Below are 70,696 nucleotides of genomic sequence, written 5' to 3'. Positions count from 1 at the left end.
CACCCCAAATCTGTCCTCTTCATTTTATAAAATGCAGGCAGTTCAGCATGCTGAACTCAGTGAGCTTAGAAATGGAGTTTTATTTTTGCCCGATCACCAGGGTAGCAACTTTGTCACGTACGGAGAGGAGTCCAAATCTCTAAGCTTCAGCTTCTTCCTCTGTGTTGAGCCCAGCACCTGCTAAATGGTGAATATCAAGGAAATCTAAGGAAAAATGCATGCATGGATCGATGTATACACACCAATACATGGTCTTTAACTACTAGACTTGTGTAACTCCTGAGCCTTATTCTTATTACTGGACCTGGAATAGAAATTCATCGCCCCAATGCCCAACATTCAGAGACATGTAGTAAAGAAAAACAACCACTACATAAATATATTCTTATAGGAAAAAATATACTTGTGCTCTTTGCCGATGACTCATTTCGTAAAAGAGTCCAAAGAGCCACTACAATCGCCCCTGCAGTCCAATTACAGACACACACCGCACCTCAGGGGTCAGGGCTGAGAGAAATGTAGGATGATCAAGTTCTAGGAAGACTGAGTAGCTCCTTCGGTTTCCTAAGATTTTCTTCCTTTCCTTCCCTTTCCTTTTTTTCCCTGATGTCTTTTTCTACATCTTTGCTGAGAAAAAGTCAGCTTACTTACCTATCTTTTCTAGGACCCTGAAGATTTTTAACTCGTTGAGATGGAAAAAGTAAAAGGCAGATGATGTTCACAACAAAAATAGGATGGGGCACCTGGGGGTGGATCAATCCATTGAGTCTCTTACTCTTGATGTTCACTCAAGCCATGATCTCAGCATCATGGGATGGAGCACCACGTCAGGCTCAGTGCTGTGTGCAGAATCTGGCTTGTCCTTCTCCCTCTGATCCTCCCCCTGCTTGTTCTCTCTCTCTCTCTCTCTCTCTGTCTCTCTCTCCCTCTCCTTTAAGTGGATACATAAAATCTTTTCAAAACACACACACACAAAGAGGAAATGTGTAGCTATTTATACCTCCTTTAGGGATCTCTCAGGCCCAAGATCTTCAGTCCCCAGAGGACTGAACTTTACTGATTCTTGGAAGAGAGGGCCCAGACCTGGCTTAGGGGAGAAGCGCCCCCACATTCTCTCCACATGCCACATGTGCAGGTTTCCTTCTGCCCAGCACTATCACACACCCAGATCAGCACACACTTGCCGTTAAACATCCAGGTCTCCATTGAGGGGCAGAGACTCCTGCTAGTGCAGTCATGTCTTGTTCCCTTGGAGGCATCAGCAAATGCAGAGGGTCAATGTCACAAGTGAAAGCATTGTTTGCTTCTTAGAAGTTTCCTAAAACCTTGATGTTGTCATCTTATTTACTTCAAAAATTTAAGACTCCTTGGCCTTCTCTCTCTTCCATTGGTCATATGGTAGAATTAGCATCAGATGGATCCAGAAACGACATTAGCTCCTATAGATATTTTTTATTTGGATATTTATGTTCTCTGCATGAGGTTTTCTTTTTCTGTCTCTGTTTCTTTTTTAACTTTCTCATTCCTAGTAACCATTCTCTAAATGGATTGGGATTGTCTGGGTTTTCTGCAAAGGTTATAACTATAATCTTAGTTTCATCTTTGTTTTATTGTTTGTCCTCTATTTTAACTGATCTCTGTTTCTTTAAAAAAAAATATATATATTATATAATATATATGAGAGAGAGAGAGAGAGAGAGAGAGAGAAAGAGAGAGAGAGAAGAGGGAAAAGGAGTGCACAAAGAGGGGTGGGATAGAGAGGAACGGAAAGAAAGAGAATCTCAAGCTGATCTGCTGAGCACAGAGCCCGACTCAGGGTTCCATCTCAGGACACGGAGAGCAGAGTTTAGCTGACAATCAAGATTCAGAAGCTTAACTGACAGTTCCAACCATGTGCCCCTAACTAACACCGATTTTGTCATTGTGTTTCCTGACACAAAAGCAACAGCTTCTCAAGTTTGCTTTCAAGTTTCTTTTCCTGCCCTTTCAACTCTTCCTTTAATTCTCCACTTAAGGAATGTCTCCTTCAAAAGCCCTCAGACCTATTCTCACTGTTTTACACCATGGAATGGACTCTTTTGGCATTTGTGTTGGTGGATGTGGTGTTTTCAATGTTTCAGTAACAGTAAAATACTGCTGCTCAACCTTATTTCCCTAAACAGTCTTTTTCAGATGTAGTTCTGGAGTTGACTCTCAAAGTTTGAGATTTTGTATGTCCCTAGACATGGAAATATGGATAGTTAGGTCTAGTCCTCTTGTTATACTTTATAGGTTGAGGGAGAGAAAGAAATCTCTAGACATATTGAGATGGAAGTGACTACCATTATCATCAGGAATCCAATACCTTCCCTCAACCTTTTGAAGGGACTTTATGATATCTTCTAGATTCCTGCATTCTTGTGGAAATTAGCAGGACCATTCTGTTTTCCATTCCTTTGGTATTGGCTTTTGGTTTACTCACTTATTCATTTTCAGCTCCAAGCTACTGCTGTGTCCTTTTCATTCCCATTTTATGTTACAATATAATGATTGCATGTCAGATTTGTCTCTTTATTAAGCAATTGAAGAAGTATTGATGCATTATTACTCACCAAAGTTGACAGTTTACATATGGGATTGTGCTGTCTACAATCCTGTGTCTGATGAGAACATGTTTTCTCCCTGATGTCCAAAAGTAGAGAGTTCCTATAAAATATTTTCTGAGCCAAAATGAAGTGAAACAAAGTAAAGATGCTATTAACAACAACAACAACAACAAAACCATGAAGGATTTTAAGCATTTCCAGACCCCCAAAATACCCTCTGTTAGGTTTTCTGATACTTCAGGACATATCTTTCTGACAGATGCACAAAATCAATCAGGATAGAGCATAGGTGCTCACAGACAGTATCAATACTGTGGGGTTTTGATACTGTGATGTTGAGTGTGCTTCATGCAGAAGGACCTTGGTGGGGCTGCTCTCACTGCTCCTGTGATGGCTGAATGCAAAACACACACTAAAAGCTAGTTTTGATTTTCACCTTTTTTGTAAAGTTAAAATATTCTTGAGATTTCTTTCAAGTACCAAAAAGAGGACTAATGTGGGTCTTTTAAGACAGCTAACTGCCATAAGGTGAACTTTCTAAAACTAGAGGTTACCTATAGATGATGTCATATACCCACCATCAGAGTATCCTACAGAAAACTTTCACTACCCTAAAGTTCCCTGTTCCCTACCTATTCATGTATCTCTCCCTCTTCCTGGACCCCTGGCTACACTGATTTTTATTCTATTACTATAGTATTGCCCTTTCCAGGAGGTTGGGTCCTTGAAATCATATAAATATTCAGCCTTGTCAGGACAGCTTCTTTCACTTAAAAATATGCATTTAAGTTTCTTCCATGTCTTTCCAGAGATTGATAGCTCTCTCTCTCTCTCTCTCTCTCTCTCTCTCTCTCTATCTCTCTCTCTCACACACGCACACACACTCTTTCTCTCTCTGTAATCAAAGGGTAATGTTACATTTTACAGAGATACCAGTTTTTTAATCCATTCATCTTAAATGCTTCCAATTTGGGGCATTTGCAAAGAAATCTGAAATAAAGATTCAGGTGCATGTCTTTGTGTGGACATAAGTCTTCATATCATTGGATAAAATGCCTGGGAATGAATGACCATATGATAAGAGTATGTTTGATCCTGTGAGAAACTGCATGACTCTCCTCCAGAGAGGCTGTACTAGTTTGGCTTTTCACCAGCAATGAATGAGTATGCCTATGACTGCATCGTTAGCAGCATTTGACATTGTCAGTGTTTTAAGTTTTAGCCATTCTAATAGGTGTGTAGTGCTGTCTCGTTGTTTTACTCTGCTGCATTTGTTAATGACAAATGGTATTAAACATCTTTTTCGCAGAGAAAACATTTGACAAAGCAGAGAAAGCATTTGACAAAATACAGCAGCCATTCCTGATCAAAACTCTTCAGAGTGTAGGGATAGAGGGAACATTCCTCAGCTTCTTAAAAGCCATCTACGATGGGCACCGAAGTGGGCACTTGACAGGATGAGCACTGGGTGTTATTCTATATGTTGGCAAATTGAACACCAATAAAAAATAAATTTGTAAGAAAAAAAAAGCCATCTACGAAAAGCCCACAGGAAATATCATTCTCAATGAAGAAACACTGGGAGCCTTTCCCCTAAGATCAGGAACAAGCGAGGGATGTCCACTCTCACCACTGCTATTCAACATCATACTAGAAGTCCTAGCCTCAACAATCAGGCAACAAAAATAAATAAAAGGCATTCAAATTGGCAAAGATGTAAAACTCTCCCTCTTCGCAGATGGCATGATACATGGTATGTAGAAAACCCAAAAGACTCCACCCCAACATTGCTAGAACACATACAGCAATTTGGCAGTGTGGCAGGATACAAAATCAATGCCCAGAAATCAGTGGCATTTCTATATACTAACAATGAGACTGAAGAGAGAAATTAAGGAGTCAATCCCATTTAAATCTAAATGTGAGAGAAGATTCCACAACTTCCTAGAGGAAAACACAGGAAACCCTTTTTAATCTTGGCCACAGCAACTTCTTGCAAGATACATCCATAAAGGCAAAGAAACAAAAGCAAAAATGAACTATTGGGACTTCATCAAGATAAGAGGCTTCTGCACAGCAAAAAAAAACAGTCAAGAAAACTAAAAGACAACCTACAGAATGGGAGAGGATATTTACAAATGACGTATCAGATAAAGGGCTAGTATCCAAGATCTATAAAGAACTTATTAAACTCAGCAGCAAAGAAACAAACAATCCAATCCTGAAATGGGCAAAACACATGGACAGAAATTTCACAGAGGAAGACATAGACATGGCCAACAAGCACATGACAAAAACTCCGCATCACTGGCCATCAGGGAAATACAAATCAAAACCACAATGAGATACCACCTCACACCAGTGAGAATAGGGAAAATTAACACGGCAAGAAACAACAAATGTTGAAGAGGATGTGGAGAAAGGGGAACCCTCCTGCACTGTTGGTGGGAATGTGCACTGGTACAGCCACTCTGGAAAACTGTGGAGGTTCCTCAAAGAGTTAAAAATAGATCTGCCCTACGACCCAGAAATAGCACTGCTGGGGATTTACCCCAAAGATACAGACGCAGGGAAACATTAGGACACCTGCACCCCGATGTTTCTAGCAGCAATGTCCACAATAGCCAAAGTGTGGAAGGAGCCTCGGTGTCCATCGAAAGATGAATGGATAAAGAAGATGTGGTCTATGTATACAATGGAATATTACTCAGCCATTAGAAACGACAAATACCCATCATTTGCTTTGACTTGGATGGACCTGGAAGGTATTATGCTGAGTGAAATAAGTCCCTTGGAAAAGGACAAACAGTATATGGTCTCATTCATTTGGGTAAATTAAAAATTAGTGAAAGGGAATAAAGGGAAAAGAGAGAAAATGAGTGAAAATATCAGTGAGGGTGCAAAACATTAGAGACACCTAAGTCTGGGAAATGAACAAGGGGTAGTGGAAGGGGAGGTGGGCAGGGGGTTAGGGTGACTGGGTGATGGGCAATGAGGGGGCACTTGGCGGGATGAGAACTAGGTGTTATGTTATATGTTGTCAAATTAAACTCCAATAAATTTTTTTAATTAAAAAATACATTTTTCACGTGCTTATTGGTATTGACCAGTCCTCTTGGAGGGAAATATCTTTTTAGAACGTTTGCCCAATATTTAACAGACTTGTTTATTTCCTTGTTTTTGAATTAAAACGTTCCTTGTATACATTGGATACAGATCCTTTGATGAACAGTATGTTGTAATGGTTTCCTCTGGTCTATGGATTTCTTTTCATTTTCTTAACTTACTATGAAATTATATTCTTTTTTATTTTCTCTTCTGGGTCTTTGGGAGATAGTATCAATGTGGAATTCTGTCCTTTTGTTCTGGGAAAAAATCTTTTATAACACTCTAATACATTCCTATCCTAATATTCTGCCTAAATTTTTATATTCCCTGACTTCCTAGGACACGTACTAGTGATGTGTTGTTGTTGTCGGATTGATCCTCTTTTTCTTCTCCCGCCCCCACACACCCCAATATAACATTTAAACTTTTGTTCTACTTTCTTAATACTATTTCCTGAGAGTTCTATTGGTTTTTCTTTAATCTCTCACATTGTTGCTTAATTCATAAAAAATCTTTTGTGTTGTCTAATTATGTCTTATTAAGGGTGTTCTAATCTTCTCTCAAGGATCTATTATGATGGTGTATGTTGTTAGGAGTATTAATTAGGGATTGTGGTTTTTTCTCTTTAAGTTTTATATTCTACTCTGAAGAAGCTCTGCTCAATTCAGGTAATTTTCTTTTCATAAATTAAATTTTGATATGTGACTTTTGCATATGTGGATTAGACCTCATCCCTGGTGTAGATTTGGTTGTCCATTCATATGTCATGATGAGGGACCATGAATGTAGCAGGGACTTCCATGGACATACTGGGATATGTTACCTGGTCCATGACATTGTAGGTTCCAGAGGAAGGAGACTACACAAGTCAGTGAGTAAATACTCAAATGTCAGTACCTGTTACTCTTTTCTTTTGAGACAGTTCAATGGAGAATCATCTCAAACTTGCTTCCCTAGAGAGTATCAGTGTGCTGCTATTTTACAAGGAGAATGTAGACAAGTGTTCTATGGGCTTCAACATTCAAAATGAATTATTTTACACAATCCCTCTCTTTTATATGACCCCTCATTCCTATCATCCTTTGTACCCAGTGCCCTTTTACCTGGGTCATATTTGATTCTGTCATTATAGAGACCAAGTGTTTTGCAGGAATTGAAATAGATATTTTCTGGACACTTCAATTAGGAAGCTTTACACACAAACTCACCTTTTGTACCATTCTCAGTGTCACCTCTCACCACTGCCTTGGATGAAATTGCTGTGTTTTTCTAGAGTTGACATACACAGATCATTTTTTACCTCACGGGTATCCCCTTCTGCAGGCACCACGATTTCGGATTTATGTAACCCATTCTGCCTTTTGGGGATATCTTAATCTTCCATATTTATGTAATTTGTTTACACATACATTGGTAACATTTCACACTGTCTTGTGGGCACCATGGTTTTAGTGAACTTCAGAAAGTAGCAGAAATAAAAACATGACATTCAATCTGCTGAGTTTACCTGTAAATTTACACATCCTATTTCATAATTACATTCCTTAAATTCATATTCTATTATTAAGTGAACACAGGAAGGTACCTAAAGATTCATCTTGGTTAATTACCACGAAATTTGCAGAAACCTATAGCCGACACTGACCAAGAAAAAGAACAGCTCCAGCATCCCCAATATGAATACAGATTCCGTTTCAGTAGGACTGGACTAAGCTCAAGAATATAAGTTTTTTCCAAACTCCCAGATCGAGCTGAGGCTGCAGGACCGGAAGTCACATGTTCAGTAGAAAAGCTCTAGGACACCAGTTTTCACTGCAAAGGGAATTTAGACTGGGTTGGTATTATTTTTAAATTTCTAAGAGAGTGATCCTGGATAGTGGGCTTGTTTTCATTCCCTCACCAGGAGGTCTCTATCCATTCCTCTAGCTGATTCTCCCTTTTTGAGGTAGTGGTCACAAATAGTCTAGGGACCAGAGAAACAGCCTAAGGTAGAAAGCCTTCTAAGTTGATTGAAAAGTAGAGTTCTGTTACATCTAAGGATATTAGGACATATAGTGTACAGTAAGAGCATCGGCCTTTGGACTATTACCAGGGCGGGGTTATTTCCACTAAAAATGTGTTCCCTCACTTCTGAGGATCACAAATCTCTCTCATTCTGGACCATAGCTTTCTGAAGTCAGAACAAAATGAACACTAACAGAGCAATGACTCTCTGTTTTCCCACGTCCTGTTTTGCTCAACTCACCCTGTCTAATATTCTTTAGCTCTCTCCTTTTAGTTTGGCCTCAGTTAAGGAAAAAGCGTCCAAAGCTATGACAGTCCACATGTAACAAAGTCTACACCAACAGAACACATGCTTCCAAAAGTTCAATAGTGGTTTCCATCCATGCTGTATGGCAGCCTTGAAGGCTTAGCATGATGTCTGGGCAACTCCCATCAGGTTGTTAGTTCCTACTAGCTCTTTAGGCCACCTCGTTGACAACAGCCCTCAGAGACTGTTTAATTTTTGGATAACAAGTTTCTTTTCCTTACAAGTTGGCTCCCAGAAGTCATGGAAGAATATCTTTGTCATGTTTCTAAAAAGGTTACAAAGTGTCAGACAATGCTCCTAAACCCTAAGGTATGGCTGTCAATTATCAACTTCAGGACTGGGAAGGATGACTCTAAAATCTCCCTTCCTCCCTAAGAATGGCTTTAGTTGACTTTATGATGGTGCTTCAAGTCAGAGGCCTTTATAAGACCAACTCTCCTGCCTGTTGTTTCCATGTAAAACCCAGTAATCAGGAGATGTATTTTCCTCAGCTTGCTTCCTTCACACATTTGCTTTCCTTGGACATCCTTCCACTGGTTCACGCAGTTTCAAACATTCTGAAGTTCTTCACAAGTCTCCTCATCATAGTACAATTGCACAGTTCTGAAACCACCTGTGGTTTCCGAGGGTATACCAGGTATTTTCACGTCCATTTCATAGCCCTTCTTTCCAACTCTTTTGGCTCATATTCTACAAATTGTCATAATGTGAGGTACAGCCACTCAGAGCATCTGTATGAGTACCAAGTCCTCAAGTGAACCCTCCCATTCACCGTGGAAGACAGGACTCTCCAAAAGAGGACTCGGGTGCGTTACATATGGTGCTATTCCCTTAACACGACATAAGCTCATGGCAGTACTCCCAGCATGCCTGACCAGGGCAGGACTTGCCCTGCTGCCCCAGAGGCCCCTGCTTCAGCAAGACTGAGTCAGTGCTGAGGAGAGGTGATGCTGCGGTGTCAAGATATTGAAGGGAAGCTGAGAGACATGTGCCCAGACATGGTCTGTGAGAAACAACAGAATCCCCAAACATTCAGCAGCTAACTGCTGTTTTCATGCTAAATTTGGGTCTTATGACTCTTGTCAAACACATGTTCCAAGATGCTTTGTTCTGTCTAGGAATTATTTCTACACTTTAAAGCTGTTGGATAGTAGCCTATACTTTTGCTTTCTACACTGATTACTTAATTGAGTGAAGCACTAAAAAGGAGGGAAAGATAGAAACACAGAGTTTCAAATGCTAATTTAAAATATAAAGGTTTAGGTTTTACCTATTAATATTAAATTCTTGCTTCATGATGTGAAATTGCTCTGATGCAGTCACCTGATGAGCATTACTTAACATTTCTTCCTCAGGTATCCAATATTATGGGAATATTAAACCATTTTCCCCCTGTATCTCAGCACAGATACCTGATTTCATTCTTGCTTCCATTCTTTTGAAAATGAACTAAATTTTCTAAATTACTCAGAAGGGAATCTGTTGATATTTTTTTAACTCAGAATCAATAAAGATAAAGTTCATGAGGTTCAATCATAAGCATAAAGTTTCATCTACTAAGAATATTCCCCTCTTCAGATTTAAAATCAGAGTTTACAGCAGAATCTACTTCTGGCCCAGTGACAAAGGAGTTTACTTGTAAAATATAACAAGTGAGGATTCTAATTTAAAGTCGACGTGGTGAAAATTGAATCCAAAATCAAATTCCATTAGAAGTTGTCTTTATAATCTATATTGCACTGTCCAATACAGTAGCCACTGCATTGGCAGAGGCAATGTCCTTTCAACATTTAAATATAAATTAACGATATTTAACACGAATTGTAGAGGCATGAGCCCAGTTACACTATTTACATTTCAAGTGTTCAATAGCCATACATAGCTCTTCTTATATCTTGGTCCCTATAACCCTATATTAGAGAACATCTCCATCATGTTAGTAAAACCCTACTGGAGGATTCTGGTCCATATATGCCTATCACAAGATCCCCGAGAGATGGGCACTTTCCCCACTTTTTAAAAAAATATTTATTTATTCATGATAGACAGAGAGAGAGAGAGAGAGAGAGAGAGAGAGAGAGAGAGAAAGGCAGAGAGACAGGCAGAGGGAGAAGCAGGCTCCATACCAGGAGCCAGACGCGGGTTGATCCTGGGACTCTAGGATCGCACCCTGGGCCAAAGGCAGGCGCCAAACCGCTGAGCCACCCATTGATCCCCACTTTCCCCATTTTGAAGATTAGTTAACATGATCTGTGAATTAAAGAATGTGCAGTCATCCACCCTTGTAACTAAAACCTTGGATTTGAATCTAGCCCTGTTTCGATGCAAAGAAAGTGCTTGATTTCCATTTTGGGCACAGGAACTAGTTTTATCATCTCTTGGATATACTTGTGGCAGGAACATATAATATCTCATTTTACATAAATCCATAGTTGGTAGAAAATTTCTGAAATGTTTCAAAGGAAGTCTCCCAACTCTAGCCCAAAGAACGATTTACTACCAAACATAAGTTAAAATAGCATTTGTTCATAGGTGATTCTCTTGATTTATGTTTAAATGTCTTTAAAATCAAGAATCCTAGACTCTGGACTATTAACTAAGATAAAATTCATTTTTGGTATTACATACTGAGCGTTAATTAAGGCTGCTGTTTTATTCTTCAAAAGCCCTAGGCATCTCGACACATATCCAGAGAAAAGAGTCTGAGCATTCTGCTCCGAATCTGCTGGGTCTTGACACTGTAGATGATGGGGTTCATCAAAGGTGGGAAAAGGATGTAGATGTTGCCCATAAGTACATGGATCACAGGTGAGAGATGCTTGCCAAAACGGTGCACCATTGTTAAGCTAATGACAGGGATATAGAACACGAGAACAGCACACAGGTGGGAGATGCAGGTCTGAAATAATTTATGCTGCTCCTCCTGAGAGGCAATTGCCAGGACTGCCCTAAGAATCAGGACATAGGAGTAAAGGATGAGAACAGCATCCAACAACAGCGTGAGAATGACCAACATCAGGGCATAGTAGCTATTAAACCTGATGTCTGAGCAAGCCAGACGCAGAAGGTCCTGGTGTAGGCAGAACGAGTGAGAGAGGCTATGGGAATGACAGTAACGAAAAAATTTCAGATTGATGATGGGGGGTGTAATAAAGAAGAAACTCCTACCCACTATGATGAGCCCGATTTTGAAAATCCTGGAAGTAGTCAGAATGGAGGAATACCGCAGTGGATTGCAAATGGCGACATACCTATCAAAGGCCATAGTAAGGAGGACAGAGGACTCCATGAAGGAAAGACCATGGATGAAGTAGGACTGGGCAATGCACGAATCCAGGCTGATTTCTCGAATGAACCCCCACAGGATGCCCAGCACCGTGTGCACTGTGGACAGCCCCATGCACAGGTCGGTGAGGGCCAGCATGGCCAGGAAGTAGAACATGGGCTGGTGCAGGCTCGGCTCAGTCCAGATCACATGCAGCACCAGGCAGTTGCCCAAAAGCACCATGGCGTAGATAGTGGAGAAGGGTATGGAGATCCAAGGGTATTGCTGCTCCAGGCCAGAAAATCCCGTGAGAAGGAAGGAGGAAGAATTTATGCTAGAACTTCCCAACGCCATTCTTTTGGCACAGGGATACCTCTTCCAGGCAGTAAGAAAGGGTTTTTCCAAGGAAATGCTCCAATTTCAGATGAATTAGGTGAAATTTCTGAGTAAATAAAATTATGCTATAGTAAACTAAGTGGATGAAATACTAGCTGAGCAACTCTCTTCTTAGAGATGTATTATCTGCTGCCTGGAAGAGAATAATGTCCTCCTCATGTCATGTAAGAGCCATTATTCATCCACTGGAGGCACATTATATCCTTAGAAGCTACAAGTGAAAATGAGGAGACCAGGATAAGAAGCTAATTTCCAGAGAGGCTATGTTGCCTGGGATATTTTCTCAGGGATTCTGAGGAAAAGGAGTACCGGTAAAAGTGAGAGCTGAGGTTCTCAAAGCAATTATTAATGTCCTCTCTCCAATTCATTAAGCATTTAAAATGAAGAGTAACGTTTAGCATTTAAGTATCCAAAGTCTATCCGAAGTCTAGTTGCTGTGTACCCTTAACTCTCCATTTTCTGCTGTCTCCAAATGAATAATTCCTCCCAATAATCCTTAGGAAAGACACCCCTGTTTTTTTTTTCCACTCCAGATGACACAGCCAACAATTACTTTTTCTGTGCAGTGACAAGAAGAGAGGAATATTTATGCATGAGGCCTTTGGAGAAGAATCTCCCAGGAGAGCTCTCACTCTGAGATGTTCAGCTTACCTGTGCCCTAGTGACTCAGAGACTTGGGCTGAAGGCTCTCAGCTTCTGACATCAGCCCAGTGTTCTCCACCCACTTATTCATTCATTCAATCAGTAAGTTCAATATTCATTGAATATCAATTTATTGAAGGGATGAGCAGTTTTTTTCTCTTCCTTAGATCCTAGCATTCTAAAGACTAGAAATAAGGCCAATGTGGCAGAGGTAATTCCAGAATTTTAAAAAGCCTCCTGGCAACAGCATCCATTGACTTCTTCCCCACATTGTTTTCCTGCTTGGGATTCTGACCTGGGAGTCATCTAAAAGGACTGAAGGCTTTAGAATATAGGCAGGTGTTTCAAAATCAGTTCTGGCTTCTGTTTCATTTCATCCTTCCAACATGTTCAATTAGCTCCAGATTCTGTCTTCCTCTTCCTCTTCCTCAATTTAGTCATTCTGCAACACTTAGCAGCTCCTCAGGCTACCTTTCTTCATAATGCACCCTCTGTCCCTGTCAGACCCCTTCTAGAGTCCCCTGTGCTGTTCTTTCTTGCCCTGAGCCCCTCTCCGTGTGAAATAATCTAGTCCAATATTTTTCTTTCTGTCCTTCCTTGAATGATTGGAGTATTTACCCTTTGGAGAAAAATGTATTCCCTTTGACCTCCTTTTCCTTCTCAAAAGCACAATTGTCTTCTTTCATGAGATATTTCTCCAGATGTTCTATCTGCCTAAGGTGTTCTTTTCACAGAGATGGTCTTTCCTTTCCGTCTTCTCCTCAACATTTTCCTCCCTTTGTAAAATAATCCTATATTTTTCCTCTGCAACTCAACCATCACTTTTCAAGGATCCGTTACCTGAGACAGATTTTCCTCACTTATCTATTGTGTTGGTAAATACATTTATCTTTATATAATTTATTCAATTTACAATTTCATATTCATAAGCCTACATAACTGACTAAGGTCTCCGTTACATACTGCATTGTAATGTCCCTGAGAGGGAGGATAGTGTTAATTTTTATTCCGTAAGGTAGGCTGAAATTTGCACCTCAGTGTTCTCACCTCCCCTGTGAGCACAGACTGATGGATACAGCCTCATATTTGATATCTTCATCTTTAACCCCAAAATTCAAATTATAACAAAAAATATTTCATTTTCCTCATAAATCCATTTACTCCTGGTATCATAAAATCAGTTCAGCAATTACAGGATTACTTAGGAAGACTCCCAAGAGTCTTTCTTGTATCTTGTCTTTCCTTCCCTCTCCTGGCTATCAAATCCTTCATCTCTTTCTATCATTTCCTGCCTCAACGTACCCAGACCTGCCCACTTCTCACCTATACACTGTACGCTACCACTGTCTTGGTACATAATATCCTCATCTGTTCTTCACGTATGGCAATAACTTACCAGTTAGTTTTATTGTTTTTCTACTTGCCCCTAAAAATATACTCTCCCCAGGGATACCACACTGCTTTCTCTTTCTTTCTTTCTTTCTTTCTTTCTTTCTTTCTTTCTTTCTTTCTTTCTTCCTCTTCTTCTTTCTTTCTTTCTTTCTTTCTTTCTTTCTCTTTCTTTCTTTCTTTCTTTCTTTCTTTCTTTCTTTCTTTCTTTCTTTCTTTCTTTCTTTCTTTCTTTCTTTCTTTCTTTTCTTCTTTATATTTTTACATTTTCTTTACTTATTTGACAGAGAAAGCACAAGTAGGGAAGGCGGGAAGAAAAGGGGAAATGGTCAAGCAGACTCCACACTGAGCCCAGAACCCAAAGCCGAGTTTAGTCCCATCACCCTGATCATGACTTGAGCTGACATCAAGTTGGATGCTTAACCGACTCAGTCACCCAGGCACTACTGAGTGCTTTTTAAAAACATCTTTTTCCCCCGCCAAAAAAAAATTAATTAATTAATAAAATAAATAAAAATAAATAAATCAACGATAAATGTCTACTACATCACATAAGCCCATGTTAAAACAAAATGAAACAACAAAAGGCAAAAACAACAAAAAACAAAATCACTGATGTCTTTTCATTGCTCTTAAAAATATTTTTTTCCTATTCGGAAAAATGAAAGGATCTGGCTTACCCACTTTCTGTCTACAGGATAGGCCACTGTTGCTTTCTTTTCCTATCTCCAGGAGTCTATTCTTTCTTTTTAATTTTTTTAATAATAAGTTTATTTTTTATTCGTGTTCAATTTGCCAACATACAGAATAACACCCAGTGTTCATCCAGTCAAGTGCCCCCCTCAGTGCCCGTCATCCATTCACCCCCACCCCCCACCCTCCTCCCCTTCTACCACCCCTAGTTCATTTCCCAGAGTTAGGAGTCTTCCATGTTCTGTCTCCCTTTCTGATATTTCCTATCCATTTCTTCTCCCTTCCCCTCTATTCCCTTTCACTATTATTTATATTCCCCAAATGAATGAGATCCAGGAATCTATTCTTCCTTAAAACCACTTAAGTGTTTTCCTATCTCAGAGTCTTTGTTCTTGATCTTCTCTCTGTATAGAATGATCTACCCCAGGTATTTGCACAAAACCTCCTTTCATCATTGAGGATTCTCCCCTCCAGGTGACATAGTCAACAATTACTTTTTCTTCTTTGGTGGAGAAGTTCAATGTAGCTTCCTCAGAAGGATTTTTGTAGCCCCACCACAAGTGCCCCCATCCTCCCCAATAAATGAGTCTCATCATTCCCTGCTTTGTGTTTATGCCACTTATCCTTTGCTGATTTTCTAGGAGATCTGTTGGAAGTGTGAGAAGAACAGGAGCTATGTCTGGTATTTGCTCATTGAAAGGCAAAGTGAGGTGTAGCATAGATGGGGTATTTATCCAATTATTACTGTATTATTTGAATTAATCTATGATTTCGAACTGTTCAATTGCAGAGGTATAAAACAAGTTAAATGCAAACACATTGCAAAAAAATACCATGAAATCTAAACTGTCATACCTTAAAGTACACATTCGATTCTTTTTGGTCACATGTTACCAAAACGTTGTCATCCTCTCTAAGATTTATGTGATGCATAAAACAGATGCTGCCTTAAGCATTCCTGCTGACCTCAAACAACAATGCTCAGAATCCAGATATGATTCCCGTCATTCACAGCCTGACCGATAAAAGATTCAAACATCCTCTGAATATAGGCACACATGGAATTAAAATCTATACTCTCATTCAGGCTTCTTCAGCCTAGCCACAAAGCTTAGTAGTGTCGCCTCAGATGAAGTCTTTCAGCATAAAAGTGCAATTGTAGAATTTTTCTAAATTCTATTTTGAGATAGGATGGGAATCAGAGAAGATAGTGCTGATGAGATGAATAAATGAACATTTCTAAGGAAAGTGGTCAGATATTTCAGATGCAAAATATGCTCCATTTGTATCAAAAAGGAGAGGAAAAAAGAACATACTTCTCAAAACATCATGCTGTGTTTTTCCCTCTCTCAGTCAGTGTGCATAATACTTCTTTCTGAATTCCTAGCAACCAGAGCAATGCCTGGCATGAAATAAATAATATGCAGTGAATTAATGCAGCAGTGAATTGGAGTCCAGGATGGTGATGGGATTCCGGCGTTTGCTCTGTGCACTTTGTCTGGAATGTGGATTTGGAAAGCATATCTGTGATCAAAGTAAACAGATCATTTTCTCACAGGAGTCTTTTCTTACACCCTCCAGTTCAAACTGACCTACATATTCAAGCATGCTCTTTTTTTCTGTTCTTTGCAAATGAATCACTTTTAATGAATTAATCACTACTAATCACTTGCTGCCTTTTCCAGGTTGGGTAGGGTAAAGCTGAATATTCCTAACTTACCCTAAAGGCATGGAGGTGGAGTGTTGGATGTACAAGTCTGAGTCTTTTTCATTAAAATGAATAAAAAGTATGACTGTTTGCCAGAATAGTCCAGGTTTTTGCTTTTTTCTTTCTCTTTCTTTCTTTCTTTCTTTCTTTCTCTTTCTTTCTTTCTTTCTTTCTTTCTTTCTTTCTTTCTTTTCTTTCTTTCTTTCTTCTTTCTTTCTTTCTTTCTTTCTTTCTTTCTTTCTTTCTTTTCTTCTTTCTTTCTTTCTTCTTTCTTCTTTCTTTCTTTCTTTTCTTCTTTCTTTCTTTCTTTCTTTCTTTCTTTCTTTCTTTCTTTCTTTCTATTTAGTATCATTATTTAATGACACCCACACACAACCTGCTATGTCCAATAAATTGAAAGATCTCACTCTTTGCCAGGTAGTCCATCTAAGGGTCACATATGGATACCAGCAGGGCCTGGTGAAGCCCATTGAATTTTCCCATTTTCAAGGATGTATAAAGCAGATTTGCTTTACAACTGGGAAATTTTAAGTGAGGCTCAGCCCTTCAGAGACTTGGCATGGCTGAAGAGATAAGAACCTTCTGTAACACTAGTCCAAGGGACTAGTGTTTACCATAATCTCAGTGTAGGTTTAAAATCCCAGATTACAGTATTAGCTACTTTTATTAATTTTGTAAATATGCTCTTTATTATATATTATTTGTGTATCTATTCTTTATATGTGTTTGCTTATTACATTATATTAGAAATTTCTAAATAATACTCCCATCTTAACTGAAGTATTTTAATGATACCATAGTTTAGAACCATGATAAAAGTTATATTACATGGTACATTTGTTTAATTGTGGTCATGTGAGTATCTGAGAAGTTTCCATCAGGAATTGTCTTTTTTGATTGTACTATGGCCTAAGTGATCACCATTAAGGAAATTTATCCTTTTTAATACTTTTTCTATTTTTAAGGTAATATAAGACAACTGAGATAAAAATCAGACATAATAGGATAACAGTCACTGAGTGAAAGATGAAATCCAAGCAGAAACATGAAAATGGGAAGCAAATCTCTCTTTAATCGTTCTAAAATAGGGAGTTAAATTTTTGAGGGTAAACATTTAAAATGTTACATATATTTTTAAATGTCCCCTAAAAATACAGAATAAACTAATTCACCCCCCTCTATTTCAAGATAAAGAAACTTGCAGTGTCTTTCTAGGAAATGGACAACCAGAATATACATTAGTAATCTCCTGCTGCCTCGAAGGCATTTGGGTGGCTTCAACCTGGCCATCGGAATCACCCTCTTCATTACTGCTCTTATTCTTTCAGTATAGAAGAATCATTGGTGAAGAAGAATAGCTTGATTACTGTACTATAGGCGATCAGACCTAATTAGATGTGTTTTAGGTTTTTAGTTTCACTTGGTGGAGATAATAGCTTGGTCAGCAATATATATATACACACACACACATATATATATTAATACATATTCATATGGTATATATACTATGACTATATATATACACACACATATATATAGTCATATTAAATGCATAAGATCTTCAGAAAAAGACATAGAAAACCAGTGGACATTATATACATATATAGTTATAGCTAGAATTAAGATATAATCATAGAAGTTTATATTTCCATGATCACTTTTACACGCTTGGCAGAAATGTTATTAATAATGAAAAAGTGGCATTAATTTCCATTTCCACTCTCCTATATAGGAAGAGAACATAAGAAGTATATTAGTTCCTCTAATTGTTCCTGCTTTATTACTAAGAGAGCACTACTTTGCTGAGAGTAGAGTCGAGGCCCCGATGACTGGTTACTGTGTCCCCAGAGCATAGGAAAGAAGGATATTATAGACAAGACTAGAACTAGGCTAATCCCAAATGACTGCTCAAGACTCCTTCATAATCAGTGGAAACCCATATCTCCAAGGGCAGGAAGGGCCTCCAGGGCATCTCTAGGGACATATCTTGCCTGTTAGCCCTTCTGTTGCCACAGAGATGGGGATAAGAGCAAAATCTAGTTCAGAGAGTAATGCTGGCCATATCTCAGAATAGTCAGTTTTCCAAGGAGCAAAAATCAACTCACTCAGTGAAATTTTAACCTAAGCCAGATGGGGTAGCAGGGGTAATGTAGCCACTGTATCTCAGGGAAGAGAGTTACTCAAAGCACCTCAGCAGGATGTTATTACTAGGATGCCTTGTTGCTGGGGGAAAAAAAAAAAATGGTGGAGTACAAATGGCTAGACTTCCCTGTAGGGCTTATGAGAAGCTATGGGTGATGAACATGGCCTCTTACCCTGTCCAACAGCCTCTGCTCTGATAGATGCAGTGCTGGGAGACTCCCCTTACTGTGGCTTTTGACAACAGGTTGTTACATTCTGTGAGAACAGATCACTTTTTATTTATGTAAAGCAAATTTCAGTGTATATTGGACATTGCTATATTCTGAACTTGTAGTAGATGTAAAATTTTAATTGCTTACATTTCTAGATCCTTGAATTTCTAGAAGGTCCCAGAAGTGGTAAAGGCTCATTACCTGAAACACCAGAGGTAGGCATTTTTGAGTGTTTTGGGATTTATGGCCTTTCAAATCAGGTAATGAGCCAGGCATGTCTCTCAGAATGGAACTGGTAACTATCTGGAAAGACACATTTTTCTAAAATGTGACAAAATACTCAGGAAAAGTACTGGTGCCATAGAAATTGTTTGTTTATTTAATCCCTCATCTTCTTTACCATTTTCCTTTTTTAAAAATTATTTTTATTTTATTTTATTTTGTTTTTGAGACTACATTATGTACCAGTAACAGGATCCAGGCTCTAAATTTAAAAAAAGATATTGAGAAATCACAGAATCACAGAGATTGTAGATTGTAAATTGTGAGTAATATCTCATGTGATATCTGTTATACCACTTTTAATGCATATCTATGGAAACATAAATTAAGGTCACAGTAAAAAGTTTCAAAGGGATAAAGGATCAGAAAAATACATACTGTAGAAAGTAATATCCAACACCAAAACTGCCTTTTATGTTGATAAAAATATCAACAGTGATGAAACAGCAAGGAGAAGTAGCAAGGGTAAGTGTCTAGGAGTAAAAGAACATGCATGGTGCAGGGGTTACCTCTTTATCATTAGCCTTAAAGTTACTCAGTGCCCGATTTGTCTCTTTTTACCTATCATGACTAATTCATTTTCCTGTTTTTAAAATGCATATGTATTAAATTATATCATTTTCTTAAAGTCTGACTTACTTATGCAACCTAATATTTGTGAATTGCATTCATATTGTTGATGTAACAAGAGAGTGGTTCATAGTATTCCACTTTATGTATCTATCACAAATAAATCTATCAATACCATTGTTGATGGGCATTTGGGTTCTTTGTAGCTTTTGACTCATGAAGAACGTTACTCTGAAGATTCTTGTAGAAATTTTGCATACACACACTCACTTGGATCTCTGGAAATTTGGGGTCATAAGGTATGCATATATTCATCTTTAGCATGTGATGTTGAACAATTTAGTTTTCCACTGAAGAAACCAAGTTCCCCCAAGGTTACATTGCTCATGGCTACATTCTAGAACAACAAAGCAAGAACACATATTCTAGCTCATATTTGACTGGAAATTCAATAAGAAAAACAGTTGTGGGAAGCAATGTGGCCCCATTAGTCACAAAACGAAAGCAATACAAAGGCATTTACTCTCAAGGGCATCTCCAAGAAATACTTGATTAAACTTTGGAGGAGCCTATAAATCATCTCAGTAAGGGAGGAAATTTCTTCCCTGCAGACAGGCAGATCATTCTTTTACCACAGCTGGGTCTAATGTACAAAGTGATATCCTAACTCTTCTATTATCTGAGTCTATTTCTGGTAGATAAACAATAAAACTAACATCCAGAATTCCTTCAGAATTGTCCTGTATCTCCCTTTATAACTTCTTTTTTTTTTTAGGTATTTTTTAATTACTTTTAATTTTCTCCCTTGGTTTCATGGCTAGCCTTGGTTTAGGTGCAAAAGCTGACAGTATGGTGAAGTTTAAAGCCTAGCCCTACCATCCAACTAAGCAGGCAGACAGGGAGCTGAGAGGGGAGGGGAGCAGCACCTGCCAAGACCTAAGTTCTACTTCTCTCATGTGCTCTTCACATCATGTAGAAACTCCCCAGCTCAGGGCTTACTAGAGATCGAGAAACTTGGTGTTCTTACTCATTTCACTTCCTTACCAACAAAGCAAAGCTAACTATAGCTCTTTTTCCCCTTTTTAATAATTCCTCCATGAACTTCCTTGTGGTATTTCTTAATCTTTTTGGTGCCTTATGATTTCATTCAGAAATAACACTTGAGTTATTACAAGGACTAAAAATTGACATTAATGATTCACTTTGGCCAAGGAGACTAAGGGGTGCATCATAACTTTGTGTAGAAATATTTATTGTGGAATCCCTGGGTGGCGCAGCGGTTTGGCGCCTGCCTTTGGCCCAGGGCGCGATCCTGGAGACCCGGAATCGAATCCCACGTCGGGCTCCCGGTGCATGGAGCCTGCTTCTCCCTCTGCCTGTGTCTCTGCCTCTCTCTCTCTCTGTGACTATCATAAATAAATAAATTAATTAAAAAAAAAAAAGAAATATTTATTGTCCCATGCATCTGAGAAGAGAATGATAAAGCTAATTTAATATACTGAAAGAAGAGGAAGCATCTTGGACTAAATTGCTTATGCATTCTATTTTTTAAATTCCAGTGTAATTAATGTAGTGTTATATTAGTTTCAGTTATACATCAGTGATTCAACAATTCTATAGATTACATGGTGCTCTATACAGTAAGTGTACTCTTAATCTCCGTTACCTGTTTCATCCCTACCTCCTCATACTCCTCCCCTCTGGTAATCACCAGTTTGTTTTCTATAGTTAAATGTCTGGTTTCTTTTTTCTTTTTGCCTTTCTTTCTTTGTTTTTTATATTTTAAATTTCACATATGAATCAAATCACATGGTATTTTTCTTTTTCTGATAACTGATTTATTTTAGCGTTATATCTTCTAGATTCATCCATGTTACTATAAATAGTAAGATTTCATTTTTTATGGCTTATTAATATTCTATCATATATGCATATCACTTCTTCTTTATCCATTCATCAACCAAGTGGACACTTGTGTTGCTTCCATAGTTTGGCTATTGTAAATAATGCTGCATTAAATATAGAGGTGTATATATCTTTTTGAATTAGTTTTTTTTTTAATTCATTGGGTAAATACCAAGTAGGGGAATTATTGGATCAGGTGGTATTTCTATTTTTAATTTTTTAAAGAACCTCCATACTGTTTTCCACATTGGGCATGCCAGTCAGCATTCCCACTAACAGCGCATTAGGGTTCCTATTTCTCCATACCCTTATTAACACTTGTTTCTTGTGCTTTCTGTATTAGCCATTCTGAAGTGGTGTGAGGTGATATCTTACTATGCACTTTCCTGATGATGAGTGATATTGATCATGCATGTTATCCATCTGTATGTCTACTTTGAAGAATGTCTGTTCATGTCTTCTATTTTTTATTTGGATTATTTGGGTGTTTGGTCTTGAGCTGTGTATGTTCTTTCTGTATTTTGGATACTAACCCCTCAGATATGTCATTTGCAAATATCTTCTCTCATTTTGTAGGCTCTCTTTTCCCATTGCATATTCTAGTCTCTTTTTTTTTTTTTTTTGAAGATTAATTGACCATTTAATCATGGGTTTGGTTTGTGTGTTTGTTTGTTTGTATGTTTGTTTATTTCTGGACTCTCTCTTCTGTTCCATTGATCTATGTGTTTACTTTTGTGCCAGTAACACACTGTTTTGATGACTACAGTTTCATGTATATCTTGAAATCTGGGGTTGTTTTACATCTAGCTTTGTTGTTCTTTTTTGTTGTTGTTGTTCTTTTTCAAAATTGCTTTGACTATTTGGGGTCTTCTGTGGTTCCATACAAATGTTAAAATTATTTGTTCTAGTTCTGTGAAAAATACTGGTGGTTTTTTGATAGGGATTGCAGTAAATGTGTAGATTGCTTTGGGTAGTTTGGGAATTTTAACAGTATTTATTTTTCCAATCCATGAGCATGAAATATCTTTCTATTTGTGGTCTCTTCTTACTTCTACTTTTTTTCAAGGCAAACATACTATTATTATTCTGTATCTAGGACATAAGACAGAGTTTTAAATTTAACATATAGAGACCCTATAAGTGCTTGTTGAATAAAAATGAATCAAAAAAAGAGTAGTGTGTCACCAGATTACTTCTGTGATGCACATGCAAGAATTGTTAAAGACTCACAGTTAGGCATGCAATTGTGTGTTTTTTTAGTTGATTATCTTATATGAGAAAAGTAGAAGAAAGTGAAGACAAAGAAGAAATGAATTGTGAGCAGGCCAGATGAAACTATTAGCAATTCCATCAATTGTCTTAGCAAAGAAATAAGTAGTTATCCTTTATCTGAGAACACTTAGGATAGAGTCCTATCTATCCCTGCCTTTTCTCCAACCTCAGTTGTTTGAGTTTTCTTCTTTATTCCAGAATACTCCTTGGCTTCCAAATTCTCTTCAATAAATGTCTCCTTTGCTTCTTTGCACACTGAATTATATCTGGATCCATGACTTCGTTGGGTCCCCAAAAGAAAAGATAGTTCATCCTAAGTCCAATGTCTGAAGAAGACAGACAAAATCTTTGCATGAGTGTCATTTCACAACTTGAGAAGTTGTGAAAGGCCCATGAATCCATTGGGAAAAAAAATGCTTCTAGGCACTCTGGGAGTGTAGACTTCCATTTGAATATATCAGTAGCATTGCTTCCATGCTCTTACTTTCTCTTACTTCTATTACTATCATAATACTCAGCAACAATAAACTATAAAGAAGGTCATCAGATGATCTATCCTCAGTCAACTAACTTGAATTTTTATATTGATTATTGATGTCTCTGTGTATTTGTTTTTGTTTTGTTTTATTTCAACTGGACTGTTTCCAAACCTCTATCTCTCTTCAGTTATTTTTTTTATCTCTGATTTGATCTCCTAGTTCTCAAAACTTTGGAATGCAAATGACAGGTATTCCCATAGCTTGTCAATTCCAGATGAATGTAACAATTTAACTTTATTCTGGACTTTACAACTATTAACATTGCTGCCTTGATGTTATGCAGGTCCTTAAAAATAAGGCTCAAAAATTCCCTAGGGCTCAATATTTCTATCCCAGCGTGAGACCTCAGGGATTTAGGAAAAGATGTTAAGAGTCAACTCACTCTGTGAATTATCACCTGGCATCATTTTTTGTTGCAAATAAAAATATAGAGGGATGCCTGGGTGGCTCAGTGGTTGAACATCTGCCTTCAGGTCATGTCATGATCCCGGGGTCCTGGGATTGAGTCCCGCATCAGGTTCGCTGCAGGGAGACTTCTCCCTCTGCCTATGCCTCTGTCTCTTACTGTGTTTCTCATGAATAAATAAAAAACTTTTAAAAAATAAAAATATAGAAATTATATTTTATAATTCTGCTGTGTCAGGTAATCCCTGGAATCTTGCCTGGTCTTCCATTGTTAGACCTTCCAAATTCACACTGACAGGTTTTCTAGGATGGAATATGGGCCCGATTGCTGAGTCTCCATCTCTGTTGTCTAGGTGTACTAGGCAGCAGTGCTGGGCAAAGCCACTATCATTCCCATTGTCCACTTAGACTTATCCCTGAACTAATCCATGTACTATTTTCTGGTTATGCTGGCAGGAATTGACCTGGGTCTCTGTGTTCCAGTATTATCCACAGTACTGGGAAAGCTATGGATAAATTTTGTATCATTTATATGACTGTATTTTCCATCCCTATGTTGTTCATATCTCTCTTTCATTGAGTCAATCATGCTTTTAACCATGGCATATGATTGCTTTGTGGCCATTGCTGACCCTCTGAGATATCCCTCAGTGCTTATCAGCTCCCAAGTAGAGAGGATTGGAGTGTTTTGTGGATTCAGAGTGCATCTTTCACCATCTTTCATGGCCTGTACCTCTTTGGTTTCTCTTATTGTCATGACAGTATCCTTTCTCACTCCTGCTGTCTACACCAGGATATGATCCAACTCCCCTGCTCTGGCTCATGGATCAACAGTTTCTATACTTTGTTGGTCATCTTGCTTGCCATGGGCCCAGACTTCCTTTTAATAGCGCCTTCTTATGTTCTTATTCTCAGATCTGCAATGGCCATTGCCTCCTACAGGAAGCAACTCTCAGTCCAGTGTGTGTCTCACATTCTTACTTCCCTTTTACTTTATGTCCTTGTGCTGGGCTCTTCTATCGTTCACAAGTTTGCAAAGCATTCCCTCTCCCTTATCCACATCATCACAGGCAAAGTGTCCATTTTCTTTGTACCCCTAATGTACCCAGTCATTTTTAGCATCAAGACCTAGAGGATGTACTGAACCATTATCAAGGTGTTCTCTTTGACATAGATAGAAATATTGTGTGTTCTCAACCAGCCAATTCCCCTTCAAGTAGATTAGTTGTGACAAAATCTCAGGTCTTGTTCAATTCTAACATTAGTCCCTCACATCTATATTAGAATCTCCTTTCTCATTTCATTTTAAGAGCTAAGGAATGTTCATTTTAATAGCATCCTGAGACAAGCAATCAGAAAATAAAAAAATCAGCCCTGGAAGAAAAATCAGTATCTTTATAAAGCAAGATGCAAAAGCAAGAGTAATTTTGGAGCAACTCTGGCCCTTATCCATTTTATGATGTGAATAATTGAGATTGTTCTCTACTGCTTGATGGCTATTACAGTGAGAGAATCCTTTCCATGAGTCTAAGCCACTTCCAAAGAATAGTATTCTCTGTGTATGACATACACATGCTATGTACTCTGTCCCTCTCTTTCATCCTTCTCCAACTAATATTAGGAATGGAGTAGAACAGCAGCCAGGTAGTGCCAAGTTTTGTCAGAGATGGGCATTTATCTCTTGGAGGTACTATACCTCTGGCCAAACAGCTATAAAGTGGTGCTTATTGATTTGTTAATTAGTGATATCTACTTTTCCTTTCCCAATCTTGATGTTCCTTTTTTTATAATACTAATAATCAAGGGACACAAAAATAGGAAGGGAACACTTGAGAATATGGATTATTAAGAGGCAAAACCTAGCAGTACAAGAGAAAACTAGAGTTAAATATCTGATGGAGTTTGTTCCCATAATAAAACCATATTTGGCTTAAATAATTTTGCGTAAGTAATTTTGCATAAAAATAATGCTCTGCTAATAAAATCATCATCAAATTATAGAACCTGGGCTGTGTAATAGCATTAGTGCTTCCTATCCATTCTATGTCCTTTCTTTTGACCTCCTGGACCATCCATAGCCCTTCCACTCCTCCACTTCATTCTGATGCCCAGGACAGCATGTGTAGTCGACTTTCTCTTAGATACTTGCATGACTCTGCTTTCCATTGTACTTTTATGTCAATACCAAATCTCATGTTATCCAGATCTATGGGACATCTGCTCTACTATGCTCTGTCTGCATGCAAAGTCCTAACATTCATGTCAATATCAAATGTGAGGTCCCTTTCAGCAGATGACCAAAGTTGTCACCAAGGCACGCTTTTGACTCCCTTCTGATGCTGAAGGTTTAGGGAATTCTTATTTGTGTATTTATAAAGACACCTTGTATTCATCTTTATTCTGTGTTTGGATGAAGACTGGTTTTATATTAATTTAATTAATCAAATATTTTTACTTATTAATGGTATTATTTTCATAGTCTTCCTAACTTTATTCATAATTAGAATGTGGGTTGGGACAAGTCACTTCAAAGTGAATGTCTTCAAAGTCATTTTATTTCCAAAATCTGCCATCCACATAAATAGCCATTAACTGAGGAAATGAAATAAGGGTGTGTTGCTGATGGTAACACCGTGCTAATAACTAGAAAGCCAGAGAAGGCATCAAAGGCATCAAAGAGAGGAGGAGGTGGGAGCAGGCTTCCAATCACTTCTTGGCTATGGACGCTAAAACATCCTGAGAAGATGGGATTCCATTCAGTGGAAGCCCATAAGAGGATTGCAAGACAGTAGTGAATGTCAAGCCAGAAAATCTCCTTTTCACATTTGTCTTAGTCTTATATTTATCAAAACATTATCAGTTCCTTTCTTCCAATGCAGACCTAGAAAGAAGCAAGGGAAGAGATAGTAAAACTCCCTCCCCTGCTTTGAGACTTTCATGCTAGTATATGTTGTAAGAGGATGGAGAGAACCAGAATAAGAGTGTTGGGGAGGACAAGTGACTGTCAACAACACACAAAGGAAAATCTTAGAGGAGCACTGATACCTTTAGGCAGAAGAACTTCGTGTATTAAAGTGAGTTTTTGAACTGGGGAGAGTGAAGAAATTTAAGTAAGCCTAAATAAAATGCTTGATTTAAATAAAGCATAGGAAAAGCCTAACCCCCAAAGCAAATCTCTAGTTGAATCCTTTCCTAAGAAAGGAAAAATAGGCAACAGGGTCAGTTTGCCACATAGTTAGCTATTTATAACCTCTCCATTCATGGAGTCCAAAATACAGATATATTTTCCCAAGATCTGAACTAGCCCCTCATTCTTTATGTCTTACATGACTTGACTTCTCATGTGATGTAACAATTCCAGTGACAGTCACAGAAGTAATTTAAATACACCAGTACAAAGAAAATAAATGTTCTTTATTAGTCAGGAACCAGATGCTCAAAGGACTTCGCAATTTCCCCATGTTCAAGTGTTGGGGTCCGGGGACCAAACGACTTTGCCTTGAAAGCAAGAAAGAGAACTCAGTGGTATTTGTGGGCCAGGGCATTGGCCACACCAGCCACCACCTTCTGGTAGGCAGCCTGAGCCAATGGGGTGAATTCCCTGCCAAAGTGGCGGGCCAGCACGCACACCAACACGTTGCCCAGAAGCTGTGGGGAAGACAAGAGGCATGTGGATGATTAGCAGAGGGACCTAGCTAAGACTCAGAGTATTCCAACCCATCCACAGACCCAAAAAGTGTCATTAGAATATAAGCAGAAAGATAGCTGATTATTACATGTTACAATCCATATGACTCCAACAATATCAGCCTGATTTTACATTGAGAAATGTTTCTTTCCTTTTGTTTTAACCCAAATCTTAAATTTTCTTGGTTATTCATTCCAACTATGCAAAGAAGCAATCAGATTTTATCTTCCTTGCTTTCAAAAAAGAGATAAGGAAAAAAGGATCAGAAAAAAAAAATGGTTTTGAATGGATTAAAATCACTTTTGAAACACTCAAAAGTTTAATTAAAACAATAAAGAAAAACCATTGCAGAGAACAACAACAACAAAAAAAAGGACAAGAGGAAACAATTATGAGCCAAGACGATAAAATAAGTAAAACAGTGCTGAGGAGTCCATACTTATGCAACTAGAACACTTCCTTTACACTCTGAACAACATCCTGATGCCTATACCCTTTACGGACACCATGAGTTGGGTCTTAAAAAGGAAGATCAAAGAGAATGTTGAGGGTCCCACAGACTCACCTTGAAGTTCTCGGGATCCACGTGCAGCTTGTCACAGTGAAGCTCACTGAGCTTAGCAAAGGTGCCCTTGAGGTTGTCCAGGTTTTTCAGGCCATTGCTAAAGGAGTTCAACACCTTCTTGCCATGGGCCTTCACCTTAGCATTGCTCATAACAGCATCAGGAGTGGACAGGTTCCCAAAGGAGTCAAAGAACCTCTGAGTCCAGGGGTAGACAATCAACAGCCTGAGGGGTGAAAACAGCACAGAGGGCACAGGGGTCAGTGCCTGTCAGAACCCAGGGGACTGAGTTAACTGCATCTGCCCAGCTCTCATGCTTTCTCCAAAAGCCTGCCTTGCCACATGGATACCAACCTGCCCAGGGCCTCACCGCCAACTTCGTCCACATTCACCTTGCCCCACATGCTGGAGACAAGACTCTTCTCTTCAGCAGTCAGATGCACCATGGTGTCTGTTTGTGGTTGCTAGTGAACACGGTTGTTTCAGAAGCAAGTGTAAACAGCAGCTGGCCCTGTTCTTCCTTTTATGCCCAGCCCTGATCTTGCATCCTTGCTGTTATGAGATTGGCCCAGGCCTGGGTGTGGTCATGCAGGGTGAAGCCTATCCTTGGCAATTCTGAAACTGGCTTGTGAGTCTGACTTCAGACCCTCCCATTCTCAGGCCCATCTCAGCAATACAAATTGCTACTAAAATCATTCTTTGGCAAGTGTACTGTCATGAGACACTTTTGAGAACCATAACCTGGTAACTTCTTAGAGAGTGCCTCCCCAATTTTCTTGTTATACAAATGAAGAATCCCAGGTCCAGAAAATAGAAGGCATCCATCCACTGTGGTTCAACTTAAAAGCCTATGGATGGATCTCCCCCTGTGTCTTCAGAAAATAATTACAAGGACAGTGTGGATGGGACCTCTGCCACAGTCCTACGTGTATCTTCCTTCTCTTGGTTTGGATAAAACCTCCTAGAAAGATACTTAAAATTCATTCATTCATTCATTCATTCATTCATTCATTTTTCTCATACTTTAGTCATGTAACCAAATAAATGATGATTGGAAAACTAATTATGTATAAATCAGAAGTCTCCTGTGTAATAATTACTCTATTAGGTTTTGAGAACCCATAGATAAAGAGTTGTCTCTTAGAGCTGGAACCCCTGATGGAGTATGGCATGGTAGGCTACACTGCAGACAAGGGAAGTAGGGAAAAAGGAAACAGAACAATATCTTGATCATTCATTATGTCTCTAACGAGCACCCTATTTTTTACTAATTGTTGGAAATAAGTCAAAGCATTAGCCTGAGGGCTGTGTCTTAAGTTGGAATTCTTCCACAGAGCCCCTATAATGCCAGCATTCTCTATATAAAATCTTCTTGACCATGTCTATGTTTTGGAGGGAGAAGTATTTTCCACTAGTGACAATGTAGGCCCCTACTTCCTTTTCTCATCTCCCTTGACCTCTTTGAATACGAAACAAGTGCTTCCTATCTGTAGGAAGGATTTCCCATATCCCTAGACAAATATAAAATAAAATAAATAAAATAAAATAAGTGAAATGAATCGGAAAGTTGAGCTGAAGGTTCTTTATTAGGCAGCCATACCCTTGATGGTGGACATTATTTCCCCCAGTTCAGAAGATAGAATTTAGGGAGACAGGGTCTTCCAGTGGTCACCAGGAAACAGGCCAGGATCTCAATGGTACTTGTGAGCCAGGGCATTGGCCACACCAGCCACCACCTTCTGATAGGCAGCCTGCACCTGAGGGGTGAATTCTTTGCCAAAGTGGTGAGCCAGCACACACACAAGCACGTTGCCCAGGAGCTGTGGGGAAGACATAGAGAGACACGCATACACGATTAAGAGAGAAATCAAGCTCGACTTCTGAGAAACTGAGCCAATGATCTTTTTTTTTTTCCTTTCCCCCACACTCCAGCCCAAGCTGATTTTCAGGTTTTCTCCATCAGCATAAATGAGCAAATATATGCGTATGTACACTGTATAGTTTCATTATATATGTATATATATATAATTTAACACTTAATTGATTAATTAGTATGATGCTGAGCTTTCTTTTAGCTCCTGCGGCTGTCCTACTTCACTCTTCTCAGATATTCAATTCCTTTCCTTTCCATTGAGTCTTGTCTCTATAAAAATCCAATTATCCTTTAATTTTGAAATGATTTGTAGCCTCTAGATTGACAACTCTTTGAGGTGCCCTTCCCATCCCCATTTGGAGAGACAGAAAGATGTTTCCGAGTGGAGAAGTAGAAGATGAGAGTAGACACGCATAATTTGCATATCGAGTAGGGAAAAAAACTGGTTAGGGGAAGAAGACAAGAAGTTAAATAAACAACTTGATGAAAAAGAAAAGGCCGTGAGAAAGGAAATGTATGAAATTGCACAAACTTTGAAAAGCATTCAAGATGATATATGCTGAAGTACAAAGGAAGGTGGAGGGAGAACAGGTAGGTAAATGAATCAGGTGAGCGCCTAGAAAGTGAAAAGAAAAAAAATGGAACATATCCTAGACTCACCTTGAAGTTCTCGGGATCCACGTGCAGCTTGTCACAGTGAAGCTCACTGAGCTTAGCAAAGGTGCCCTTGAGGTTGTCCAGGTTTTTCAGGCCATCGCTAAAGGAGTTCAGCACCTTCTTGCCATGGGCCTTCACCTTAGCATTGCCCATAACAGCATCAGGAGTGGACAGGTCCCCAAAGGAGTCAAAGAACCTCTGAGTCCAGGGGTAGACAATCAGCAGCCTGAAGGGTAAAAACAGCACAGAGGGCACAAGGGTCAGTGCCTGTCAGAACCCAGGGGACTGAGTTAACTCCATCTGCCCAGCTCTCATGCTTTCTCCAAAAGCCTGCCTTGCCACATGGATACCAACCTGCCCAGGGCCTCACCGCCAACTTCGTCCACATTCACCTTGCCCCACAGGCCGGTGACAAGACTCTTCTCTTCAGCAGTCAGATGCACCATGGTGTCTGTTTGTGGTTGCTAGTGAACACGGTTGTTTCAGAAGCAAGTGTAAGCAGCAGCTGGCCCTGTTCTTCCTTTTATGCCCAGCCCTGATCTTGCATCCTTGCTGTTATGAGATTGGCCCAGGCCTGGGTGTGGTCATGCAGGGTGAAGCCTATCCTTGGCAATTCTGAAACTGGCTTGTGAGTCTGACTTCAGACCCTCCCATCCTCAGGCCCATCTCAGCAATACAAATTGCTACTAAAATCATTCTTTGGCAAGTGTACTGTCATACTTTTGAGAACCATAACCTGGTAACTTCTTAGAGAGTGTCTCCCCAATTTTCTTGTTATACAAATGGAGAATCCCAGGTCCAGAAATAGAAGGCATCCATCCACTGTGGTTCAACTTAAAAGCCTATGGATGGATCTCCCCCTGTGTCTTCAGAAAATAATTACAAGGACAGTGTGGATGGGACCTCTGCCACAGTCCTACGTGTATCTTCCTTCTCTTGGTTTGGATTAAATCCTCCTAGAAAGATACTTAGTTCATTCATTCATTCATTCATTCATTCATTCATTCATTTTTCTCATACTTTAGTCATGTAACCAAGTAGATGATGATTGGAAATTGAAAGTACGTATAAATCAGGAGTCTCCTGTGTAATAATTCCTCTATTAGGTTTTGAGCACCCACAGATGAAAACATAGTTATCTCCCTGTAGTAAGGAATAAAACTAACTGAAAAATCAGTTAAAAAACAAAATTGTTAGTAGCACTGAGAAAAATAATGTCTTTAATTAACCAGGGACATAAAAATGATTTCTTCCTGGACTGATGTGGAAAAGTGTATGGGAGAAGAGAGAACCTTCTTTGTGACTTGAAATGAATGGCAGGAAAGTGACAGGGCGCTATGGCTTTGGCTCAGATAATCATCTTCCTAGACCACTAAGAATGTTCTTTGTATAACCATTTCTTTTATTCAAATTCAACACTTATAATCTCATTTCTTTCACATATTTTTTGTTTAAATCTTTTTTTAGGGACGCCTGGGTGGCTCAGTAGTTGAGCATCTGCTTTGGCTCAGGGTGTGTTCCCAGGATCCTGGGATCAAGTCTGGCATCAGGCTCCCTGAGGGAGTCTACTTCTTCTTCTGCCTATGTCTCTGCCTCCCTCTGTGTGTCTTTCATGAATATATAAATAATATTTTAAAATCTTCCTTTATTATCATGTTTTCCCCTATCTCTATCGCTTTTCCGATTTCCCTCCCCTTACCCTTCTCTCCTCCAAGTAATACATTCTGATAACTAACTTCTTAGGCAAAGAAACTGAAGTGGATATTTCTGCTCCTTACCATCAAAAGATACCATAAAAAAAAAAAGCAGTGACCATTTCTGAGCTCAGCTTAGGATGTTGGTGTTCTTGGACGGCCCTGCTGGTTCTTTTTCCAACTTCCCATCATCTGTGTACCTCTTGCCTCCTAGCCTGCTCCTAAATTCCCCTTTCCTATAAGCAAAGAAATGGCTGTGCATTTCTTTACTTACCATGTTTCTCCTGCCTGAGAATCTTCTTTTGATTCAGGTTCCTTGATGTCTAGAATCATCTTTCTCTCTCTGTTATCATCACTGGCTACAAATACTTAACATATATTTTTCATCCTTTCACCTCTAACACTCCAGTACCTCAACTACAAGGTGAACCATAAGAAAAGGACTTCTCTATTTCTAGTTGTTTCAAATAAACTCACAAAATCTCCACTTCCATTGTTCCATTCCCTAAACTACTTTCTCCATCACTGCTAGGTGAGTAAGGATCTCTCTCCCCTTTTACTCGTCCCAAATCCCATCAAGTACTTGTGAACAACCTCTCTCTGATCTTTCTCAGACAGAGAGGAAAGTCTTGGTTCTTCTCTGGTAATCTGGAGGTTAGGTCAGAATTACGTGCCCATAAAAGATGATGGGAGTAAAAGAGATATAATTCTAGCATTTTCTATTTATATTTATTCTTCTCTAAAACCCGTAAGCAAAGAAGTTCTGACTATCTGTCTATTCCTGGGGCAAGATTTCACGTGTTGACTTCAAGGAAAAGGGAGCCTTCAAATATTTTAGATATTTAGAAACCAAACACACACACACACACACACACACACACACACACACACGGATGCACACACACGTTTTGTTTGACCTGTAAGTTTTGAGTTTCATTTTACTAAATTTAAAACTTCATTAGCTTTACCACGTTTACCACTATTTTCAAGACTCTATTTCACACCCCTGATTTCAGAGTTTGGGTATAAGTGTGTGAAGGAAAGTCTTTCTTGGGACGTTTGGACATGTCTTTTGCAAAAGCTCTCTGTCATGAGAAGTTCACAGGCCTTACTAAATAACAGTAATGAATATGTCTATACTTTACTGTAAAGAGCCAAATTGTCAAGGCTAAACTATAGCTTTGCCATCTTGACAGAAATCAGCATCTGCTTAGACTTCCTCTAACATTTTCTGTACTCACAAATATTTCCCCTAAGTTGTCTTTTATATTCTTCCCTCAGCCTTCTTTGCCATGAATGATCTATGAACCACTTTTTTGTACTGGCAACTCTGCAGCCACCTTGTTCCTGGCTTCAGGACAGGACTCTCTCACCTTTGCTACCTAGCAAGACTGAAGAGGGCGACAGACTTCTCTTCTTACCCTTACCCTGCAGGTCCAAGGCTGCAAGTTGTTAATAAGACATCAAAAGTTCAGACATATCAGACAAAAAGAATAAACTGATAAATGCGATTATGCTCTGAGCCTCATGGTCACATCCTGATCAACATTCAAATATTCTAGAAACTTCTAGAGTCACTGCCATCTTTACCATTACTTCTACCCTTCAAATAGGGGGTACCAAAAGATGTCTGCTTTATTTTGATTCCAGCCCCATTGAGCACTAAACATACACATACACACATGAATGTGCACACACACGCACACACATACACACATGTGCATGTGTGCATACACATATGCACAAATACCCTGAGCTCCCAAGAGACAGAAAGATTTTTTTTTCTTTTCTCCAGTTTGCCAAGTTTGCATACTTCTTGATGTTTTGAATTTAGGATGGGCCTAGTCTGAGTATAATTAAGAGAATGAGGATCGAGTGATTCATGACAGTCACCCAAAGATATGTAATATTATTTGTTTCAGAAATGATACTCAATTGGAACACTTGTACATATAGCAGTGTTCAGTTTCAAATTCTGTTCATTAAGGCATTTCTACAAAATATTCCATATTTTCCTCGGTTAGGCACAGTTAGTTTCCACTCTTCTTTCCAAGATGCACAATCTCTGGGTTACCTCAATTTAGCATCCTTTCAAAACTGTAATTCAAATTAATAAAATTAAATAAAGTAAAAATACTCCAAAGGAGCAGAACTAACAGAAATGATGTACATATACTTTTTAAAGTCATATTTCAGTATGAAAAGCAATACAGCCAATCTAGTCATAAGTTTACTGAACTATGTGCTAATTGTTACAGAACATTTAATGTCTCAGTCTATAATCACTACACAAATATTTTCTATGTTTGGCTCAGATCTTCATCCAGAATTAGCTTTAGTTGACATGACTAAGTAGGTCGTGGTGTTGATTTCCCAAGTTAACTTTGAAACTGTGCCTCTCTAGGGATAGAGTCTTGGCTTCAGTCTATGCCCTTTTAACAAATACATAAGACATTAGTTCATAAGGCCAAATGTCCAGTAGGCTCTGAACAGAAAGTAAATGTCTGAGCAGTGTTTTCCTTTCCTCTGTGCTTCCTCATTGTATACTAGGACATCAACACCAAAGGATTCTCTTCAATGGTTCCTTGTTCAGATTGTCCTCTACTTCCAGCAGTCCTAAGATAGGGAATAATCATTCTTTCATTTATTTATTCATGGACTACTTTATTTAATAAATATTCAATTCCTACCTATGAAGGAACTTAGCAAGGCACAGTAGTCACATGGCACAGTCCAAAATAGACAGAAATGTTTATTCAGCAAAGAGTGTGAGTGTGACAGACAAAAAGAAATGTGGAAAATAGGGAGGGGGAAGGGTTTGGAATGATTTTCATAGGCAATATTGGAAAGCACAATGAGGCCAGTGTGCAAAGGCATCACAAGGGATAAGCAGAGATGCAGTTTGACTGAAATGGGAGAGTGGGAGGAGGAATTATTTATGCCATGTTGGGACAAGTAAAAGAGGGAGATTTTTCCTTAGAGCGGGAACAACTGATGGAGCATGGTATGGTAAACTAGCTACACTGCAGGCAAGGGAAGTAGGGAAAAAGGAAACAGAACAATATCTTGATCATTCATTATGTCTCTAATCGAGCATCTTGTTTCTTACTAATTGTTCGAAATAAATCAAAGCATTAGCCTGAGGGCTGTGTCTTAAGTTGGAATTCTTCCACAGAGCCCCTATAATGCCAGCATTCTCTATATATAATCTTCTTGACCATGCCTATGTTTTGGAGGGAGAAGTATTTTCCACTAGTGACAATGTAGGCCCCTACTTCCTTTTCTCATCTCCCTTGACCTCTTTGAATACGAAACAAGTGCTTCCTATCTGTAGGAAGGATTTCCCATATCCCTAGACAAATATAAAATAAAATAAAATAAATAAAATAAAACAAAACAAAACAAAATAAAATAATTTAAATAAAATAAATAAAATAAAATAAGTGAAATGAATCGGAAAGTTGAGCTGAAGGTTCTTTATTAGGCAGCCATACCCTTGATGGTGGACATTATTTCCCCCAGTTCAGAAGATAGAATTTAGGGAGACAGGGTCTTCCAGTGGTCACCAGGAAACAGGCCAGGGTCTCAATGGTACTTGTGAGCCAGGGCATTGGCCACACCAGCCACCACCTTCTGATAGGCAGCCTGCACCTGGGGGGTGAATTCTTTGCCAAAGTGGTGAGCCAGCACACACACAAGCACGTTGCCCAGGAGCTGTGGGGAAGACATAGAGAGACACGCATACACGATTAAGAGAGAAATCAAGCCCGACTTCTGAGAAACTGAGCCAATGATATTTTTTTTTCTTTCCCTCACACTCCAGCCCAAACTGATTCTCAGGTTTTCTTCATCAGCATAAATGAGCAAATATATGCGTATGTACACTGTATAGTTTCATTATATATGTATATATATGTAATTTAATACTTAATTGATTAATTAGTATGATGCTGGGCTGCCTTTTAGCACCTGCGGCTGTCCTACTTCACTCTTCTCAGATATTCAATTCCTTTCCTTTCCATTGAGTCTTGTCTCTATAAAAATCCAATTATCCTTTAATTTTGAAATGATTTGTAGCCTCTAGATTGACAACTCTTTGAGGTGCCCTTCCCATCCCCATTTGGAGAGACAGAAAGATGTTTCCGAGTGGAGAAGTAGAAGATGAGAGTAGACACGCATAATTTGCATATCGAGTAGGGAAAAAAACTAGTTAGGGGAAGAAGACAAGAAGTTAAATAAACAACTTGATGAAAAAGAAAAGGCCGTGAGAAAGGAAATGTATGAAATTGCACAAACTTTGAAAAGCATTCAAGATGATATATGCTGAAGTACAAAGGAAGGTGGAGGGAGAACAGGTAGGTAAATGAATCAGGTGAGCGCCTAGAAAGTGAAAAGAAAAAAAATGGAACATATCCTAGACTCACCTTGAAGTTCTCGGGATCCACGTGCAGCTTGTCACAGTGAAGCTCACTGAGCTTAGCAAAGGTGCCCTTGAGGTTGTCCAGGTTTTTCAGGCCATCGCTAAAGGAGTTCAGCACCTTCTTGCCATGGGCCTTCACCTTAGCATTGCCCATAACAGCATCAGGAGTGGACAGGTCCCCAAAGGAGTCAAAGAACCTCTGAGTCCAGGGGTAGACAATCAGCAGCCTGAAGGGTGAAAACAGCACAGAGGGCACAGGGGTCAGTGCCTGTCAGAACCCAAGGGACTGAGTTAACTCCATCTGCCCAGCTCTCATGCTTTCTCCAAAAGCCTGCCTTGCCACATGGATACCAACCTGCCCAGGGCCTCACCGCCAACTTCGTCCACATTCACCTTGCCCCACAGGCCGGTGACAAGACTCTTCTCTTCAGCAGTCAGATGCACCATGGTGTCTGTTTGTGGTTGCTAGTGAACACGGTTGTTTCAGAAGCAAGTGTAAGCAGCAGCTGGCCCTGTTCTTCCTTTTATGCCCAGCCCAGATCTTGCCCTCTCTGCTGCTGCAAGCAGATTGGCCCAGAGCTTAGCTGAATCTTATTGGTTTATACCATACCGTATGATCTAGTTTGCAACCCAATTCCTCAGTTCCCCTCAATTGTCCTGAGAGTGGCGTTCTAGGTGTTATGTTTCTTGACTCAGCATCCCTGTTTTCTCTCCTCACCTCATCCCCTTCAGCAGTGGCTTCCATAAGTATACTCCCACTCTCATTTATGTGCGAATTCTGTAGTCTGATATAATGGAGTATATCTCTTGTTTAACTCCTCCAGTTATTTCACTTCATAGATAAGAAAACTAAGGCCTAGTAAACAGAAATGCTATCAAGTTGACTCTATGTGGTACTTCTTTTGGTCTCTAGAGATAGTTATAAGTAGTTAGAATGAATAAATACTTTGCTGTACTTTCAATTTGCTTTCTTCTTCTTTGGGTAAATACTTTTAGTAGCAAAACTTTCTTTTCATTCTGTCACTGAAATAAATGTTAATTAAAAGAATGAAAACTAATGAATATTGTTTCTCTACCAGCTACTGAAATAGATCTAGGAAGCATGGATTTTAATGGAAACAATTTAATGAACGATAAAGAAGAAAATATCAGAAACCTATAACATGATTATTTAAAACTGTGATATTATTAAAGAAAAAATGCAGAGGAATTGCAATGAAGATTGACCTCATTCAACTAGATCAAGTCTGATAGGGTTTCTGGGAACATGCAGTTGTAGAAATTTCCATGGGTGTGTCCTTAGGAAAAAAAGTAGAGTTAGATCTAAAAATGAAGATTCAAAGGGAATTTTCATCTTTTCTGAATTCAAAATAATACTGCATTGACTTACAGATACATACCCTTTAGCACAACTAGAAGGAAGGAATGAGGTTGGGAGGGACTATCAGAAAGGAAGAGAATAGAATGGGATAGAAGTCAGAAGGCAAAAAATATAAAGATGAAAGAGGTAGGTAATTTCAAAATTTAGCAAGGATATAGATCTCAACAAAACTCTCAATCTCTGCTGGTGACATTGTAAAATGGCATAACTGCTTTAGAAAATATTTGATAGTAGCAACTAAAGCAGAATATATGCAAAACCTATGAGCTAGCAATTATTCCTCCAGAAATGCATGCTTGTGTGAGTCCAAAGTCTGTAACATCAATATACATGAGGATCTCAAACTGCTAGCAACTTAAATGTTCTTCACTCAGTGAAATAGATAAAACATGATATAGAAAAAGAATGAAATGTTACACAATAATGAAAATAATCAATTTCACTTGCAGAAATACAGATTATTTTTTACAACATAATGTCAATTAAGCCTGAATGACTCAGTGGGTTAAGTGTCTATCTCTTGGTTTTTGCTCAGGTCATTATCTCAGGGTTGTAATATTGAGCCTTATGACAAACTCCACACTGAGTATGGAGCCTGCTTGGAATTCTGTCTCCTTCTCTCCCAACTCTCTATGACCACTCATGTGGGGGTGCCCATTCTCTCTTGTCCTCTAAAAAAAAGTAACCAGGGACAATGATTAAACGTATATGATTTATATGCAAAAAAGCAGGATAATGTAAGTATATTTCAGATCACAAGAATGAATGATTGAAAGGTACAGCGGAGCCATGAATGATCTTTAAGCCATTTTACAGATTAGCTGTTTTCAACCTTAAAGCAACCCCCCCAAAAAAAACTATTGAAAACTATAAGGATGTGGGTGGCATGATCTCATTTGTATTTTTAAAATATTATTCGGGTTTCCATATATAAATGGATTTAAGGGGTAGGATAAAGGGGAGACAAATAATTAAGATGATATTATAATTGGAAGGGTGAGCAAAAATGCCATCTCTATCTTCAGCCTTGAGCAATGTGTGATGCATTAGTCCCTAGATAGGGCAGAAAGAGGGCTAAATTAGCAGAAATAGATTAGAAAACAGTTGGAATTGTCTTGGACATGCTGTATTTGATGCACTCTTAAGCAATCCAATATGGAACATTAAATAAATAGATATATGGGTCAGGAACCCATAAAGAAAACAGTCATGTTGAGGATACACAGTGGAACAAGGCACAGAGGAACAGATCATAGTGAATTGTATAAACGGCTACCACAGCCTTCTCAGTAATGAAGGCCAAAGCACTTTACAGAAATGTCCTTAAAACCTCAGAACATACTTGTGGGGTAGGAATTTTTATTCCATTTTACAAACAAGGGAATTCATTCTGAAAAACATTAACCAAACTTTTCAAGGTGATGGGGCTATAATTTGATCTTTTTCTGCTAATCCCAAAGCCCTGGCTTTTCACATCTATGCCAGGGACTTGGGTACAAGAATTTGAGGTGATGGTCACAAAAGTGGCTGTGATCAATTGCCAGCTCCAGACAAGAGACTTCTCAGTATTTTCTTTCCTAAGAATAGTCTTTTCTCTTTCCACTCACCAGGTAGGGAACCTGGCTATCATTGGTGACTTCTCCACTCTCTACTGCACTTCATTCCAAGCCCTGCAGTATCTTGACCATAATGGTCCCTTACTTGAGGGGTTCTTAGTTTCATTGCTTCTGTGAAATTCAGTCCTTTGCCCTAATTATTATCACAGCACATTCCTGTGCCTAGATCCAAGTTAGGCTCTGCCTTGTTCTATACCTGTATGTGGATCAGTTTCCCTAAAATTCCCTATTCATTATGTTACTCTTGTGTGCAAGAGATTTCACTGGTACTTTGCTTATAACAATAGCTCTTTTCCTGCTTTTCTGGGCAGCAATGTCCTTAATTTTATACCCTTGCACTGAACTAATTAAGAGAAATTAAGGAACTAATTTCTCCTCTGTCACTTAGACCTGGCATGCTAATTCCTAAATTTGCCATTTTCCCACATAAAGGAACTTTTATATCCACTGAAAGCTTAATGGAATTGGAAATATGTTCCAGGTCACAGAAATAGCAGATGAGGTACAGATTCAAACCAAGGCAGTTAGTTCCTATGCCTTAGGGATAGTTCCTCCGTTAATACCACTGAAGACACATGGGAAAGTTTAGAGCATGGTCCTTGCCTGAGTCTCTGGAAAGCCCCATCTCCATTCTATTACAGATGATAAAAATGTGTTTCTTGTATTTTTATTTTTTATTTTATATTTTTATTTTTTAAATATGTTATTTATTTATTCATGAGAGACACACAGAGAGAGAGAGAGGCAGAGACACAGGCAGAGGGAGAAGCAGGCTCCATGCAGGGAGCCCAATGCAGGACTTGATTCCCGGTCTCCAGGATCACGCCCTGGGCCAAAGGCAGTGCTAAACCACTGAGCCACCCAGGCTGCCCGTATTTTTTAATTTTTTTTTTATTTATTTATGATAGTCACACAGAGAGAGAGAGACAGAGAGAGACAGAGAGAGAGAGAGGCAGAGACACAGGCAGAGGGAGAAGCAGGTTCCATGCACCGGGAGCCCGACGTGGGACTCGATCCTGGGTCTCCAGGATCGTGCCCTGGGCCAAAGGCAGGCGCCAAGCTGCTGCACCACCCAGGGATCCCCGTATTTTTTAATTTAAATTCAATCAGACAACATACAGTAACATGTTTCTTATATCAAATAGAAACTAAATACAGCACCAAAAAGCTCTGAGATTATACAAATAGCAGCCAAGACAGGCTGCCTACTTGGGGTTTTAACATGCCCCTACTCTCAACAATCTTCTTGAATTTCACAAGAATATGTCCATTCATTCCCTTATTCTAGAGACACTATTCAACTCTAGAGTCTACTTTCTCTTCCTAGAAGTAACTGCCCCCTTTTTTTTTTTTTAATTTTTATTTATTTATGATAGTCACACAGAGAGAGAGAGAGAGAGAGGCAGAGACAGAGGCAGAGGGAGAAGCAGGCTCCATGCACCAGGAGCCCGACGTGGGATTCGATCCCGGGTCTCCAGGATCGCGCCCTGGGCCAAAGGCAGGCGCCAAACCACTGCACCACCCAGGGATCCCAGTAACTGCCCCTTGAACCCACTCTTATCCTGCAGAATCTTAGGAGTCTCTTCTCTATCCTCCCAAACTCTTTATCTCCAGTAACCCCCTTTCCTGTAGGAGTGCTTTCTTTTAGCTGAATCAGCATAAAAGGTACAGACAGAGAGAGAAGACAAGGACTTTCATCACAGAGCACAATTTTTATTTTATTTTTATCATCCAGGCAAGGCACTATGCCTGTCTTCAGGAGATGGACTCTGCCAATACCGACATAATTGGACCAGCACCTCAGTGGTACTTGTGTGCCAGAGCATTAGCCACAGCAGTTGTCAGCTTCTGCCACGCAGCCTGCGTTTGGGGAGTAAACTCCTTGCTGAAGTGAGTTGCCAAGACAATCAATATCATGTTGCCTAGAAGCTGGGGAGAGAAGAGAGGTAAAAAGAAAATAGTACCTAGTGAACAGAAAGCCTCAAGCTGGCTGCATCTATTTTCTTCCTAATAAGAGATGGAGGAACTTCCAATGCTGGGCTCCCACAAAAATTTAATATGCTGGACATTGGCATCAATATGACCCCCAGCCCTGTACACTCCATTACATTCTATCCTCTCGTTTGGCCTGCCAACTTCTGACCCCAGAACATTGCCATGGATGGCTTCTCTTTTCTAGAGACTCTGACTTCTTTAAAAGTAGGAATGTAGGACTGCAAGGGGCCTTAATATGTATAATCTAAGTCCCTAGATAATACATTCATTCAAATTGTTTGGACATTCCCATGACAAAGAATCTTGTGCCACGTATATAAGAGAATTTCATCACTGTTAAAGAGGGTGGGGGGGGGTCACAATCATTCATTGAAAATATTGCTCTTATTTTGTCTTGCTTAGTCCCGGTTTTAAATTCAAGAATCATGCAGAGATGTATTCATCATTTTTAGAGAAAATATCAACTAAGATGTTCTTCCTGTAATTGTATTCTCCTGACGAAAGCCATTTAACTCCATTTTAGCCAGTGTTCTTCACATATGTATCTTTTCAGAAATGTAAGATGGCCAGTGGCCTTCGCTGGTCATAGTAATTACCCTACTGAGTCCTACCTACAACCTTTCGGCCAACCTAACTACCAAAATCAAGCCCTTCCTTGGGATACAACATCCCAAAAAATGCCTTTATAGGATCATATTTAGGTACCTGTTTTTCCTAACATATCCACAGTACAAATACCTAGGATGAAAGAACAAAGCACAGGCATGCTCAGAACTCACCTTGAAGTTCTCCGGATCCACATGCAGCTTGTCACAGTGCAGTTCACTTAGCTCAGCAAAGGTGTCCTTGAGGTCATCCATATGTTTAATAGCATTTCCAAAGGAAGTCAGCACCTTCTTGCCATGGGCCTTGACCTTGGGGTTGCCCATTATTGCAGACTCAGAGGACAAATTGCCAAAATTGTCAAAGAACCTCTGGGTCCATGGATAAACAACCAGGAGCCTATGGGAGGATCACAGTCACAGACCAGATGGGAAGTCAGAATATGTAGGAAACCTGACCAAACACCTTTCAGGAATATTTTCTGCCTTTTTGCCCCCTCCAGTGCCTACCTTCCCAGGACCTCGCCTCCAACCAACTCCACATTCACCCTGGCCCACAGGCTATTAACAGCAGCCTTCTCCTCAGCAGTAAAATGCACCATGGTGTCTGGGAACTTGCTGGTGATCACTAAAGTGCCAGAAACAAGTCTGTACTGCCACTTCTCTGCGTGGCCTTTTATTCCTCATTTCTAGTTTCAGGGCCCTTGCTTCTCCCAGTGAAATGAGACCATTGGTCAAGGGTGGGTTGTCACCACCAGGGGTGGGGTTTGGACAAGGGAGGGTCAGCAGGATGGACATTTGGGTCTCTGATAGCGTTGGGTGGCTCTATCAGGGGGATTCTACTGTCCTTTCTCCACCATCTACTGTGCATTTCATATCTCAAGCTCCCCACCCCATTATTCCTGAGGTGACCTTGTAGGCTGATCATGAGGCATAACTAGAATTAAGAGAGGTAAGAATTAGAAATCTGTTGGGCATTGTGTCAGGTGTTTACAAAGTATTATCCTGTTGTTCACCTTGGGTATAAAAGAAGCCATAGTTTTTCTTGGTCACCAGTTTTTCTAAAACTTAGATGAAGCTCATAATTTTATAGTTCTTGTAAAAAGAAATATATAAAGTAATCTAGCATCAGCTCAGAAACAGGATAGGTAAAAGCTGAGTAACTTAAAGTACTATTACTCAATCATTGTTGAGTTTTATTAAAATAAATATACTTGCTTAAGTACATTTTTCCACCCTGATTACACGGCAGTGTCTCTGGCCAATACCATGTATCCACTCATTTGTTTCAGAAACTGCACAATTGAGTACTGGGAAAAATTACATGTTTAATGGAAAGAATATTAGATGCTGTGGCAATAGCTGTCAATTAAGGCAGTTGTCTCTGGCATTTGTTGTACCCAGACTCCCTTCTTGTTCTTAAATATTCCTAATATCTAATGAGGCACAGACAATCTTCACTGACAGTATTCCAACACTACTGTCCTTATATCCTAAGGTACTTTGGTCTCATGCATCTCCAACAAGTATTTATAGGTCAAGACAAGTCACACTTCTGGAGAGATGAAATGGCTATTTTATTTTTCTCTCAGAGTTTATTGCTCCCACATTTTGAGCTCTAGGAAGCTAGTTTATTTGTTTCTCCCTAGGACCAATCTCACACACACACACAATTTACAGTTCAAGATTTCCATTTATATTTACAAAGGAACCCTAAAATGTAAAGAGCTCAACTCAATATATTAGTGTTGAATTTCTGCTATTGGAAAAGAAATCCTTTGTCTATTTGGTATAGCCAGAACTTTTATCAATTTAACTTGGAAAAATTTTACATTTAAAAGTAAATAAGAATTGCGTAGGTACCAGAAGCTAGGTTACCAGCACAGACTTGATTTTCTGTGAGCTCTCAATCCCAGACTGTGTTGACGTGAACACTTTGGTACAGAGATATAAAGAAAACAGTTTGAATCCATCCCAAAAAGATTTCTTCAGAAGAATAAGTCAATGAAATGAAAGAAAAGCAAGAAAGGTTGACCAAAGCCAGGAATCCCATCTCCGCTCAGCAGTGGGCATAGTCTGAGGGAATGGCTCAGGGTCCATGCTCTCTGATGGTCCTGGTGCTCATTTCCTCGGGTGTGTGCACACTGCAGCTCAGGGACATTTACAGCTCTGAATGTTAGTTAACAGCCTCCCATCTTCCCCACAAACAAGATAGTGATTCTAGAATTACCTTTAACTCATTCTTCTCTCACTTTCTCTAAACAATTACTTTCCAAGACTTTTTGATTTCTCTCCTTCATAGCTGTCCCACACTTCCACTTGATTCCATGCTCACTGTTCCCAGTGTTATCTGGAAGCTTATCACATAAATGTTAGATCATCTCACAGTCATTTAACAGTTTTACAGTAATTCATCACATATTTAAAAGGTAAATATCTACTGATGCCCATCATGACATGCATTGTTCTAAAATCTGGGAATAAAAACAAAACAGTGCATCATCATGCTCACATTTTAGGGGGCAGAGAAGACTGACACTAATAATTATACAAATCAGGGGTGCCTGGGTGGCTCAGCGGTTGGGCATCTGCCTTTGGCTTAGGGTGTGATCCCGGAGTCCAGGGGTCGAGTCCCGCATCGGGTGCTCTGCATGGAGCCTGCTTCTCCCTCTGCCTGTGTCTCTGCTTCTCTCTCTCTCTGTCTCTCATAAATAAATAAATACAATCTTTTAAAAAATAAGCAAATAAATGACGAAGAGGAATACAGGTGGGTGTTATATGACAAGAAAATGCACCTGATGATATGGTAGCAAACGATCACAAGAAAAAATAATATAAGGATAGAGGTCCTGAAGGAAGTTACATTTGAAGCGAGACCTTAATGACAAGATAGAACCAGGCAGATGTCATTGGAGAAACAAGTTCCCAGAAGCAGGGAAAGACAGGTGCCGAACTCAGAGCCTGGAGAGAAAGGGAAGAAGAAAGAAAGAAAAACGACAAATACCCACCATTTGCTTCAACATGGATGGACCTGGAGGGTATTATGCTGAGTGAAATAAGCCAATCGGAGAAGGACAAACGTTATATGTTCTCATTCATTTGGGGAATATAAATAATAGTGAAAGGGAATATAAGGGAAGGGAGAAGAAATATGTGGGAAATATCAGAAAGGGAGACAGAACATGAAGACTCCTAACTCTGGGAAACGAACTAGGGGTGGTGGAAGGGGAGGAGGGCGGGGGTTGGGGGTGAATGGGTGACGGGCACTGAGGGGGACACTTGATGGGATGAGCACTGGGTGTTATCCTGTATGTTGGCAAATTGAACACCAATAAAAAATAAATTTGTTATAAAAATAAAATTAAAAAAAAGAAAGAAAAACCAAACTTGACATTTCGTTTAGAGAAAGGCATTACAAGGTCTGAGAGAGAGAGAGAGGTGTTAAGGGAAGAGTGGGAGGGAGCGGAGTTCAAGAGATTGGCCCCAGGCTTCACTGTTTGGGCACCTGAGGGTCGATGGGTATTTCTGTTTCTCTAATGGGAAACCATTAGAGATTTGTAAACCGGGCATCAGCATGATGGCTTATCTACTCAGCACCTACAGCCAAGTTAACTTTCTAACTGTTCTGTTTATCACATTCCAGCCTTGTTTATAACCCGGAATTAACTTCCAGCCGAACCAATGTTCCTGTGATCTATCCTCCCCAACTGCTCCATGCAATTTTTTTCCTTTCTTTTTTTCATCTCGCAGAGCTCCTCTGCTACACTGAGCCTCCTTCTCAGACTATTCTGGTTCATCTTCTCCACCTAAATCCCCACCTCTCTGAGCACTTTATAGGGACCTCCCTGCTCTGAAACATGGTAGCAAATCTGCCCTCTGGGGCATGATCTACCCTGATGGCATGTAATCAATCAATGTACCATTCCCCAGTGGCTCTGACCTCTTAAGCCACAAAGTTCTTCTGTAAAGCTCAAGGCCAATTCTTTTGAGTTGATTTCAAAAAGAGTCATCCCCAGCTCATACCCCCGACCCCTCCCATCCCTAATCTATTCTCACAAGGGCTTGTGACAAAGGAGCTGCTTTTAGAAAACACTTCCCTCTTATCAGGAGAATGTAACTACAGTCCTTGCCTGGACCTTGTCCTTTTAAGACTGGGGTTAATTTTCCTCCAAAGAATCCCCACGCTGGTACTCAACCTCCATCCAGACCCTTGGTCTTCACCAGTGTCTTCACTCAGGCCCATATAATGCTCTGGTTTGGAGGAACTCTAGTCCCATGACACCAATCCTCTCTCGTCAGAACCCACTCATGTCTTCAGCTTTAACGTAAAGAGCCCCCAAGTGTATGTTCTTCCCAAGTGTATATCCCAGTCACACATTCCTTTCATTACCTATTGTGTTTTATTTTCTTGCCAAAATCTTTACTTCATATGAAAATTGAATGGAAAAAAAAAAAAAAGAAAATTGAATGGGGAGATTACACACACACACACACACACACACACACACACACACACACATACATACACATACATACACATACATTGCCCCACAGGCTTGCAATGATGTCCTTCTCCTCAGATATATAGTGAACCATGGTGTCTGGTCTGGGAGCTTACTGGTAATGATAGATGTGTCAAAAATAGGTATTTCCTACTGCTACAATGTGTGGCCTGTTAATCGTTGTGCCTGAGTTACTATCCCCTTACTTCCCCTCATTCCATGGCTATTGATTAAAACTAGACTCAGAATACTGTTATGGTATTTAGGCATAGAAAAGGTTTACAGTAACTTACATCTGTGGCAGCATCTTAGAGTACACCCCCCACCCTGAGTATGTGCTATTCCGTGTTCAACTCAATTGTGCAAAATTTCTCTATTCACTTTTTCTTTTAGCTACTTTTTCTTCACCCCACAGTAGAAAATTTCAGTACTCCTTGCCAGTCTTCCCTATAATTCTTGTCATGCTCCCTAGATACGTCCTTAGATTAAAGTTGAAGCATGGGCAAAAATCTGGAAAGTTCAGAGATTTTATTTCCTACTGTACATGTGTGTTCTGGCCAGGAGCCCAGGGTTCTGGTTTGCTGTTCTTCCATCTCAGTGAAAACAATGGTAGATGGTTCATTGGCAGGTAGTGCTGACTTGAAAGAGCCAATGCTGATAAATGCTGGGTCCGCTTTTCAGCTCGTCTTAGTCCAATAATTTACATCAGGAAGCACTTTCTTTGCTTTATCTCATGTGTTATAAAGCAACTCAAAATGGGCAAAGATTCTTTATTCTTTGACAAATAGTCCTCATAGTCATCGCTATTGCATCACTGCACTTTAGATTACTTTATCTCTAATTCACTACAGTTTTTTACAGAACACGTTTCCAATGGGACAGAGTCAGAGTTCATACTAATTTTTTTTTTTTCTCTGAAAGAGATGCATGATCTCAGATGGTAATCTGATCAGGAGTCTTGAAGCTTCATACATCTGGCTTGATTATTTGTCCCTGAAACTGGAGACCTGCTGATTGAATGAAAATGCAGATCAAGAAGTTACCTGTGAACTTAATTCAAGGGAATCTCTATCTTCAAATTATTTTTCTCCTAACATAACAGATTGTCTGAAATTCAAGCTTAGGAAAAGTTTAAAGGCCAGGAAAATGAAATTTATCAATAATTCAATAGGTATTTTAGAGTTGTAAGCAAAAATTTGTGAATTCTTAAATTGGAGATGGGAGCATTTCTGTTGGAATAAGTGTATAGGGCACAGAGCCTAATGTAAACTCATATGAGACTGTCTTCAGGAATGAAGCTTTGTGGGTTGAGTGTAGACAGACATTTGACTACATCTGATGTATTCAGTGCAGAGCCTCTCTTACAAGCTTGGCTCAAAGACTGGTGTCCAAACCTCTGAAAGCCTTAATAAGTGAATGTGATTCTTCATAACTCTTTCAGGTTGATGGACTTCTGTGATCCCTCATGTCTGTAAACTACCTCCCCATACCCCCAGAAACACAGACAGTGAATTCAACATTTGTAATGACTGCTTCTCACTCTGCTTTTAGGGCAACTTCTTTCCAAGGCTTGCTGATTTCTCTTTGTCTGCTATTTCACTCTCCCATCCTTCCTGCATCGCTGTTTATTTCTTTTTCATTGTTGTTTTAAAAGATTTTATTTTTTTTACCCTACGTGGGATTCAAACTCACAACCCTGAGATCAAGAGTCACATGAACCAGACTGAGCCAGCCAGGTGCCCCCTGTGTCATTCCTTCTGACATTCCTTAAATTCTTATCCATGAAGCTGGTTCTTCACAAAAGCCCCATTGAGTGTTCTCAAATATCCTTTTAATGAATACATTGAGCTTCTATGCACCATTAATTCTTCTATGTACTAGTGATTTAAGATAAATAATTTAGAGAGGAAAACTGCTTTCTTGGAACTATATTCTACAAAGGGGAGATACACAGAAAGAGTAAATTCATCAGCAAAATCATTTTTTATATTATTTGCTATGAATCATTTCATACATCATTTGTTATCAGGAAAATTCATACCTTGATTTAAGTGGGACTCAATTATATTAACAATGATCTCTTTAAAGGGACACTATTTGAGCAGAGACCATAATGACATGAAGATGTTGCCATTCACTCTGTTTTTTCTCTCAGAGTCTATTACTCCTGCATGTAGGGCTCTAGGAAATGGGCTTGTTTGTTTTTCCCTCAAGTCACTCCTTAAAAAATAATATTAAGAATTCCCCTCCGTGTTACTTACAGGATACTCTAAAATTTAAAGAGCTCAAGGCACCTGGGTGGCTCAGCAGTTGAGTGTCTGCCTTCAGCTCAAGTTGTGATCCCAGGGCCCTAGGATGGAGTTGCACATCAGGCTCCCCTTAGGGAGCCTGCTTCTCCCTCTGCCTATATTTCTGCCTCTCTGTGGTGTGTCTCTCATGAATAGAGTAAAATCTTTAAAAATAAATAAGTAAAATAAAATTTAAAGAACTCAATCCAATACATTAAAGCTAAATTTCTGCCATTAGAGAATTAATCCATTCAACCTGATATTGTCGAGAGGCTGTTATCTGTCCTTAGGGAAATGGTGAAGACTTAATGTGAAAGAGGAATAAGAATTTGAAGCAAAACCAAGGAGATTCTTTTTAAGATGAGAGATCAGTGAAATGAAGGAAGAGAAGACACAAATTTGAGCACAGCCAAAGATTGAGACTTCCTAAATTGTGATGCTTGAAGCTTTGGAAACCTGGCTTGATTATTTGCCTCTGTGGCCATTTTATTTCAGGATACCTCTATCTACAAATTAGTTTAGGCTCTAACTTCTCAGGTTGCCTGAAATTAGAATAGGTGAAATCTTTTTAGTCTTCATAACCTCATGTAAAGCCTATACCTATTCATAGATGAGGATGACTAAAAGTCCAGGAAGATGAGACTTGTTATGATATCAGTAGTAACTTTCAAGTTATAGGCATAATAATTTGTCACTTGTCTCAATTTGAGAGCACACATGGACTGGTAAAGAGGTATAAGTTACAGATCCAGCTTTTAGTCTGTAAAATAGGAAGTCTATAAGATGAGTGTATATAGACCTTTGATCATATTTGATGATCCTTTGGGTTCAGTTTGTAGAATCTGGCCATGGAGAATGATTCAGAGGCAAATTTCTAAGTCTCTGAAGACTTTAAGGAGTAAGAAAGTCTTAACTATTCCTCCTCAGGTTAATGGATTTTTATGACCCCTCATGTCTATAGACAACATCCCCACTTTTCCAGAAACCCAAATAGTTATCCAATGGTCCTCTGTAACTCCTGGTTTCCTCTTGCACTTTCATGGCAGTATCTTCCAAAGGCTCATTGATTTCTCCCCATCTATTGCTGTTTATCCTTCCCTTTTCCCCAAGTCATTGCTTCTGACATTGCCTAAATCCTTGCCTAAAGTTATTTCATTACAGAAACCATCTGTGGGTTTTTCAAACACTCATTCTCATGTGTTCTGAGACACTTACTTAAAATCTATTTGTTAAAAAAACCCATTTGTTGAATAATTGTGCTAAGTACTAGAGATTTAAGATAAGTGAGGCAGAGGAGAAAACTCTCTTCTTAACAATTATAACATGGATGTGGAAGATATTAAAAGTGAATAATTAAACAAATCTACAAAATAATTTCAGTTACTATCATTTGCTATGAAGAAATTAATATCTGGACTTAATGTGAGAGGAACATGATTACATCAAAATCAGTCCTTTTTGGGAGGTAGTATTTGAGCTGGAGTGAGAATGAAAAGAAGGAATTTGCCATGGGGAGATGGTGGGATAAAACGTCTGAAAGCTGGGGAATAGGGAATCCAAAACTCTGAGGGAGATACAACAAACCCTTGGTACACTGGAAGTATGACTAATGGGCTGGGGCAGGTGACATGTAAAGGTAAGGATGGGGATAGGCAGGAAATGTTGCCACAGGAAGCATAAACTAAAAAACTTAGGACTTGTCTTCAGTAGTAGAGAATGAGAAGTCATTATGGATTTTCATCCTGGTAATGACATCATCTCTAAACCTCTGTATTCTAAATATTCCAAGAATATCCTGTTCATCATGACATTATTTTGCTTAGATGGTTTATATTGCCTATAGACAATAATTAGTCTTTTCTTCATCTATTAAAAGTCTGAGGCGCTTCTGGGTGACTCAGCTGGTTAAGCATCTGACTTTTGGGTTCAGCTCCGGTCCTGATCTCAGGGTCATGAGATTGAACCCATTCAGCCTCACAAGATATATGATGTTAGCTGATTCAATATGTACATTAAAGCAGATTGACCTTAGATCCCTGAAAAGGTTTTAAAGCTGAAGTCTGACATGTACCACAAATCTAGCTTATTTTTTCAGAGGCACTGCTTAGCTCCTCCTTTTTTCCCCTCTACAGTACATTTTTGCCATCCTGCCCTGTAAATCTCTACCCAATTGATTAAGCCTTTCCCAGAAAATTTCTTCCCCCTCCTGGCATCCACCCAGATCCTCTAGAATCCTCCCATAATGTCTATCTTTCCAAAGGAGCTCTTGTTTCTTCCCATGTCTCATAACCTAAAGTCAATGAAACTTTTCTCCTTTAACACAAGAGTGAAAAATGGAGAAGACACAATATTAATTTCTGATTACTGAATAGAATGACCTTTATTAAACAGAAGTTGTGCTCTCAAAGCTAAACCTAAGTCCCCATATGCAAGAGGAGGACACTGGGGACACAGAAGGGTACTGCTGAGCTAGAAAGAGGACTCAGTGGTATTTGTGGGCCAGAGCAGTGGCAACACCAGCCACCAGTTTCTGCCAAGCAGCCTGCACATCGGGGGTGAATTCCTTGCCAAAATGCGAAGCCAGGATGATCACCAGTACATTGCCCAGGAGCTGTTAGGTGAAAGACAAAAATGACAAATAGGCATGTTGAGTAGAAGTTCTCAAAAAGAATTGCAGAAAAAGTAGCTCAGACCTCTACTTCCTACCAATTCTACATTCTTAAACTGCTCCAGGAGGTATGTCTGCAAAAACCCAAATAAGCTAGTACTTAAATTCAATGAGTGTGAGCTTTCCATTTAACTCCCTGCCTCCCCATATTCCCATCCTCTCTACCATGCCACCATTTTTATTTGCATCTCTCCTCCCCTCTCTTATCTACCAATTGGCTAATTCCTGTAATAATGGGATCTTAGGGTTGCAGGGGTCCCCAGAGAGAGCTTATTTAAGTCTCCAATCAGTGCAAGAACAAAACTCCACTCGGTAAAAATAGTGGCAGGTAATTTAATATATTCTAAAGAACTTGTATATTACTTTGACACAGTCTGTCTAAAATATCCCCCCCAAATCTCTCTCTAAACTTAATTATCAGGACCACATAAAATAAGACATTTCTCCTTCCTTGAGAAAGGCCTTTATCTACCAAACACCAAATCCTATTCCTCCTTGAACAAGTCTACCATTCTCTATGATGAACATATCCAGTTCTGACAAAAGTTCTTAAAAAGATTTAAGCAAATTCTGGCTGCTACTAGCCCTTCTATAACTAGTCCTGAATCAAGGTGGTCCTGGTTATGCCCACTAGAGATCTGTCCTTCTAACACCAAGTTCGACCCATAATTTCTGAAATTTCTGTTAGCTTTTCCAAAGACTCAAGTTCCGTTATTATCCCAGAGTGAAAAGTAATAAAAGAGCACATGAGCATTTCCTGAGCTCACCCTGAAGTTCTCAGGATCCACGTGCAGCTTGTCACAGTGCAGCTCACTCAGCTTAGCAAAGGTGCCCTTGAGATTGTCCATGTTCTTAATAGCATCTCCAAAAGAAGTCAGCACCTTCTTGCCATGGGCCTTGACCTTGGGGTTACCCATTATGGCAGAAGCAGAGGAAAGGTTGCCAAAGTTGTCAAAGAATCTCTGGGTCCAGGGGTAAACAACCAGGAGCCTATGTGACAGAACCACAGAAGATGGAAAATCAGAGACTTGCAAAAATCTTGAGGAATTTCCTGGTCAGTTGGCCAGGTTCATATTCACCACCCTTTCTCATGCCTTGAAAGCCAGTGCCTACCTGCCCAGGGCCTCGCCTCCAGCGTCTTCCACATTCACTTTGCCCCACAGGCTAGTGATAGCAGCCTTCTCCTCAGCACTAAAATGCACCATGATGTCAGGTCTGAGAGCTTACAGGCGATCAGAGATAGAAGCAGGTATGTGCTGCTGCTGGAAACTGTCACCTTTTATTCTTTACTGCTGACCTTCTGGCCCCTTGTTCCTCCCAGTCCTTTAAAGTCATTGGTCAAGGTTAAACTGTGTCCCTCAGGGGTGGAGTCAGATCAGGGAAGGGTCAGCAGTGAAGCATGTCCACTGAACTTGTGATAATGTGTGTTGGTTCCTGAGACAGGCTTCCTTTGTTGGTTCCTCTATCCTAAACATGATTTTCCATTTTATTCCCCTTTTCACCCTCTTCTCCCCCAGTGTGATCCTCCAAAATGACATCCATCTCTCCCTTTCTTCTTTTCCAAGAAAGACCTGCAGAAAGCAGCTAAGCCCAAGATAAGGAAAGAGTTATAGTCAGAACAGTTTCAATATTTGGATTAAAGATGGTGATAGAGACAAGAACAGAGTCATGAAAAAAAAAAAAAAAAGAACAGTTGCTGACATAGTATCTCAGCCAGTTTTCACTCACTTGAGGAGTGCATTATAACCAAGCCTCAGGTTCTTAATTTCCCAAAGGAGACAAAACACTCATGTCGTTACTTCAAGAAGCTAAACAGAGGAACAAGGGATCCACAATAGGACTAAGACTTCAATCCCAAAGTACAACATCTGAGGGTAATTTCATAGAGAAGATAGGATAAATTTACTTCCTGTGCTTCCCTGGAACCCTCTCTCTGTCCATTTCTCTGTGATGGAAACTGGTTACTTTGGGGAAAATTTTCCCAAGTCTTGATTTTCTGCTCCACTTATACTTCTTTAATCCTTGAGACAGCTGAGGAGTCTCCAACTATTTAAAACTAGGACTTGTGATCAAGCTCAGAAATAGATGAATGGGTAGGTTAATTAAGCTCGAGGTTGGAATATATTTAAAGTTTGCTGCAGCCGTAGATGCCTGAGGCTTCAAATGCCTCGAGCGTTCTTTTGCTTGTTTGTTTGTTTGGGTTTGTTTCTTGATGCCACTCTTGTCTTTGGGCTTTCCTGAAAATTCAGCATGAAATAGAGTCTGCACCTTGCAACTTTTTCAGTTGCAATCTGCTGTAATAACAGCAGAGTCTGGAGTCCAACAGTCTGGAGTCCTGTGGTGTGGGGGTAGGGAATGCTGGAGGAGAAGCATTTTATAATTGTATAATTAAGTTTTAGTCTTTACTGGAACAGTGTTCCTGGACTATGACTTTTACAGTGTTTGTTAACTTTTCCCTCCTAAGGAGGTCAGGAAAACCTCCCTGGGCTAGGCTATATATATTAAAGGGTTGAAAGACAGCATATCTGTAGTTCAGTACAAGGCTTATAGATTCTGATTCTGAAGTCATTCAGGTTGGTTGAGTGTAGTCTTTTACTGCCCCTAAGGCTTGTTGATTCAAGCTAAATTATCTCAGATGCTCATTTTGAAGTATTTTACTTATTTCTCCTATGAAATATCATTTTTGTCTCCGTTTCCTGAACGTAAAATCCAAAGTTTAGAGATAAGTGACATGATTATCCAGATAGATAAGAAAGATTAAATCATTAGAAAAGGTAAACACACACACACAAAAAAGAAAAGGTAAACAAGAATATTTATGAAATATAAAATTAAAAAATAATAAAATAAAAAATGTTATGTCAAAGGCATTTAAATTTAAAAAAAATTTAAAAGGAAATTCCAAAATTCGATGAGCTAATAATAATTCCAGATTCTCGGTATTCTGTAGCATTTGTACCTTTGTAAAGTCTGTGAAGGATTTTAAGAAATTTAAGATACTTTTCTTCAGCAAGGGGAAATAAAATGTTTTCTTGAATCTTTGTAGTTAATTTATGACATGTATAGATCCTGAGTCAACTATTATATCTTTAGGTGCTATCAGTGTGAATTAAATGTTATACTGTTGATAGGTAAACTAAGTCTTTAGCCCCATTACATGTTTTTCATAGTATTATCTGAGAAAAGTTACTTCAAAAATTATTCTTCACCACAAGTGAGTTCTTTTTTAATCTTTAATCTCAAAAATGGGAAATCATAGACAGGGTTTATAAACCACTGAAGGTATACAAAGCTCTTTATTAGGCTATCAGTATGTTTTCATTATGTATCTGAGTTTATATTCTCATAACATAAATAGATGATATCTGTAAAAGGTTCTATGAGGTGTTGGATTAGCCTAAAATAAATTGGTTACTATGAGTAAGTAGCAGGAGACCCTTGTGGCTGCCATGCAGGAAGCCAGTAAACGTTTTCTGTTTATCAAAGGAATGAGAGAATAGACCACTTTGGTGTCAGGCAACATGACTGCTTTCTAAGTCCCATGCTGCCCTAGCACCATCTCTCACGAAGGTTGTGGGTGAGTCAACCAGAGTGGGGTTTTATTCTCAGGGTGATTTCTCCCAGCTGGCAGCTACAACATGGAGCTGTGGTTTGACTGGCCTCTGGGATCACTGTGTCTATGGCATAGCTAGAGATATGTGTGAATATTAATTAAGCAAGAAGGAAAGGAAATGGAGAGCCGGAACCAGCCAGTTATTACACACGTTTCTACATGATAGACCTAGAAGGTTAAAAGTTGAATCTGGCAGTTCAGAGAGTCATAAATTTCCCATTTCCTCTGAAATAGAGCTCTATTTTCCTGCTTTCCTTGATGCTTTTTCACCTTAAGGGAAATTACCTTCATTTATTTCGTGATTTATTTTCAAAAACAGATAATTCCTGGAGTTTTTTCCCATTTATTGTAAATAATATTGCCCAATGTATCCTTTGAGCTAAGAAAAAAAACATAAAAAAATACTCTGAAGGAATGACACAATTATTAGAGCCAGTGTTTTCTAATCTTTCTGCCCCTCAGTTTACTGCACTACCATGGGTTATTGGGCCATATCCCATGGCTCTGACCCAAGACCTAAGCCATGTATGGTGATTTATAAACTTTGCTTAAGCAAGTACCTCTGAAGCATGCATAAACCCGATATTTTGATATCTACTTAGAGTTGATTCAAGTAGAGCTCTTCTTGGTATAGGGCTTAGAATCTTATACAGAGAAGTGATAGAGAAGACCCCATTTTATACTAAGATTCCATGTCTGCTACTAGAAGATTGGGAAGTCTTTGACTTGGTGACTTTTGAATTCTACAAAACATTTAATGATTTTTTTTTTTAACTTAGGTATGCTATCAGTACTGAAGTTATGGCATAGCATGTTTCCTGAATAAAAAAAATTACATCTCTCTGAAAAAGGTTAGATTTGAGGCTTGGTAAGTGTGCAGGGTTTAAGTGGAAGCAGTAATGGTTATAGTTGGTCCCTATCCATTAACAAAATCATCCACCCTGAGGAATTATGAGAAACTAAGACCCTTTGTTTTATAGACCTAGTGGCGGCAGCTAGTGATTGCTCCTACCTGAAACCCCTTGTAACCTTTACTAATTCTAGCCCCCAGAGGATTCTTTCTAAAACCAAGTTCCCACAACCCTTATCTTACTGAGTTTGAAGCATCTGTGAGGGAACAGAATTCCTAGATTCCTAGACCAACAAGCCAATGTAACACTTCCCTGTACTCCAGCCTATTCAGGCCCTATGGTCACCAATCTTTATCTTTCCCTGTTTGATTGACTGATTTTGGTTTTGGTTTTATTTTTCTTTCTCCTCCTCACTCCATCCCTCTTTCCTCTCTCCTCTCTGTTCTCTTTCTACTTCTTCCTCATTCTCTTTTTTTTCTGGTTTGTTAATTCATTTGCCTTCTGGGATCTGGGGAGCTTTTATTTCATTTTGTTTTGTTTCTAATCAACAGAGGTAGGCAGATTCAGTGTTTTTCTCCTCTAGAGACTTGGGCTGGTGATAGCTGGGTGGGGTCAGAAACTGTGGGCACAGATAAGAGCTCAGCACTACACAGACTTGTGGCAAGGGAGGGAACTACCTAAAGACAGTGAGACCAGAGTGCTTCTCTTAACTGCCTTCAAAGATCCCATCCTTAGTTCCTACACAAGTGAATAAATACAAGAGATCATGGGCTTGTGTTTCAAGGTCCTTCAAGGTTAACTACTCAGAAATGCCTGATAAATATGGTGTGTGTGTGTGTGTGTGTGTGTGTGTGTGTGTGTGGTCACAAATATGTGAGTATTGTCAGAATATAAATGCCACAGTGACTGGAAATGTTCAAGGCCTAGGAAACCAGGGGAATAAATTACATTCTTTAAATTCCACTGAGACTAAAAGATAAATTTAGTGACAAAAAAAGAGAAACTCATAGTTACCTGAAAGAGACAGAATGACTTCCAGGCCAGAATGACTTACTTATAGTCTTATGAAATGTTCTGATATGTATAAAGAAAAGGATGCCAATCATTAGAGTTGACCTATAAGGAAAGAATAGAAAATAAAATAAAATGAAATAAAAGATCTCTTTTGTTAGCTTAGAGTCTAGAGATGTTCTGAACCTTACATAAACTAAAAAACTTAGGACTTGTCTTCAGTAGTAGAGAATGAGGTTAGCCTTGCCATGCCCATGGATGAATGTGCCATATCTTATCCCATTGGCAAGAGGGTTACTTGGCATAACTGCCTCCAGCTACCTTCCTTCACACAATTTGTTCCTTCTCCTTTTACCTGATTGGTGTAGGGAAAGGAATTATTGTTCAATAGACATGAGTCTATTGTCCAATAGACATGAGTATTCCAGTTGTAAGTCTCAATGAAGAGTAATAAGCACCCTGGTTTCTATTTTGGTCTGTGTGCCTTTTATTTTGGCCAGAATAAGCCTTCAAGAGCCTATCTCAACCTATGAATGGGCTATATCCTGGAAATCAAGAATCTGATGGAGATCCTACCTGCTGGGGTCTGACTAGCTCTAGCTGGCCTTCCTACTTCCAGCACTGCTCCACTGATTGCTTTGTATGCATACACAAGTGGGTATAAGTCTATATTCTCTGTACTTCTAGTTTTATGTGTGTTTGACCATTCATTCAACACTACAAAAGTGCTAAGAATGCAGAAGTGAGAAAAACAAAGTCCCAGATCAACATTCATTTATGTATAACTTTGGTTAATTAATATTGGCTGAATGACTTGCTTCCATGCCCACTTCTCCATCACAACAGCTGTTATTTTGCAGTAAAAGTCATCTGTTTATCTGAATGACTACCCACCCCCACTGGAAAAGATGAATTACTTGAGCCCAGTGACATTGCTTCATCTGCACTTATTCACATTGGTAAACTAGAACCTGTTATAGAGCAGCACTTGGGATATGTTTGCTGAATGAATAAATGAATAACTTGTTCAACTCACATTTTGCAACTCAAATTATCTTCCATTTCCACGGATGTGATCTTATACTTTGGCATCAAATTTCTAATCCTCATGTCCTTTACTCTTTACCTATAGGGTAATACTGAAAACACATGAAAATACATGAAAACATGTCCTTTACTCTTTACCTATACGGTAATACTGAAACATCTTGGTGTGGAATGAAAATGTCTTATCATGTTAGCTCCTGATCCATCTGCAGCCTCTTTCCTACTAATTCTACTCACAAGATTCACTTGATTACCATAAGGGGATACAGAGTTTCTGGTCCTACGTTATTTCTCTTCACATCTGTATCTCCTACTGTACTGTCTGGCACAGACCAATGATGAGAACAATAATAATGATAGTGGTCATTTCTTCAGTATGTGATCTGCTTCAGGCATTGTTTTTAAGATTTACTTATTTATTTGAGAGAGAGAGAGAGAGCATATGCGTGAGTAGGAGGGAGGGGTAAAGGGAGAGTGAGAAAGAATCCTGAGCACGGAGCCTGATGCAGGGCTCAATCTCACAACCCTAAGATCATGACCTGTGTCACAATCAAGAGTCTATGTGCTCACTTCAGCAGCACATATACTAAAACCAAAAGTCTGAGGCTTAATCAACTAAGCCACTTATGTGCCCCTGTTTCAGGCATTTTTAGATAGTTTATATGTGATATTCCATTGCCAACAGAACAAACAGATGATCTAAATATAATCACTATTGGGGATCCCTGTGTGGCTCAGCGGTTTGGCGCCTGCCTTTGGCCCAGGGCGCGATCCTGGAGTCCCGGGATCGAGTCCCACATCAGGCTCCCTGCATGGAGCCTGCTTCTCCCTCTGCCTGTGTCTCTGCCTCTCTCTCTCTCTCTCTCTTTATGTCTATCATGAATAAATAAATAAATAAATCTTTAAAAAAAATAAATAAATATAATCACTATTATGTATGATTATGTATGATAAAAAATGGTGATTTTTAAATTTTCCCAAGAATACAAACCAAGAATGCCTTACTCCTTAAACCTTTGCCCCCAACCATCGAGTTGTATCTCCTTATTCATATTATGAGGAAGGAACAATTCTCTGATTCTTTCATTAACTTTAAGGTTCAGTCCAATAGTACTCTTTTAAGCATGTCTCTCAACCCAAGCTAGTCTCTCTAATTCCATGTCCCAATTTTTTCTGTCATTTTTTTCATGAATTTTATTGAAATGATTCATATTCCAGTCCCTTTCTCAGTTATTACACAAATAACTCACTCACTGTGTTTTGCTGTCTCTATAAACATTCTTTAGGTAGATTTTCTTTCTTCATGTCTGCACATACATTAATGTGTCATGTCACTCTATCTCTACTTCTGTACTTGAGTCAAGAAGGAAATTTTAACATAGCATCACTAAATCTTCTTTATGTGCTCCTACCAGAGCCAACAAGACTGACAAGGAGTCACTCATTCACCAACAAAGACCAACAACTATGTCACGTATGTACTAGAGCCAGTAATGGTCCCTGGACATCCAGAACCAACACAGCTTGGGACTTCAAGAAGCTCAATGTCAGAAATTAATCAAATGTTTATCTGAAAATTCTTGATGGGTCAGTTGAATTACTCTGTCTCCCATTTAAATTTTTTTCCCAATTGTGTCTGACACATTCAGTACACATTTCTGAAACATCTTTTTGCCACTACTAACTCCTATAGAAGCCCACTTCAATGTCATTCCATTGGATACCTCTTTGATCCTGTAACCTCCTGATTTTTCTCTCTCCAGGCACTGCATCATGGATTTCACCTCTTTGTAGTCTTTGACAGTTACCAGCACATGGATATCCTGTTGGTTTTCTTCAAGGAATGTTTCTTCCCTATTGGACTTGGAATTTATTACATTTTCCCAATGAGAGTAGCAGCACCAAGACTGAATTGAAATGTGTCCTTAAATTTGAGGGGTCCCATGGGGCATTTTGCAGTTGGACCCAACCCAACAAGTGAGCATGTGCCCTCTAAGAGCACTGGCTCTTGGTCACTTGAATATCTAGACTCCCTTAAGATGGTGAGTAATCATTTCCTTTTCCTCTGTCTCATGCCTTCCTCTTTCATACCCACACTTCAGTCCATGTCTACAAGATTTGGCAAAGTAGGTGTTCAGTGTGTGGGATCTTAGAAGGGTGAGGGCTGAAAAAATTCTTAGCCATCCAGCTCTGCCACATTTTTACAGGAGGAAACTAAGATTCTGCTCTGGGTCATTAGAAATGAGTGAAAATATCAGTGAGGGTGATAAAACATGAGAGACACTTAACTCTGGGAAATGAACAAGGGGTAGTGGAAGGGAAGGTGAGCGAGGGGTTGGGGTGACTGGGTGATGGGCACTAAGGGGGGCACTTGGGATGAGCACTGGGTGTTATGCTATATGTTGGCAAATTGAACTCCAATAAAAAGAAAGAAAGAAAGAAAGAAAGAAAGAAAGAAAGAAAGAAAGAAAGAAAGAAAGAAAGAAAGAAAGAAAGAAAGAAAGAAAGAAAGAAAGAAAGAAAGAAAGAAAGAAAGAAAGAAAGAAAAAAGAAAGAAAGAAAGAAAGAAAGAAAGAAAGAAAGAAAGAAAGAAAGAGAGTTGGCCACACGACTAGCAAAGGTGTTTCAAATTACTCTGATAGAATTAGATTAATGGCTATATATTTTATGAGCTAAAAATCCATATGCATGTACTAATAAGGGATTTTTTTCTACTTCATGGTATGAAGGACAATGTACAAGATTAATATTTGATGAGCAATGACTGTTCATGCTATGGCATCTATGAAACCACCAAAAATATTTTTTTAAATCAAAAGGGAATGTATTTTAGATGTTACATTCTGCCAAGGGATCCCTTTCTCTTCATCCTGCTGGTTGGGGTGGAGTTATAGTCACTCAGCACCTACTCCTTTTCTTGCCATCTGTCCTGTAAGATTTCTGCTGGGGACGCAGATAGCAGGCATCACTCAAGGCTGAAAACATCTGTCCACACACCCTAAACCTTGGCGTGACTCAGCATGACTCAGCATGACTGTTGGGCAGTGGGGACCCAGATCCTGACCTAGAAGACTATGCAGACCAAGGAGATAGGGACCAGGGTATTGACTCAGACTGGGGGGCTGGGAGAAATGCCTATGTTTGCACTATGGGAAGGCAGTAGTGAAGGCTTAGACAAAAATGGAATATGAATTAATGGGAAAATGAAGCTTAATTAATCAGAAACAAGATGGCTGGAGGGGATGGAGAAGGCTGGCCTTGTAGAAAGTAAAGCCATTCAGTAAATGTTTTCAAAGTACCTGCTAGTACTAGACACTAATTTCAGTCTTTGAATTATAAACAAGGCATGCATCTTGCCTTCTAGGAGTCCTGGTCAAAAACAATAGTTAAATATAATGTAGTGTTACACTATTTCCTATACTTGATAGCATTATGTATGTGAGGATTATGACTCTCTAGGTGTGGTTCCTTTCAGAGAGTAAGTAATGGACTACAAGATTTTGTAGGATTAAGGAAGTGTAAGATGAGCCTTGAGAAATGAACATGAATTTTTCATGATGTCAAATACCTGTCTCTCATTTCCTTTCGAGCAAGATGCATGGAACTAACTAAAACACATTGAGACAGAGTAATTTCATCTTAGAGAGGAACCCCAGTGATGCATGGTCAGGGAAGGAGACTTCATCACTCATTACAAAGGCTCTACCTTCTTCCCCTGTTCTATGTCATAGGCTTCATAAGTTTACTGGAGTCAGGAAATCACAAAAAGGAATAGGGTGTCAGGTGCCGTCTGTATCCTTAGTAAATAGGGCAGTCAATATTTTAGCCAAATGTTGCCATGGAGGATTGAGAAGAACTCAGTGACACCAATACCACCTACTTCTTAGGTAACCTTGGGCAATTTGCATAATAATGTCTCCATGTCTTTGAACTATAAGGTGATAAAATGACTTAGTTCATAAGGCTGTCATGAGGATTAATTTAGTTTCTGGTGTAGAGATAGGGATGTAGTTATATGCTCACTTAGTATTATCTGTTGTTATAAGGCTATAATTAGTATATACATAAAACTATTAGGGCCACATCTTACTTTCAAAAGATGATTGGAAGTACAGATATTTTGAAGGTATTCTATTTCTTTTCTTTTACTTTTAGTTTTAAAATAAAATTGTGTATATTTTAAGTACAATTGTGTATATTTATTATAAAATTGTGTATATACATATATATGATTTGATATACATATATGTAGTGAATTGATTACTGCAGTCAAGTTAACTAACCTATCTTTTCCTCAGTTACCTTTTTCCTTTTCTTTAGCGTGTGATGAGATCACCTGAAACACTCTCAGCAGATTGCCAGTATTCAATACTTATCACTAACTGTATACATCATGCTGTACATTAGAGCTCCAGAATTTTTCACCCTATATAACTACAACTTCATACCATTTAACCTACATCTCCCCATTTCCCCTACCTCCAGGCCCAGTAAATACTGTTCTACCCTCTATTTCTACATATTCAACATTTTTTAGATTCTACATATAAGTGAGATCGTGCAATTTTTTCCTTGTGTCTGGCGTTTCTTGATTCCTATGTTGCCAACAGATTTGGTTGATTTTGAAACATTATTCAGACCTCCCAAACAATCCTATTATTGCTATTTAGCCAATAGGCCATCATGTTGCAACTTCTGGTCTACCTTCTCCCTCTCTGACCCTCCCATTCACCCATTCCCTTTACTTTCTATCCCTGTCATGCTCCTTCCCCCATATCCCTCCTTGGATCAGTGAATGTCTCCACAGGCAATGTAAGACCTTAAGTTTGGGCTTAGAAGAAAAAAGACTGACTTTCTAGAGATAAAAGATAGAAAGCTTAGCCCAACACAGATGCTATAGGGACTCCTAAAAGACTGATGCTGAGTTCTTCTCTCCTGCCGGCAGATGAGAAAGAAAATATGAAGCCTAAGCTGGCTTTGGAGAAGTTAACATATATAATGAGGTCTTGCTCTGGTAACATTTGGGAAGATTATTGTCAGGCTCTGTAAAGGGAGGTGCAGGGAGATTACAGACATTATTTTCATTGTCTGTGGTCCTAACTTATCACCACAACACTGCCTCTAGCATGGTTTAGTGTCCTCAGTGATTGGCACTAGTTAGAGTGTCACACAGACTTGTTTGGAGTAGTGAGGTTCCAGGTTACTACAGGGCAAAGAGAGAGAGGCAGTAGGCTAGGTCTGGGGAGTAATGGGAGAATATCATACATGAGCACTGTCTTCTTCAACGAAACTTGCAGCTTAGCCAAGAGTCTAGGGGTCATTTAGGCAGGTATGGGGCTCTAGTGTTCTCGTGGACCTACCTACAGCCTATAATCTGACAGCCACTGTAATCCAAGTTAGGGCTTCTTTTTTTTCTGAACTTGCTCCCAAAGTTTTCCTTACTTCTCTTTCACACTTAACTAAGGAGATGCAACTTGTTTCCAATGTTTTCCTTATTTATCTCTCTTTCAAACTTTCCTCTTTCAAACTTTTCCTTCAACCATGTTGAAGGTGTATGGTGTACAGCTGTGGCTTAAACCCTGATCTCCAATCTTCAGGGTATGTGAGCGGGAGGTAGGAGTACCCATTTGTGTTTGAGTCCACAGTGAATGTCTGTGTAGGTATTCTTCTGTGGAAGGGACACGGTCTTCCACAGCAGCAAAATGGGCTTACAACCAGCGTCACCTCTTACTGGCTTTGTGAGCTGGGATGATTCTTTTATCTCTTTGTTTGTCAATCCCCAACCTAAAGAGAGGCAGTGTAATGTAGACAGTAGGAGATCCCAGACCACCTAGGTTCAAATCACAAATTGGCTACTTATCAAGACATTTTCTGTACTTTCTAATTAAGAGACATTAATCCAGTTCAGAGTATTGGTGTAAAGATAAACTAAGTTAATCTATATCATGAACTTCAATTATATCTTAGTATATACTCTAGACTCAAGAAATATTACTTACCATTAGCATGAATTATAGTGTGTTTATTTGTAGAACTACCATTTTAAATGAGATTATTTAAATATCCTAGAATGGCACCTGACCTGTAGAAAGATATCAGAGAAGTATTAATTCCCATTCCCTTTTCCTTTGCTATAGTCTAAATTTCCTCTATTTCTTTAAATGTCTCTCCTGTGGTTTCTGGTCCCTTAGTCAACCTATTTCCTGTTCAATTTCTGATCAGATTCTTAATAGACCTCTTATGCTTTAGAATCATGAGTTGTACATGCTCCCCGTGAAGTGAGGGTTTCTTAAACTACAAAGTCGCTGTCAGCTGACTTCCATGTTTAAAGCTAAGCTCTGTACTCTGACTGTCATATCTGGGAGGATGGTCTTACTAGGGGAAGGGTAGGCTTTTGTTGTACATCTCAGATCATTGCTAAAAAATAAATATTGGGCTTTGAAGTGTCTCTATATCTTCAAGAGTGGGTGGCGTTATTTTCTAGAACTTTCTTTTTGCTTTGAGACATCTATTCCCTAGGGAATCCATAGCTCTGGCCTGAATCTCTGCCACTGTTCCAGACTGTATCTCTATTGATCTTCATAATAACCCCATAAGATAGATACAATTATTACCCTTATTTTATAGATATCAAGACTGAGCTCAGAAGAGTCAAGGCATTTATGTTTAGTTGAAAAGATGGGGAATCTTATGTGGTTGTAGAATATAAACTGCTACCATGCTATGCTTCCCTACCTTTTCCTATGTTCGCCCCTGAACTCACAGTCTATCTCCCCCAAGAGTCCCAGGCTCCACCCAGAACCACTAACCTGAGCTGGCCACATATCTGAGCCCACAGACCTGTAGCCCTTCTAGTCCCTGATAGCTGGCAGCTAGCCCTGCCCTCCTGCGACCTCTGATATACACATCTTGCACATCAGCTCACAAAGTCCTTGTGGGGTCCTCAAGTTTGCTGAGTCAAAGTTCACCAAAAAAGTCTAAACTCTAAGAGACTCCTGTTCCCAAAGTTATAGTCACTGGCCTCTCTGTCCTTCCTCCTTCATCCACAGGTCAGTTCCCTGTTTTTCTGGGCCCATTCACCTCATGCTCCTTAGCAGTTCAGCAAAAACCTTAAGAACAGTGAATGTGACTTGGGTCAAAGAGCCAGCATTATCTCTTATGTGTGTGACCTCAGGCAAATGCCTTGACTCTTTTGAGCTTAGCCTTGTCATCTAAAAACAGGGATAATAATTGCATTACGTTAGAGAGTTGATATGAGGATGGAAGAAATATGATACACTGCCTGCAAAGTAGTAGTTTCATTGATTGGACTTTAGAACATAAGAAATCTCAATAAATTAAGGTAGATTTTATCATCCATGAATCCTGTCCTGCTCCCATGACTCTCCTACCTACTCTCCGTCTCCAAACTCTGCCTCATTCCCCTTTGTGTTCTGTTCATTATTGTGATTCCTTTTATTTAAAGGAAGTGATTCCAGATATTTAAAGTGGGACTTGGAGATAAGCAATTAACTAAAGGGGTATTTCTTGGAGAGCCATACTCTCCAAATGGATTATCTTTAGAGGCTTTAGGGAGGGGAAGGAGAGTCAAGGTCAATGACTGGATCCAAGGAAGGAACACTGAACAACTGGATTCAGGGCTTCCCAGATGCTGAGAGTAGGAACTTGCTGACAAGCCTCTGGGTGCCGGCTTGGGGCGGGGGGGTGGGGGGGGCGCGGGCAGGGGCTGGTCCCCTCATGGGGAACTTCTTGAGCTAACAGCAGCACAGACTATGGAAAATAGTTTCTGGATTGAAGTGAGGAGATTCTGATAGGACAGAGTGAAGAGAAATGCTCTAAAGTTTGGGGCAGGGGGCCCTCTGTCACATGAAGGAAGTTTGCTTAGTACGAATGTTGGGTCTGTGTCTTCTTCATATCCTTTGGGGCTTCTGATTTTAGGCCAGGCTTCACAAAACCCTAAATTCCTATCTCTTGGAGCCCTGAGTGGGGAGGGAGCATTGTGTGTTTTTTTTTTTTTTACTGCATTCAAAACTTTCTTTCTCTGCTTCCCCATTTGCCTCAACACGTAGACTTGATCTTTTGATTCATCCAATCTAGAAGTGTGAGGCCAGTTTCCTTTAATGTGTATTCATCACTGAATATATGACAAGGGAATGGAGAATAAAATGTAATGGCATAGGCCTCCACAGGGTTATGTGAATGTAGGAATTCATCAAAACCAAACTTTCGCTTAGGGTGGGAACCCCCTCTGAAACACCTCTGTCATATCCACACAGTCATGGATGAAACACTTTCTCTCATGGCTTTTACACTGAACCTTTGTTTTTGTTAGATAACTTAATATTTATAAAGTTCTTATATAAGTGAAAATCCTTTAATCCTATGTCACACAGTATAACTCAAACTTATGTTCCAAAAGACAGTTTTGCCGTATTAGAGTGTTATACATTTGTTAAATATAAATTGCATGTGCTGTAGCAAGTGTTGGGGGCATAACAGTGAACCAGAGAACCACAGTCCTTGAATTCACAAAACCAACAATTTACCTGAAGACAGTGACTACAGCCATGACTTCTCCCCTTAGTCTACTCTTCCCTGACCTCAGAGAAATAAGCTAAATTATATGTTATGCCAAGTATTTACTATACTACCTGGCACATAAGTAAGCCTTCAATTAATGTCTGTTTTTTATTTTTTTTATTTCTTTAAAGATTTTATTTATTGATTCATGAAAGACACATAGAGAGAGGCAGAGACACAGGCAGAGAGAGAGAAGTGGTCTCCATGCAGAGAGTCCGATGTGGGACTCGATTCCATGACTCCAGGATCACGCCCTGGGCTGAAGACCGGCACTCAACCGCTGAGCCACCCTGGTGTCCCTAATGTCAGTTTTCAAATTATTATGATTGTTAGAAATGAACTGATGTAAAGTCCGGAATAAAATGGCTTTCAGCTACAGCAAGAATAATTATAGTTAGACACAATAAAAATAGCAAACATTTTAGGGTACTCAGCACATATAAAACACCACTTTGAACTCTTTGCATATATTTACTCATTGTCACTGCAATCTTAGGAAGATGGTAAAACCCCATTTTACAGTTGAGAGAAATGAGTCACACAGCCAGTACAAGGTGCTGAGTTGCCAGCTCTCCAGGTAGTCCAGCTCCAGAGTCCATACTCTTAACCACTGTTCTTCACTGCCTAAGACCTTCCTGCAGCAAAAGGTATGAATCTCTGAAATGGGTCAGTGGGGATGGCTATGTAAGAAGGGTGTCACATTCTTTCCTAGAGGTGTATGGGAACCAAAGGAAGAAGGGTGTCCTCTCTTTTTCTCACTTGAGCCAACACACACACATACATTTCTTACCCAGTTCACTGCTGAATGAGAGGCCCTGAAGGCATTTTGTTAGTTGAACAGTATTGGGTTCAATGATGTACCCGGTTTAGAAGTTAGGAAGCTTATGAATTTAATCAACAAATATTCCGTGTTGGAAGAAGTACTATTTAGCCTACTGTTTACACAAGAGAACACTGAAACTCAGAGAAGGAGAGAACTTTCTCACCATGATTTAACTTGTCATGGAGATGCCCAAGCTAGGACTCAAAGCTCTTGATGCTGTACAATGACTTGCACTGAGCCCCTTTGTTCATTTGGAGAGACGGAGCAGATGGAATCTAAAATATCTTAGGTGGTTTCCATGCCAGAGCCAGGGTTAGGCGGGCTTCTGGTTATTTCTTTAAAAATAAATATATATTTTAAATACATAAATAAGCCAACCCTACTCAGAGACTTGGAGGGAGAGGCTGCACCTCCTGGGCCCTGGGCCTACAGATAGGACTATCAGAGCCTTGTCAGGGCCGCCTTCCATGGCTGAGTCAGCCTAGTACAGGGGAGGACAAGCCATGTCATTCTGATCTGGATGCTGAGTGAGAGAGAGTACAAAGGGCTCACAGTCCATAAACTCAGGCTATGACTGTTCTGTCCCTGAGAAAAGAAGCAATGCTCAGAGGTCTATGTATCTCCTGCAGCCCCTTTTATGTGCCTGAGCCCAAAGAACTCTCTTGCTCTAAAAGTATTAGCAAAGCCATCACACTATATGCCATCCCATCCAACCTTGCCCCACAGAGCCTCCTCCCAGGTCTACATGCCTATATTTGCGTAATAGTCAGTAATCATTGAGAAATTTACTGCTTCAGTTTTTTCCTCTCTCTCTTGCTTCAATGGCTCAGTGGGAAAAAGTGTGTGTGGGTCTTTGTGGGGTTTTTTATTACCCCATAAATTGGCAACAGATGTAATTTCACAACTTTGTTGTGTTTGTGTAAATTCATAATAGCTTTTATTAGTGCAACCTTTGACAGAGTTCTATTTTATTTTATTTATTTATTTATTTGAAAGAGGGCAAGAGAGAGAGAGAGAACAAGTAGGGAGGAGTGGTAGAGAGAGAAGCAGACTCCCTGCTGAGCAGGGAGCCTGATACTGGACTCCATTACAGGACCCTGGGATCATGACAGGAGCCAGAGGCAGACACTTAATTGACAGGGCCACCTAGCCACTCTTTGACTCATAGTAGATTTTAGTTTTTATTGTCTGGAAAATTACATTATGGCAAATAAAATAAGAAGCCACTAGGAGTTCAAAAAATAAAAGCTATTTTCTCTAAGCCTCAGTTTTTTATCAATAACAAAAGCATTATAAAACCAACCAAATATTGTGAGAATATACACATTAGCACCTAGTCCTATGCCTGACACATGGGAGAAAATCAAGGAAAGGCATCACATAGTTTTTTAATGAACAATTCCTGACCCTGCCTGAAGGAGAGTAGAGAGTAGACACTATGGAGTGAATGTTTCAAAAGAGTGCATAGTGTGGGTTGGGATGTAGATGTGAATTCAATGTTTTATAATAAAAAAGAGTTTAAGTCACAAACAGCTGTTTGGATCTTTCTAACAGAAGAGACTGGGTTGAGAGAGTGGTCAGAGGCTCTCTAGTTGCTGGTTAGCTGTCCTCAGGTAGAAATCTCTGCCAACAACTAGTGGTCCCAAAAGGGCACTGCCTGTAGGTCACTATTGCCTCCAAATAAAAGTGTGGGCTAATCCATATTCCCTTCTCTGAAGCTATCTGAGAAGTAACTCCTGCCTACCTTTAGGGTTAGTGAAGATTTGAGAAGTTTGGGGCTGTGTCTTGGAGGGTCAGCATACTTCTCTCCTTGGTCTACCAAGTACAGCTCTCCTGTCTACTCACCAGGCCTGTTGCAGTAGGAGGACGGGTCTGGAAGGGCTGAGAAGCTGGGATCAGATTCAGAGAAAAGAGAAGATATTAATGTTCATTTTCTATTCACATGCTCCTGAACCCTTCTAGTCCAGTTGTCTATGAAATGTGAGTTGTGGTTCATAAACCAGTTTTCACATCTTTTGATTGTTTTGAATATCAGAATTAACCTATGCACTGAGGAATTAAAGCCAGGTATCCCACCTGGGACATGTGCATTTCAAGCAGGGTATATAGACAATCATGAAGGGAAGTATTTACCTTATCTATTCATTTACCTATCTATTCATTCACTTATTCATTCATCATTCATAAATACAAACAAAAAGGCTAGCGTGTAGTATAGTATTTAAATGTTCAGGTGTGTGTGCGTATGTGTGCATGCACACTTGGGTGTAGAACTAAAGTAAAAGTATAACTTTGCCATCCCCTGTGTTCTCCAAACTAGCCTTTAAGTCTCTTGTTAGCTGTTTAGCTTAATTTTGAGACTGTTTGGGGGAAATAAGCTCTGCTTTCTCTGCGTTTCAATGTCCTCATAATAAAAAGAAAATAATAATTTTTAGAACATAGTAATAGTGCTATATGTAGGAGGGTGTATCTAAAATTAGACAAACCACAGTACAAGTTCTGTCTTTGGAACACATATATGACATTGGGCAACTTAATTAACTTCTATGAGTCCCCAGAAGTCTCCAGTATGAAATTGAGACAACAGTGTCTGCTGCCCAGTGTTTAAATTAAACCTTAATGATTGAATAAATCAATGGACTTACATAAACTAAGAGCCCCATAAATTTCACTTAAAAATTTATTTAAATTGAATTGAATTAACATATACTATATTATTAGTTTCAAAGTTGAATTAAGTGGTTCATCAGTTTCATACAACACCCAGTGCCCATTACATCAAGTATCCTCCTTAATGCCCATCACCCAGTTACCCCATTTCCCACCTACCTCCCCTCCAGCAACCCTCAGTTTGTTTCCTATAGTTAAGAGTCTCTTATGGTTTACTTCCCTCTCTGTTGTCATCTTATTTTATGTTTCCTTCCCTTCCTCCACGTTCATCTGTTTTGTTTCTTAAATTCCATATATGAGTGAAATCATATGGTATTTGTCTTTCTCTGACTTATTTCACTTAGCATAATACCCTCTACCTCCATCCATGTCATTACAAATGGCAAGATGTCATTATATGTTATGGCTGAGTAATATTCCATTGTGTATACATATATACCACATCTTCTTTATCCATTTGTCTGTTGATGGATATCTGGGCTCTTTCCATAGTTTGGCTATTGTGGAGCTTGCTGCTATAAACATTGGATACATGTGCTCCTTCTAATCACTATACTTACATCCTTTGGATAAAGACCAAATAGTGCAATTAGTGGATCATAGGGTAGCTCCATCTTTAACTTTTTGAGGAACTTCCATACTGTTTTCCAGAGTGGCAACACCAGTTTGCATTCACACCAACAGTGCAGGAGGGTTCCCTTTATTCTACATCCTTGCCAATATCTGTTGTT

The 70,696-nt window shown here is 39.4% G+C and overlaps 6 protein-coding genes across 7 annotated transcripts; all 6 read right to left on the bottom strand.

Annotated features, from left to right (window-relative positions):
* Positions 1-10,672: 10,672 nt before the first annotated feature.
* On the bottom strand, positions 10,673-11,623 carry LOC121476133 (olfactory receptor 51V1). Its single transcript, XM_041729874.1, has one exon. It carries the CDS (start codon positions 11,621-11,623, stop codon positions 10,673-10,675), a length of 951 nt encoding a protein of 316 aa, XP_041585808.1.
* A 14,472-nt stretch (positions 11,624-26,095) lies between these two features.
* Positions 26,096-28,178, bottom strand: LOC121475956 (hemoglobin subunit beta-like). 2 transcript variants are annotated; one of them, XM_041729643.1, is made up of 3 exons: positions 28,029-28,178; positions 27,678-27,900; positions 26,096-26,305 (listed from the first exon to the last, which is right to left on the bottom strand). In XM_041729643.1, exons 1-3 carry the CDS (start codon positions 28,118-28,120, stop codon positions 26,270-26,272), a joined length of 351 nt encoding a protein of 116 aa, XP_041585577.1. In that variant the 5' UTR covers positions 28,121-28,178; the 3' UTR covers positions 26,096-26,269. The 2 variants fall into 2 exon arrangements, with proteins under 2 accessions (XP_041585577.1, XP_041585576.1); XM_041729642.1 differs by lacking the exon at positions 26,096-26,305 and adding an exon at positions 26,797-27,072.
* A 1,063-nt stretch (positions 28,179-29,241) lies between these two features.
* On the bottom strand, positions 29,242-30,720 carry LOC121475927 (hemoglobin subunit beta). The gene is made up of 3 exons (XM_041729595.1): positions 30,559-30,720; positions 30,208-30,430; positions 29,242-29,494 (listed from the first exon to the last, which is right to left on the bottom strand). The coding sequence occupies exons 1-3, from the start codon at positions 30,648-30,650 to the stop codon at positions 29,366-29,368; spliced, it is 444 nt and encodes a 147-aa protein (XP_041585529.1). The 5' UTR covers positions 30,651-30,720; the 3' UTR covers positions 29,242-29,365.
* A 4,639-nt stretch (positions 30,721-35,359) lies between these two features.
* Positions 35,360-36,835, bottom strand: LOC121475909 (hemoglobin subunit beta). Its single transcript, XM_041729574.1, has 3 exons — positions 36,674-36,835; positions 36,323-36,545; positions 35,360-35,612 (listed from the first exon to the last, which is right to left on the bottom strand). The coding sequence occupies exons 1-3, from the start codon at positions 36,763-36,765 to the stop codon at positions 35,484-35,486; spliced, it is 444 nt and encodes a 147-aa protein (XP_041585508.1). The 5' UTR covers positions 36,766-36,835; the 3' UTR covers positions 35,360-35,483.
* A 4,280-nt stretch (positions 36,836-41,115) lies between these two features.
* Positions 41,116-42,514, bottom strand: LOC121476325 (hemoglobin subunit epsilon-2). Its single transcript, XM_041730247.1, has 3 exons — positions 42,423-42,514; positions 42,090-42,312; positions 41,116-41,244 (listed from the first exon to the last, which is right to left on the bottom strand). The coding sequence occupies exons 1-3, from the start codon at positions 42,512-42,514 to the stop codon at positions 41,116-41,118; spliced, it is 444 nt and encodes a 147-aa protein (XP_041586181.1).
* Positions 42,515-51,184: 8,670 nt separating this feature from the next.
* On the bottom strand, positions 51,185-52,575 carry HBE1 (hemoglobin subunit epsilon 1). The gene is made up of 3 exons (XM_041730246.1): positions 52,484-52,575; positions 52,138-52,360; positions 51,185-51,313 (listed from the first exon to the last, which is right to left on the bottom strand). The coding sequence occupies exons 1-3, from the start codon at positions 52,573-52,575 to the stop codon at positions 51,185-51,187; spliced, it is 444 nt and encodes a 147-aa protein (XP_041586180.1).
* Between the last annotated feature and the right edge of the window lie 18,121 nt (positions 52,576-70,696).

Source organism: Vulpes lagopus, chromosome 15 (genome assembly GCF_018345385.1).
Source record: "Vulpes lagopus strain Blue_001 chromosome 15, ASM1834538v1, whole genome shotgun sequence".
In the NCBI taxonomy this organism is placed as follows: Eukaryota; Metazoa; Chordata; class Mammalia; order Carnivora; family Canidae; genus Vulpes; species Vulpes lagopus.
Note: the sequence above shows the minus strand (reverse complement) of the source record. Positions and strands in the feature narration are given on the sequence as shown.

Coding starts and splice junctions, on each gene's coding strand:
- LOC121475909 (XM_041729574.1), bottom strand. CDS start 36,765: ATGGTGCATCTGACTGCTGAAGAGAAGAGTCTTGTCACCGGCCTGTGG. Junction 36,546..36,673: donor GGCGGTGAGGCCCTGGGCAG/GTTGGTATCCAT, acceptor TTCACCCTTCAG/GCTGCTGATTGTCTACCCCT. Junction 35,613..36,322: donor TGGATCCCGAGAACTTCAAG/GTGAGTCTAGGA, acceptor TCTTCCCCACAG/CTCCTGGGCAACGTGCTTGT.
- HBE1 (XM_041730246.1), bottom strand. CDS start 52,575: ATGGTGCATTTTAGTGCTGAGGAGAAGGCTGCTATCACTAGCCTGTGG. Junction 52,361..52,483: donor GGAGGCGAGGCCCTGGGCAG/GTAGGCACTGGC, acceptor TCTGTCACATAG/GCTCCTGGTTGTTTACCCCT. Junction 51,314..52,137: donor TGGATCCTGAGAACTTCAGG/GTGAGCTCAGGA, acceptor TTCACCTAACAG/CTCCTGGGCAATGTACTGGT.
- LOC121476325 (XM_041730247.1), bottom strand. CDS start 42,514: ATGGTGCATTTTACTGCTGAGGAGAAGGCTGCTGTTAATAGCCTGTGG. Junction 42,313..42,422: donor GGAGGCGAGGTCCTGGGAAG/GTAGGCACTGGA, acceptor ATCCTCCCATAG/GCTCCTGGTTGTTTATCCAT. Junction 41,245..42,089: donor TGGATCCGGAGAACTTCAAG/GTGAGTTCTGAG, acceptor TTCTCTCCCCAG/CTTCTAGGCAACATGATATT.
- LOC121476133 (XM_041729874.1), bottom strand. CDS start 11,623: ATGGCGTTGGGAAGTTCTAGCATAAATTCTTCCTCCTTCCTTCTCACG.
- LOC121475956 (XM_041729642.1), bottom strand. CDS start 28,120: ATGGTGCATCTGACTGCTGAAGAGAAGAGTCTTGTCTCCAGCATGTGG. Junction 27,901..28,028: donor GGCGGTGAGGCCCTGGGCAG/GTTGGTATCCAT, acceptor TTCACCCCTCAG/GCTGTTGATTGTCTACCCCT. Junction 27,073..27,677: donor TGGATCCCGAGAACTTCAAG/GTGAGTCTGTGG, acceptor TCTTCCCCACAG/CTTCTGGGCAACGTGTTGGT.
- LOC121475927 (XM_041729595.1), bottom strand. CDS start 30,650: ATGGTGCATCTGACTGCTGAAGAGAAGAGTCTTGTCACCGGCCTGTGG. Junction 30,431..30,558: donor GGCGGTGAGGCCCTGGGCAG/GTTGGTATCCAT, acceptor TTTACCCTTCAG/GCTGCTGATTGTCTACCCCT. Junction 29,495..30,207: donor TGGATCCCGAGAACTTCAAG/GTGAGTCTAGGA, acceptor TCTTCCCCACAG/CTCCTGGGCAACGTGCTTGT.